Source organism: Sorex araneus, chromosome 4 (genome assembly GCF_027595985.1).
Source record: "Sorex araneus isolate mSorAra2 chromosome 4, mSorAra2.pri, whole genome shotgun sequence".
Lineage (NCBI taxonomy): Eukaryota > Metazoa > Chordata > Mammalia > Eulipotyphla > Soricidae > Sorex > Sorex araneus.
Genome location: NC_073305.1, coordinates 77989356 through 78059692, shown reverse-complemented (window position 1 = coordinate 78059692; position 70337 = coordinate 77989356). Strand labels below are relative to the sequence as shown.

At 57.1% G+C, this 70337-nt stretch overlaps 1 protein-coding gene across 1 annotated transcript; it reads right to left on the bottom strand.

Moving 5' to 3' along the window:
* Positions 1-21110: 21110 nt before the first annotated feature.
* On the bottom strand, positions 21111-42811 carry VEGFA (vascular endothelial growth factor A). The gene is made up of 8 exons (XM_055136688.1): positions 42796-42811; positions 34552-35345; positions 31750-31801; positions 28917-29113; positions 28109-28185; positions 27783-27812; positions 24506-24637; positions 21111-22977 (listed from the first exon to the last, which is right to left on the bottom strand). The coding sequence occupies exons 1-8, from the start codon at positions 42809-42811 to the stop codon at positions 22956-22958; spliced, it is 1320 nt and encodes a 439-aa protein (XP_054992663.1). The 3' UTR covers positions 21111-22955.
* Between the last annotated feature and the right edge of the window lie 27526 nt (positions 42812-70337).

Genomic DNA, 70337 nt, shown 5'->3' with positions numbered 1-70337 from the left:
CCCACAGGGTGGAATCAGACACGAGGACTATTCTCACGGGCCTCACTTGGGGTGGGAACATCTGAACACCCCCCTAGAAAGGCTGCTTCGGACCCCCTGGGAATTCCTCCTGCCTCGCCCAACTCCATCGTGCAGCTTCCCCCCATGCCTCCTCCTCCAGGAAGCCTTCAGGATTTGCTGGTTGCTGATCGATGAGGGCTACCTGGGCATGACTTCTTTCCACCTCTGCTCCTGTCGCACTGGGAAAATGTGGGTAGGGGTTGGAGGTGGGGTGCAGCCCACAGGGAGGGAGGAATGGAAGAACGCTGACTCGAGGGTAGCAAAGTAATCCTGAGAGATGTCCTGGAAGAGGTGATTCTTAAGCCCCAGACCCAGGACCTCTGACTCTCCCCTATGAAAACAGGCCCTGCCAGCAGCCTCCAGGCGCCAGGGGTACTCAGGCCACTCCGCGCGCGAACACTTGCCAGGAGCGGCAGGAGGGGGCTCTGGGAGGTTCCGGGCCCGGCTGCGGGTGGACTTGGGCAGTGGACGGCTGATGCCGCTGGGCTTCTCCAGCTGTTCCTGGCCTCACCTTTGACCAACAGTTTCCTGGCACTGCTGCCGGCTGCCAGGGAGCCAGAGGGGGAGGAAGAGGAGGGTAAACAGCAGGTGAGGCCAAAGGTGGCCCCGGGAAGGCCAGAGGCGCATTCCGAAAAGTCTCCCCAGTCTGAGCCGAGAGCAGGGCCCAAAGTCCGACACGGAGCTCCCACACCTGCATTCCAGCCCCTGGAAGTGGCCGTAAATATCTGAGAACCCACCAGAAAGGATGCTTTGGGCTGCCTGGGAATTCCTCCTGCCTCTGCCCCCCGACACACACACACACATACTCACACACAAGGCAGGTCCCCCCAGTGTCGCCTCCTCCAGGAAGCCTTCTGGATTTGCAGGGGAGCTGAGGGAGAGCACCAGGCATGACTCCTCCACCTCTGCTCCTGCGGCAGGACCAGGCTGAGAGTTGAGGAGGAGAAACCCCCAGACAGAAGCAGCCAGGGTTTGCCCCCCTCTCTGCCATTCCTGGGCTTGGGGGACCTCCTCCTCCTCCTCCTCCAACCCCGGTTTCTCCCCTGGAAAATTAGGGACAATGACAAGGAACGCCATGAAGGAGCTTCTAGCAAGAGAAAATGGCCACTTAATAGCATCAATTTTGTTTTGGTTTATTTTATTTTTGCTTTGAGGTCACACTCCACTGTGCTCAGGGCTGACTCCTGGCTCTACACTCAGAGATCTCTCCTGGAGATGCTGGGGGGACCCTATGGGGTCCCGGGGATCACACCCAGCTCAGCCACTTACCACTATGCTATATCACTGGCCCTTTAAGCAACATTATTTTAAAAGCTTTTTTCCCCCCTAAACACTGTCCTACTTCTAATGTGACCCAAACTTCTAATTTTATTGATAAGGGAACTGAGATCCAGAAAAAGCATGAAAAAACTGGGAGGCAGGACTATCATCTCCTCCTCCTCCTCCACCTCCTCCTTGTCCTGTTGTTCATCTTCTTAGCCTAGCCTGAACTTCAAAATTTGTGTTACTGGACTTAAAAGTGAGCTCCAGCGGGGCTGGAGCAATAGCACAGCAGGGAGGGCATTTGCCTTGCATGCGGCCAAGTGGGTTTGATTCCCAGCATCCCATATGGTCCCCTGAGCACCACCAGGGGTAATTCCTGAGTGCAGAGCCAGGAGTAACCCCTGTGCATCGCTGGGTGTGACCCCCCCCCAAAAAAAAAAGAGCGAGCATGATGGAAACAAAGGACTCTCCACGAATTAAATTCATCAGCACTCCCCAAGTCTGCAGAGGAAGTCCCAGGGGTTTTATCTGCCCCAGGTGGAGACCCCTGGCTCAGTGACTGAACTGGGAGAAGGCCAGGGAGGCTATCACACACTCCAGATCATGCCTTCTCTCACCACATCCCCAGGGGAGTAGAAAATCCCTTGCAGGAAGCCTGGAGAGAAAAAACAGCAGGTCAGGCCCTTGCAAACTATGTAGCCATGGGTTCAATCTCACATGGGTCCCCCAAGCCCACCAGGACTGAACCCTGAGCACAGAGCTAGGAGTCGGCCCCCAGAGCACAGCCGAAGGAAAAGCAAAGAGAATCCCATGTGGCAAAGCCCCAGCCCCCAGGAGCAAACCTTACCCAGAGGCAGAGTCAGCCCTCAGGACTCTGGCCGAGCCCGAGCCCACCCTCTCTCTGACCCGCACCCGCTTCCTCTCAAGCCACAGGGAACCCCTGAGCTAGTGAATTTTGTTCTGTCCTTGAAAGTGAAACAGAATCTTAGAGACCATCTGCACAAACATCTTCATCTCACCCCATGACAAGTATAAACAACAGAAGGGGGTGCTGGAGTGATAGCATAGCAGGTGCCTTGCACTCGGCGGACCCAGGTTCAATTCCCAGCATCCCATATGGCCCCCTGAGTACCGCCAGGGGTACTTCCTGAGTGCAGAGCCAGGAGTAACCCTTGAGCATCACCAGGTTTGACCCAAAAAAGGCAAAAAAAAAAAAAAAAAACCAGAAAGGGCTCTGGCTGACTCAAGGCACTCAGGTTCACTTAACCTACTGGGAACACGAGTGTGAGCTGAGGACCTACTGTGTGTTCGTTGGTGCACTCTGCCAGCTGCTGGCGGGGATAGACAGGTAAGAATCGATGCGTGGTCCAGCATTATTTACAATAGCCAGAATCTGGATAAAACCCGAGTGCCCTAGAACAGATGACTGGTTGAAGAAACTTTGGTACATCTATACAATGGAATACTATGCAGCTGTTAGAAAAAAATGAGGTCATGAACTTTGCATATAAGTGGATCGGCATGGAAAGTATTATGCTAAGTGAAATGAGTCAGAAAGAGAGAGACAGACATAGAAAGAATGCACTCATATGTGGAGTATAGAATAACAGAGTAGGAGACTAACACCCAAGAATAGTAGAAATAAGTACCAGGAGGTTGACTCCATGGCTTGGAAGCTGGCCTCACATTCTGGGAAAAAGGCAGCTCAGATAGAGAAGGGAACACCAAGCAAAATGTGGTTGGAGGCCACTCGGGAGAAGGGTGAAGCGTGCTGAATGTAGACTAGAGACTGAATACAATGGCCATCCAACACCTTTATTGCAAATCACAACACCTAATTAGAGAGAGAAAACAAAAGGGAATACCCTGCCACAGTGGGGGGGGGGGCAGGGGGAGATGGGATTGGGGAGGGTGGGAGGGATGTTGGGTTTATTGGTGGTGGAGAATGGTCACTGGTGAAGGGATGGGTTCTCGAACTTTGTATGAAGGAAACATGAGCACGAAAATGTATAAATCTGTAACTGTACCCCCACTGTGACTCACTAATAAATAAATTAAAAATTTTTTAAAAAGAAAATATATAAAATATAAAAAAAAAAAGAATCGATGCGTGGTCAATCGGATGACCAAAGTCCTTGGAAGTAGAGTGCAGACAGTTACTAGGCTCCTAATTCAGCCAAGAAAGCCAGACCATTCATTCATTCATTCATTTGTTCAAAAAATATGTACAAACTCTAAGCACAGAGGTACATTGGCCCAACAAACTCTCTGGGAATGCTAAGGAGGGAGAGAGACAGGGACACAACAAGGAAAATGAATTTAGTTAGGCATGAATACTATGAAGAGGGTCACATGTGAACAAGGTGGTCACATAAATCATGCTCTAGGGGGTCAGGGGGTACTCAAGAGAAGGCCTCTTAGAGGAAGCGACAATTAAAACAGAGCCCTGAAAGGGGAGGAGGAGGCATCCACGCAAAGGTGTGGAGCCAGAATGTTCCAGAAGGAGGAAACAGAAGAGCAAAGTCCCTAAGGCAGACGGGAAGCTGATATGCCCAAGGAAGGGAGAGATCAGTGTGTGAGGGGGTGCTCGGGGCCCTGGCAGAGGCTGATGAGGTGGTCAGGAGGCCGATGAGAAGGGCGGGCTCAGGAGGGCGTGAGGCCACGTGGGGAGTCAAAGCTCACCGGTGCTGTGGAAGGTGCTGGAGGAGAGGAGGATCCCCAGGACCCAGGCCAGAGCCAGGGGAAGGGGGGGCCAGGGACAGAAGAGTTTTGAAGTAGAACAAGTCCTGAGCCTGCTGATGGATTTCAATGTCAGGGACCAAACACCGCTCGGATGCTAGGGCTTCCGGGCTGAGCCACCTTGGGGATGCAGGTACCATTTTTTGTTTTAATTGGGGGGCGGGGGGGTACGCAGAGGGCACAGCCAGCAGTGCTCAGGGTTTACTCTTGGCTCTGAGTTCAGGAATCACTCCTGGCAGAGCTCGGAGAACCATATGGGATGCAGGGATGAAAGCCAGGTACAAGGCAAACCCAGGTTTAAATGAGAGACCCACTGGTCCCATTTAAAGGCACAGGACACACGTCGTTACAAGAGAAGTCAAGAGTTCCAAGGTGTACATGAGGAAAAAAAAATTCAATGTACTTTGCCCACAAAACCAGTTCCAGGGGCCAGAGATTGGCCCAAAGGGGAGATAGCGCATACGCCTCGCTTGTGCCAGGTCCTGAGTTTGATTCCCTGCTGGACTCTGTGTGCTGCCAGGGGTGGTCTCTATTTAAGAATATTTTTGAAGGAAGAAAAAAAAATACCTGTTCCTTTTGAATATGCTAACTATCCATTTGTCCATAGAAAGGAAAGATAGAGTCCTTGGGGGCCAGAGAGATGGCTCAGTGAGCAGCGCATGCTTTGCATCCAGGAGGTCTGAGTTTCAACTCCCCATAGACCCTGAGCACCAGGTAGGTAGCACCCAAAAACAAAGCCAAGCAAAGAGAGAGAGCCTTTTTAAGAAGTCAAAAGGCGTTTTTTTTTTTTCTTATACAATCCTACTAGTGTCTTGTATATCCTGGATATTAATCCCTATCAGATGGGTGTTGGGTAAATATTCTTTCCCATTCTGTGGGCTCTCTCTGTATTTTGGTCACTGTTTCTTTTGAAGTGCAGAAGCTTCTTAGTCTGATGTAGTCCCCTTTGTGTTTGGAATGTGCACTGGTGGAGGGGTGGGTGTTTGATCATCCTGGGATTGTAACTCAAACACGAAAGCTTGTAACTATATCTCAAGGTATACTGTAGCACTGTCTTCCCGTTGTTCATCAATTTGTTCCAGCGGGCACCAGACTCAATAAAAAATTAAAAAAAAAAAAGAACTTAGAAAAAAATTCAGAGGGCGTGTGGCCGGGGGCCTGGGGAGATCCCTGCAAGCCTGAGGCCGGAAGTTTAAAGCCTGGGTCTGCTCGAACGCCCGAGGGCAGTACCAGCAGCTCTGCTGTGAAGGCGCCCAAGTACCGAGCACCCCAGCCCGAGTGCGTGGTCTCCAGATTTCACAGCCACAGGAAAGGGGAGAGGAGGCAAATCACCGTGATTGAGAGCTAAGGTGAGGTGCCATAGCACTGCCCTGCCCCAGGCTTCCCACAGGAAAACACAACAGACCCGACAGAGGAAGGGCAGGTGTGCAGCACCCCCCACGTCCCCACCCTCCCCCCCCCCCCCGGCCTTGAGCGTGGCCCAGTATCCTGAGAGGATGAAGCTTCTCCTCACCAGCAGCGCCTCTGTGCCTCTCGCGAGTGGAAACTGGCCCCGGGCTGTGGCAGTGAGGCCCTTGTTTTGTTTTATTTTGTGTTTTTGTTGACGGGAGGGGCACAGGCAGCGGTGCTCAGGACTGACTCCTGGCTCTGGGCTTGGGGGTCACTCCCGTTGCAGCTCAGGGGACCGTATGGGGGTGCTGGGGATGGAGCCCAGGTCGGCTGCCTGCAGGGTGTCAGGCTAAGCCACGTTCTGGGAGAATCAGACACACACCTGCAGCCCGAGCCTGCCTCAGCCTCTCCAACCCTCTCCTGTCGCTGCAGACACCAGGAAGCCGGCAAATTCCTTCCTCCAGGGAGCCTGCTTGGGTTCCCAGTCTCTTGCTCCAGCTCTGTGTCTTCGGAGGCCCCATGAAACCGAAGCCCCCCTAGGGGATTGACTAGCCCAGTCCCAGCCCTGCCTTGGTCTGCACTGACATTGGTCACATCTCCCCCATCCCGTCTTCACTTCTCACTGGAGATGCCAGATGTTATTCCTCCTGTACTAGTCTAGTACTAGGCCACCTCCTCCAGGAAGTCCTTGGTGGTCAAGCCTGATTCCACATGCCTCTCTTCTCTGCTCTATATGCTGATGTATGATTGACTCAAAGAGGGAATATGTGTGTGTGTAGAGAGAGAGAGAGAGAGAGAGAGAGAGAGAGAGAGAGAGGTGCTTCTGTGTCTTCTGCTCAGACTAAAGGGCCTCAATGTCACCAGTGGATACTGCACTCCCCCCGTCCCCGCCACCACACACACACTCACACACACACACACACACACACACACACACACACACACACACACTCCACCCCTTAAACCTCAGGAATCCCTTCAAAAGTCAATTTTCAGGTGCCAGAATATAGCACAGCAGGTGGGGCGTTTGCCTTATATGAGGCTGACCCAGATTCAATCCCCAGCATCCCATATGGTCCCCCGAGCACCGCCAGGAGTAATACCTGAGTGCAGAGCCAGGGAGTAAGCCCTGAGTATCGCCGGGTGTAGCCCAAAAAGTAAAAAAAAAAAAAAAAAAAAAAAAAAAAAAAAAAAAGTCTGTTTCCAATTGCTGTCCTGCCTCTGCCTCACAGCACCTCCTTCCAAGTATCAGAGTATTTTCTGAACATCTCTCCAGGCTAGAAAGGTGCTGGGGGCCCACCAGGGGTCAAGGCAAGCAAGGTCCAGAGACATGGAGCCGTTATTCTGGGTGGGCTCAGATGCCAGATAGGGGGCTGGTGGGGAGCTGGGGGGTAGATAAGCAGAGACAGGCAGAGACAGACAGAGAGAAAGGAGAGACAGAGAGAGACAGAGATGCACAGAGAGAGAGAGACCAAGACACACAGAGAGAGACAGAGATGCACAGAGAGAGACAGAGAGAGACAGAGAGAGGAGAGAGAGATACTGAGACAGAGAGAGGAGAGAGAGAGACAGAGACAGAGAGAGGAGAGAGCTCACCACGAGCAGTGGGAGGAGCCCCCTTGTGCCAGGGACTGTTTTAGAAGCTGAGAGTATACTAGTGAACACAGAGGAAAGCCCCCTGCCATTGTAAGCTATAAACGCTGTAACACAATGCACCGAATGAACAAATACATTTGATAATGGAAAAATGTCCGGATGTGGTCAGTACTCAGACAAAAGAACGGTGTGAGGGATGGGCGGGGAGGAACTGCCCTCTTACACAGCATGCGTAGGGGCGGTCTCCTGGAAAAGGGGACAAGCAAGTCAAACCTTGTTCTTTTAAGGCTTCCTCCTGGCTCTGTGCTCCGGGATCACTCCTGGTGGGGCTCTAGGGACCATGTGGGATGTTGGAGATTGAACACTGGTTGGCCACATGCAAGGCAAGCACCTTACCCATTGTACTATTGCTCTGGCCCCAAGTGAGTCAAACCTTGAAGGTAAGGGAGTGCTACCACTAATTGGAGTACAAGGCAAGGCTGTGCAAAGGTCCTGAGGCACGAGTATGCCTGGTGTGCTTGAAGAACAGCAGGAGACTCTGGGATGATGCTGTGAGGAGGAGAGGAATGGAGGAGGAGGTTAGAGAGGCAACTGGATCTGGTGGAGAGGGTGTGAGGCCTTCAAGGCCCTTGTAGGGCCTTGGATCTTACTCTGAGGGAAAATGAGAGAGTGTTGCATAAAACCAAAGCATAACATAAGCTGACCCACCCTTCCTCGTTCAAGGATTGATAGAAGGGGTGGGCCACTGCTTTGGGGGATGAGGTCACAGAGGTCTCTGAGGACCAGGGTCTCTCCTCTCTCTCTGTCTCTCTGTCTGTCTCTGTCTCTCTCTCTCTCTCTCTCTCTCTCTCTCTCTCTCTCTCTCTCTCTCTCTCTCTCACACACACACACACACACACACACACACAGAGGCCCCAGGCAGGAGGAGGGGGCAGATTACAGTGTCTGGGCCTGGCCGCTCACCCTGTAATCAGCACAGGGCTTCGGGGGGCCGGGACCCTGGGCAGGCTCCGGCCAGGCCAGAACTGCCTCTCCTCAGCACCCTCTGCACATCCCCCCCAAAGGGTACAGACTGAGCGGGGCGTCCTCCAGGCTGAGGTTGAGGCAGGGAGGCCCGAGTTGCATGGTGGGATTCACACCTGGACACTGTCCACACGCTCTGATGGTCTCATCCTGCACCCCCGGGCCCAGGAATGAAGCCGCAGGTCTACACCACAGTGATCCCCACTCAGACACAGAGAGGGGGCAGCCGCGGCCAGACCCCAGGCCAGACCCCAGGCCAGACCCCAGGCCAAGGGCCGTGCGTGCGAGACCCTGGCCTTGAAGGGTGGCAGACTCTCTCGGGAGAGCGACCTCACTGGGCACTGCTGGGGGCTCAGCCGACTGCAGCTCAGAGTCCGGGAAAGCCCTGCCAGGCTCCGGGACTCCGAAGGGTCCCTCCTGCCCTCCTGTCATCTAGGAAAGGAGAGCACAGTGTCAGCCTCAGCGTCACCTGTCTGTCCAGGGACAGGCCAGGCTCCTTTCCAAGCCATCACGTGCCCCGAGTGGCCTCCAGCACCTGAGTCATCTGTGACTCACCGCCCTCTGCCCTTGGTCCTTCGAGGGCCAGGGCGGGTGGACTTGGCATGGGCAGGGGATAAGATCTGTCTGGCATCCCTGGCGCAGGACTGTCCCTCCCCCTGTGCCCCCACTGGCACTGAGGAGTGGCCAGACCCTCATGCACGACAGCCCTGTGAACGGAGTACACATCTGCTCAGAGGAACCAGGGAGGCCTCTCCAGGTCCCAGGTCTCTCTCTCTCTCTCTCTCTCTCTCTCTCTCTCTCTCTCTCTCTCTCTCTCTCTCACACACACACACACACACACACACACACCCCTCTTAGACATGTCCTTACACATTACCTCACATGCACACTCCCTCACACACAGTCTCACACATATTACCTCACACACACACACACAAACACACACTTCCTCACACATTCTTCCTCATATACACTCCCTCACTCATGATCTCACACATATTACCTCACACACACTTCCTCACACATTCCCTCATACACAAACTCCCTTATGGCAGCACCCACTCACTTGTTCAGGGTGACCTGACATTTCCAGACTGCCTCTTACCCAATGCAGGTCTGAAAGCTGAGTACTGATACTCAGAATGCGGCCTGTGGGAACATTCCCGCCTGCCCTCCTTCTCTCCTTTCCTCTTTCCTTTTTTTTCTTCCTTCCTTCCTTCCTTCCTTCCTTCCTTCCTTCCTTCCTTCCTTCCTTCCTTCCTTCCTTCCTTCCTTCCTTCCTTCCTTCCTTTCTTTCTCTCTTTCTCTCTTTCTCTATCTTTCTTTCTTTCCTTCTTCCTGCCTTCCTTCTTTCCTTTCTTCCTTTCTTTCTTTCTCTTAATTTAGTTACCATGACTTACAAAGTTACTCATGTTTTGGTTTCAGGTACGCAATGTTCTAGCACCAATCCCTTCACCAGTGTCCACTGCCCTCCACCAGTGTCCCCAATTCCCCTCCTGCCTCCCAGCCTGCCTCTGTGATAGGCATTTTAATTATAAATTTTTGGCACAGGGGTCTACATTACTGTCACACACACACACAAAGTGGAAAGCTTCCTACTAAAGACTAATTTTCTTCTTTCTAGACTCTGTGTTCTCACTAATCTGGGATTCAAGGCCTACAAAATCCTTCTATCCCTTAATCTAAAGAGGGGCTTTAATAAAAAGATTTCAGACCTGTGATCAGTCAGATGTCTCCTCAAACTGGGGCTCCCTGAGGACAGCGCTGTGTCCCCTCAGGCTGCGGTTCCATGGGGTTAGGGCTGTATGCCCCACCTCAGACAGAGGCTTTCTGAGGAGAAGACTGCGTCCGCTGAGACTAGGGCTCTCTGACGCAGGCTGTTTTCTCCCTCACACTGAGACCTCCCCAGCATGTGCTTCCACTTTTTTTTTTCCAAACCCTCCCCTCCAGTTGTGAGCGTGACCCAGCTCCAAGGCCAGTTCCCCTTTCTGCCTGTTTCCATCCAGGAGCCGGACTCTGGGGTGACGATGCTCGAGACGAGAGGGCAGTGATGTAATATCCAAGCCACCACCTTCCCCATCTTTCACATGTTTGATCCTCGGATCCTCCCAGAAATGTGGATCACACCTGCATCTTCTTGCCCAGAGGCCAGTCAGGGTAGTGAGTGACAGAAAGCCAGCATCTGTCTGAGTGACCATGCAGAGGGGTCCTCACCCCCTCACCCTCTGGGAGGGGCCGGTCCTCTCTCCAGACGGCACAGCTCCTGAGAGAGCCGCTCGCCTGCAGGAAGGGGTTAACCTCTCAGGGTGGAGACCAGTTGGGAAAGATGGGGAGGGAACAGTTGTTTCTCCACTTGGCTGGGGTTTTGGTTTCTCAATCTGGTGTCACTGTGAGGCAGCGACAGGCCATGGCCTGGCCAGCCACCCAGGCCTGCCACCACTGCCAGGCTGAAGGCCCTCCATGAGTACATCAGAGCATCGTAGTGGGGCCCTGGGCCCTAACCAGAAGACAAGGTCAAGACCTAAACGAGAAAAAAAAAAGATCTAAATGAGGGACTGGAGCGGTAGCACAGCAGGTAGGGAGTTTGCCTTGCATGCAGCCGACCCAGGTTCTATTCCCAGCATCCCATATGGTCCCCTGAGCACTGCCAGGGGTAATTCCTGAGTGCAGAGCCAGGAATAACCCCTGTGCATCACCGGGTGTGACCCAAAAAGCCAAAAAAAAAAAAAAGACCTAAATGAGCAAAGAAGAGTGCCAGAGAAGAGAGGGGTAGTCAGAAAGGAGGCCCACTGTCCTCGAGGTTGAGAAATAGCAGAGACCCACTTTAGGGGTCCCCGTCACAACTTTTGTGAGATTATCTTTTTTGTTCATAACCCACATGAAAAAATATTTCCTCCACTTTGATCCAGAACACAGAGGTGTGCACACATGCACACGCATGCACGTGCATACGCGCGCGCACACACACACACACACACACACACACACACACACACACACACACACACCTCCCAAGCACTTCCAGAAACAATATTCAGCTCAGCCTCACCATAGGCAATAGTAGACTGAATATTTCCCACCCCATTCTCTTTCTGATGTAAGAGAAAACATACTGCTGGTTGCAAACCACTCAGTTAGCTTCGGGGCTCACTGAGAAGACCCAGTTTGCTGTTTGGAAAGCAGCTCGCAGGGCAACAGGTCAACCCTGCATCTTGCACAGATGGAGACACTGAGGGCCACCCTCGTCCCAGGCCACCGCTCCCGCACAGACAGCTCCCACAAGAGAATTTCCTCTCCATCTCCAGAGAGCCTCTGGGAGCTCAGGGAGGGCTTGCCTGCAAAAAGTGGGCTGTCGGGAAGGACTGGTCTGGGAGATGCTCTGGGAGAGACTGCAGGCTGTGAGGAGGAGGGGAGTAAGAGGCAGACGCTGCCTCTCTTCTGTCAAAAAGTGTCTAACTCGCCTCATGCGTATCTAGCTGCAGGCAGCAACTGAGAACAGATCCCAGACTGCCAGGGGCAGCCTCCCAGGGGGAAGCGCCACTTGAAGGACACACCTGAGAGGACTGTCTTGGCCACTCCCTCCGGGTAGGGCTGCCCATTCAACTTCGAATTTCAGGTAGTAGCACTATAGTACTGTCGTCCCATTGTTCATCGATTTGCTTGAGTGGGCACCAGTAACGTCTCCATTGTGAGACTTGTTGTTACTGTTTTTGGCATATCGAATATGCCACGGGGACCTTGCCAGGCTCTGCCGTGCCATGCAGGATACTCTCAGTAGCTTGCTGGGCTCACTGAGAGGGACGAGGAATCGAACCTGGGTCAGCTGCATGCAAGGCAAACGCCCTACCCACTGTGTTATCGCGACAACCCTAAATTTCAGGTAAACAGTGAAAATTTCACTGGCCATCCTGTTTTGTATTTTGCTTTCACTAGGCAACCATATTTCCAGAACAATCTCTCCTCAGACTCAAGACTCAGACTCTCCTCTTCACAGACTGACAGGGAAGCCTGAGGACCCACAACCCTCAGGAGAACCTCAGGAGTCCAGATGTCAGGTAAAGAGCTAAGGGGTGGGAGGGCAGGAAGGACAGTCCTGGGGACACCCCCTCTCCCAGAGACAGTCAAGAGACCTCACTCCACCACCCCTCACCCAGATGGAGGCCTCTCTTGAGGAAAAAGAAGGGAGTAGGATGAGGGAGCTGAAGGGAAGGAGGGCGCCTATGAGCGTTTGGAGTGGAAACAGGGATGGCGGGGAAGGGAGTCTTCGGCCTGTGTGGCAGCCACACCAGTCAGCGGAGATAAGAGAGTCTTCGAGGAGAGTTTCCTGTTAGGCAAACCCCAACGGCTGGGCCTGGCAGACCACCAGCATCTGGGGCTAGGGCTGGGAACGTGCCGTTTCTCTCAAGTCAGGGAGCTTGGAAGGGCCTGGAACAGCATGGAGCTGAGCGCCACACCCCCAGCCCAGGTTTCTACCTGCCTGTTCCCCGCAGAACTCCCCCACTCACCCCTGCAGTTTGGGTTTTGAGTGTGTCCATCGGTGAGGCAGTACCGAGGAGTGTGGCCAGGTAGCCAGAGCCAGAGGAAGGAGGTGAACCTACTACTCTCAGGCTGGCCTTCCTGAGTCCTTGGAGTTTTTTTGTGGGCAAACGCCGCCCCCCCTTCCTCTGGCCCAGGAGAGGGAGAGCAGCAGAGCTTACCCGCACCTCATGACTGAAGGAAAGGAAAGTGGTTTCTCTGTTCCTTGGCGGGTTTCAACACTGGCTGTTTCCTCATCAAGCAAGGGGATAAACAAAGGCCGAGCCTGTGCCGAGTCCTACCTGGCCACCTGAGGGAGATGAAGCTGGAGCCGGACCCCTGTGAGCGATCGAGCATCCGGACGGAGGGCAGACGCTCTGGTCAACTTTGAGGAGGTGGCTAATGTTCCTTCGGTCGTTCATCCATCCATATAAATCTTCTGCTTGAGGAACCCTTTGTCTTGTTTTGATTTGTTTTGGGGCCACGCCCAGTGGAGCTTGGACCATCCTCTCGGCTTCGAGCTCAGGGTTCACTCCCTGTGGTGCCCGGGGGACCGTGCCGTGCCAGGAATCCAACCGGGGGCTTGTGCATGTGACGCACATGCCCCAGCCCTCTGAGCTGGCCCCCCACCTGATGGAGTCCTCAGGTGGCAATCGGTCTCAGTCTATTTACCATCCTCCCAAGGACGAGTGGGATCGTGACCCAGAGAGACCGCACAGGGGACAGGGCACTAGCCTTGCATGCAGCTGACCCCGGTTCAATCCCTGCCACCTCACATGGGCCCCAGCCCCAGTGGACGTGATACCTGGCCAGGAACAAGCCCTGAAAACCACCAGCTGTGACCCAAAACACAAAAAAACGAAGAGAGTCAAGAGAGCTATCCAGAGAGGTCGAACCACTTACCCTGGGTCACAAAGCCATAAGCTTCCACTGACGTCCAAAGCAGACCCGGGTGATTCCAAATCCTCTCTCCCTGCCACCTTCTGTTCATAAGAGTGACAATAACTTTGGGGCCCACTTACTACACACCAATCACCAGCCTGATCTTGAGCCTTACGTGCCTTTCACAGACCACACCTGAGGCAACGTTTTGTCCAAAGACACAGCTTAGAAGCTGCCAGAAGCAGAGCTGCATTTACAGTTCAGGTTTTGAACGTCAGAGACTCAGAGGCCACCACTGGGATTTAAACCCAGGACGTGAGGCCAGGCTGGACCAGCAGTGACCCAGAGTTATCAATTCTATGGCTGCCAGATAGAGGGTTATTAATAGACACGAGGTGTTTATTGCTGAACAGTCAGCAACTCCCAGAGGGCAGTGCAGGGTCATGGGCTACAGCCAGGTCAGCCGCCCCTGCCTCCAGCCCCATGGGGGCTCGTCCCGAGAAGCCAGATTCCTCAGCTGGGCTTCACAGCCCTGGCTCCCAGAACCCTTTACCCAGCCTGCACCCGCCCCGTGACTGGGCGTAGTGACCCCTGTCCCACTTGAGTGTGTCTGAGCCCGCAGGGTTACATGGGGCAGAAGGAGCCTGGGGGGTCCATGGGCTGGAGGGACCTGCACAGGCTGCGTGCAGGGCTCTCCCGGCAGGAGACCCAAGTTCAATTCCCTGTACCACCTGGCCCCTGGGCACCAGCCAGAGAGACCCCCCAAGCACAGAGCTGGGAGTCAGCCATGAGCATCTCTGCATGGTGCCCCTAAATCACACACACACACACACACACACAGAGCATGCACACACACACACACACACACACACACACACACACACACAAAACCCTGGTGTCCTGCTCAAGAGACTCCTCCAAGGTGTCTGCCCAGAGCCCAGCCCCAGGGGCCCAGTTGTCCTTACCTCAACCCTCCTCTCTCCTCCACCTGGACAGACCGAAGTCAGGCGAGAAACCCTGGAGAATGAAGCCGCGAGACCCAGGGTAAAGAGGGAGATTCCTTTGGAAGCTGAAAGGAAGCAGAGATACAAATGTCCTCTGTGAAGATCCCCCCAAACGCTCATCCCACTGTCTGCCTCTGTCGGCACTCCCCGCTCTCAAGGTCCCAGGGGAACCCCACCCCCCCACCCCACCCATGCCAGGCCCAAAGTTTCCTTCCCCATAATTGTATCCCAATTTCCTGCTCCTATCACCCCTTCCAAGGATCCAGGAACGACAGGACTTAAAGTTTGGGGATGGGGGCTCCTCCGTGGGACTCTCAGAATCAGGTGCAGTGAAGCCCCTCTCGGGGTCCTCTGCCCCGCAACCCAGACTTGGATACAGGCGTGGACGCGGTCCTCTCTCTCCAGCTGGAAACTCCAGTTTGGTTCTGCATCTTCGGAGCAGGCCAGGAGGGAGAGCAGCTGGGCCTGGTGTTACGGTTTTCTCTATTTGTTCATCAGCCCACAAGCCCTCGGCTCCAGCCCACCCGCATCAGCCCCGAGCCAGAGGGGCTGCCACACACACTCCCAGCCTCTTCCCCCCATTCCTGGGCTCCAGGGCCAACCTGTCCTGGCTTGCCTCATGTCTCAGCAGGTGGGTCAGAGGCAGGCTTGCGAAAATGAGCAGAAACCCCAGCCTTGGTATTTCAGTTTAAAAATTAAAAAGTGAGGAAGAGAAAAACAGCCCAGTTAGACTCCATGTGGCTCCAGGTGGCTCAGAGCAGGAAAAGGCATTGACGTGGGGCCTAGAAATAACCGCCTCGTTGTGACCACTTTGGAGCAACCCTACATACCAGACAGCGTTCTAGGGATCGTCCCCGTGTCAACAGCACTTTGTCCCCGCAAGCTCACAGTGCCAGGAGGACAGCCCCCATTCTAGAGACGAAGACGTTGAGGCTGGGAGAAGTCCTTTGGCCCACGCAGACCAGGACTCCGACTTCAGTCTGTCAGAAGTCTTGAGCCACCTCAGGCTGGGCCCTGTGTAGGCCGCAGGCAGGGCATCTGAGGAGAAGTCCCCACGGGCACGGCCTCACAGGCCGTTACCCCATCTCCCGGGGGACTTTCAGTGCCAGGGTGGCTGCGTCCACTGTAAATGGGGTGGGGGTGGGGAGCCAGCCTCCTTGCAAGCCACCCGAGAAGTTGATGATTGGGGTCCTCAGACCTGCCCAGATCTCCCTGGCTGAGGGGCCGGCCGGGCCCCAGGAAGGGGCACGTGTTGCATCTGCCCCACTTGGAGCCAGACTCAGGGGCCGTCAGGGGTGTGTGGGGAAACAGCAGGGCCCAGACTGAAGCACGCTGGGCTCATAACCAATGGAGAGAGCCTGTGGGGACTAAATGTGTCGGGAGAGGAGGGAAGGTTGGGGTGGAGGAGGGGAAGGGCTTAGGGTTTGGCTATTCCAAACATCTACAACAGCCAAAATAAAGGCTGGGGGGGGGGGGGGCGGGGGCGGGTAGCTTCCATGATCAACAAGGAAAAATCTGATGACAGGACTCCTTGGACTGGCAACTCTGTGAGGGCAGAGAACTCCCTGAAGTCAACACTTACTGCTTCCTTCATTCATTCACTAATGGCCCAGAAACAAACACTGTAGCCCTGTAGCACTGTAGCACTGTCATCCCCTTGTTCATCGATTTGCTCAAGCAGGCACCAGTAACATCTCCATTGTCAGACTTGTTGCTACTGTTTTTGGCATATCAAATACGCCATGGGGAGTTTTTCAGGGTCTGCCTTGCGGGCTGGATACTCTTGGTAGCTTGCAAGACTCTCCGAGAAGGACGGAGGAATCAAACCCGAGTCGGCCGCGTGCAAGGCAAATGCCCTACCCACTGTGCTATCGATCCAGTCCAAAGCAAACACAACCTTTTAAAATCCTATTCAGGGTCCAGAAGACAGTACAGGAGTTGAAGCATTTGCCTTGTACACAGCGACCCTGGTTCAGTCCTCAGCACCACAAAGGGCCCCCTGAGCACTGCCAAGAGTGATCACTGAAGGCAGAGTAGGGCACTTACCTTGCACACGGCTGACCTGGGGTTGATCCCCAGCATCCCATCTGGTCCCCAAGCACTGTCAGGAGTGATTCCTGAGTTCAGAGCCAGGAGTCAGCCCTGAGCACCTCTGGGTGTGTGACCCCAAATCCAAAGATAAATAAATAAGAGTGATCCCTGAGCACAAAACCAGGAGTAAGCCCCCACATACCACTAGGTGTAACCCTAAAAAATAAAACAAAATAAAATCTGATTCAGTTCACCACCCTCTTTCATCCTAGGGTAACCCAGGCTCGACCTTCCTCTAAGCCCTGGGGGGTGGGGGGCCCTTCTTCATGGCCTCTCTGCTTCTCTTGGTTTTAGCTCCCCCCCATACCCCCCTTGAATCACAGCCATCCTCTCCTCTGCAGAGGCTTAACCAGCCCCTGTCTTTGCCTTGCATTTTCCTTTTCCAGGCAAATTATAAATATTTATTGTTTCCCTCCCTGCCGTCCCTCTCCTCCACGTCCTGATGGATAATATCCTGTAGATGCAGCTGAACTATCTCTCAACAAGTCTGAGGCCAACCTGGTGGGGCTTCCCCAGGGTCAACCCACGTCTAGGCTGGTGTACGAGAAAGCCTCCCCTGGTACGTGCGAGGCGCCCCTCTTCCAGGCCACAGTCCCCGCGGTGGTAATCAATCCCTGCTGTGGAGAACGCGGGCGGAAGCAACCAGCTCTGCTCTCTCGCCGTCGCCTCGTCCTGTGGCTCAAACAGCCTTCTCTCTCCAGCCTGCTCTTCTCACCCTCTTGCCTCTCTTCTGGTGGGGGCATTGGGGGAACTGAGGTTGAGCTAGGAATCACACACCGCTTGGGCCTGCCAAGCTCTCACCCCCAAGGCTCCCCTCCACCCAACTTCTCACCAGCCAGACCTTGGTCTCTGGTGAGACGCTCCTTTCTCTCTCCTCTGAGACCAGCACACACCCGTCTAATACCTAATGGCGGGGAATGGACAAAGGGTCCAGGCCCGGGAAGTGAGTATTTCATTAGATGGCTCTGTGTATGAGCTGTGGGTCACAACCGCCACCACCCTGTAGCCCTAAAACAACCACAACCACACAATGGTCCCCAACTGCACGCTTGGACAAAGGATGGAGTCGCTCTACTTCTGGTGCTGTTGGCTAAATTGGTTCACTTGAGACTGAACTCTCTCTCTCTCTCTCTCTCTCTCTCTCTCTCACTCGTCTCTCTCCCCTACTCTCAAAGTAATTGAGCTTCTTCATAGCATGGCAAAAACAAACACCCCTTAAGACCACATCCGAAAGACCTGGAACATCTCTCTTTTTTTTTTTTTCCTTTTTGGGTCACACCCAGCAATGTACAGGGGTTACTTCTGGCTCTGCATTCAATAATGACTCCTGGCAGTGCTCAGGGGACTATATGGGATGCTGGGAATCGAACCCCGGGTCGACCGCATGCAAGGCCAACGCCCTACCTGCTGTGCTATTGCTCCAGCCCCCAGAACATCTCTTCATCCCATTCTCTTCACCAAGTCCCAGGGGCAGTCCAGATGCAAGGGAGGAAGACTAGACTCTTCCTGACTAGACTCTCCATGCCAGCGGGCATGGAGACAGGCAGGGCTGCAGGCAGCCATGTCTGTAACGCAGCCCCTGCCCGGTCCTCACTCACATCACTGGCCCGGTCAGCTGCCCCAGGAAAGGGAGGGCAGTGGGCTGGCAGTTCCCTGAGAGAAGCAAATCCGCCGACGGCCTTTGAGGGCTACTGACAAACTAGACCCCTTCTCAGGAGAAAGAGAAAGGCTGGCCAGAGCGGCATCTTCAGGGAGGGTGTCCTGGCTGTGCTGCCACGGGGGATGGCATCGTCACGGTCACACTCCCCTTCTCGCCTCTGTTCTATTCGCCGCCTTGCGCTCTGGTGGCTCTGGTGGCTCTCGTCGTGTCGCAATCGCTTTTGTGCTCGGGTTTCGGATCTTCCGCTGACAAGCCCCCGCCCCTGGAGACAGTCCCTGCCTCGCCTCGCCTTGCCACACTTGGGGAGGGTCTGGATCTCAGCCCTGGCCACCGCCACATCCTCCCCCCGTCCCACTTTCCCTCTGCCTGTTTGTATTCCGTCTAGACGATTCATTTTCATTTGTTGATGTTCTGCCCTGGCCTGGGGCAGCCGTGGGGCGGTGGAAAAGAGCACTAGAGTCGGAGTCAGGGAAAGCTGGTTTAAATTCTGGCTTGGCCCTTGACAGGCTTTCTACATGCGAGCGGGTCATTCACTCTCTCTGAACACCCCCACAAGTCCGTTCCCAAGAAGCGTGGCTGAAAGGAGACCACGGCCACTGTAACTGTGGACTCCAAGCCCCCTTCTTCTGTTCAAGTTCCCACCTGCCAGCACCCAGACCCACCCCTCAGGGACAGGCTGCAGTCTCAGCCATGGTTTTCACCTTACCAGTGTTCACTCAACACCTACTGTGTTCGGGCTCTGCTGAACACAGAGAGAGCACAAGCACCCACCCTCCATTCTCACATGCCTGGCCTCTTAGAGCCACGACATCCAAAATGGTCACTAACCACCACACATGGGCCTTGAGCACCCAGCCGAGATGTACAATGAGAACCAAACACACTTCAGAACCAATGATTCTCTAGGAAGCCAGAGGAAGGTGGCCCGAGGAATTGTTTGTCCCTTGAGTAAGTGTTGAAGTGCTGTTTTAGATAAATTGGGGGGTTAATGTAATAAAATTTGTAACTGACGGGCCAGATAGGTAGTACAGGGGGAGAAGCATTTGCCTTGCATGCAGCTGACCCCCTTAGGGTCCCCAGCTCCACATACGTGCACATATGTTCACATCCTGAGCCATAAAAAAAAAAAATTTTAATAGACTCAACCTAAAATGTTATTAAAATCTACTTCACTGGTTTCCTTTTACCCTTTGAAATCTGGCCAGGGAAGATGTTTAGTTACATATGTGATTCACTGACGTATATAACCAAACAACTGGAAGCAAACTCTTCTGGAGTGGCTGGTGCTCAGCGGGGAGGCGACGGAGGGAAGGAAGCTCCCCACGCAAGGGAAGGGGCCCAGGGGGCCTCGCTGATGAGGTAGAAGGACTTGAAGGTCACAGGCTCACCTGCCGGCCACATGGGGCCTGTGAAAGGAGCTCTGGGGTGACAGGGTCAGTCCGGAGTCCCGGCGGCGGCAGGGGCAGGCCGGACAGCACAGGGGCCTTTTAAGGCCACTGGACGGACTTTGGCTTTTTTTTTTTTTTTCTGACTGAAACAGTCTCTGCAGGGTTTGGAGCCAAAAGGTGACTCGAGCTGGCTCCCGTATCCACACCTGGGCCTGGTGCCGTGGGAGAAGAGGCTGGGTGGTCAGGGTCGCAGCTGCAGGCGCCGTGAGAGCGTCTCTCCTCACGGAGCCTTTCGGCGGAAAGCGCTAGAAAAGGTGGGAATTTCTGGACTATAAGCTCCACGAGGGCCGGGAGGCCGCCTCCCTGCTGCAGCCCCCAAACAGTGGGGCACGTCAGCGTCCTCCTGCCTCACCATCCCTGACGAACGGTCCCCACTGGCCCGACAGCGAGGTGCCCTCGCCAGCTCCCCGAAGCCTCCGCCCAGCCTCCCCCACACACCCGCCCCACCTGAGTGTCCCGTCCGTGTCCCTGCACTGGGATGGTCACTCAGACTTTTGCCCTCTCCTCCCCATTCCTCCCGGCTGGAGGCCATGTGAAGACTGTTCCCGCACGCAGGTCCCCCCACTCTGGACCAGACGCGGTGACTTTTACCAACTGGTGGCTCTTCACTGTTCTAACTCCATCTTCGAGGGGCCTGCTGGTGGTTTGGCGCCAACACCCTGAGGTGCTCAGGACCTCCTTCCAGCTCTCCACTCAGGGGTCACTTCTGCTGGTGTTCAGCGGTCCATCCGACAGGCCATAGACAAGGCAAGTGCCCAACCCATCTCTCAGCCCGCAACTGTGTCTTACGGAAAATGCCAACCCTTGCCCTAAAGATATTCCAGAGGAAGCCGAGGGGAAATGGATTAGGAAGCATTGCTCCCAGGGGCCAAAGACCCAGACAGCTTCTCCCTCCCCCGGGGGGCCAGGGGGTCTCTGCGGCAAGCCAGGAGGGAATATCTTCCTCCACAGCAAACAGGGCTGTGAGTCCCTCTCTTGCAGAGATTCAAAGCACCTTAGACTCACTAGGTAAAACAAATGACACCCTGGGGTCACGGGCCCCTGGGAGCACCCCCTCCCACCCACAGGCTGTGGCGGTCAACAAGGTCCCCTAGCCAAACCCAGCCCTCTCCACACAGTCCCCTGGGCAGCAGACACATGCCAGTTCTTTCCTGAACCTGGATCATGTGATCCTGAAGGCCATCCCGAACAAGTCCTTTCTCTGTGGCCATCAATTCCTCCCTCTCCTCCAGGTTCCCCGGGGCCAACCTTGCCAGAATGGAGGGGCACGACACTCCACATTCCTCACACCTCCACCTGAAAGCCCTTCCGAAATGCCACGTTCCTGGGGAGAGGTGGGAGACGGGATGGGGGATGGGGAGATGTGAGGGGCGTGATGTGAGGGACGGGGAGGGGCTGCAACAAGGAGGACTCCATGGAGAAGGCGAGACCAGGAGGAGCTTTGAGATCAGAATTAAAATCTTTAATACAAAATGCTTTTTTAAGATATATCTGTATTTCTTTGTTGTTGTTTAAAAATAAATATGTACTACAGAATATCTCGAAAACTGCACTAGAGACAAAGATGTGATGTTAATATCTTTTCCCCCCACAATTATTACGGATAAACAGTAGCACCAATAAATAAGTGATAACAAATATTAAAATTAAAAAAGGAGAGAGATTTAGTATGTAGAGTTCTCTATTTTTCTGGTTTGTTTTTACATATAAAAAACAGAATAGCAATGTCTATTTTATCAGAATCACATATATACATAAACATATATATATATATATATATATACAAACACAAGTTGCCAAATATATATATAGTATGTAGATGTATATTGAAACCTTATTTCAAAGGAATGTGTGGCGGGGAGCTGGGGCAAAGGTCAGGACAGAACTGAGTGTTAGCAAATTAAATATCTGTTCAGGACAAGCTAGTGACTGTCACCGGTCAGAGAGAGACTGAAACATAAATCTCATACACAAAGACCAGTAAGAAGAAGAGAGCGCAAGAAAGAGCAAGAGAGAGAGATACATCTCATAAATAGTTGAAATTAAATATTAACCAAGAATACTGAAAAAAACCCTACTCTTTAATTAAATTAACTGTTTTAATTTCTAATTAAAAAGGGATATTAAATAAGTACCGTATATAAAACACTTTCTTTCCTCTGCCTCCGTGATGGGCGCCAATCGGGTGCCTCGCCTAGGTGCCTCGGAAAGGGGTGGGGGAAGGGGATGGGGGGCGAACCACTCACACACGTCGCCAGGTCTCCTGGGGGTCAGGACTAGTGGTTTCAACGGTCTGAGGGCAGCGGCCCTTCAGGGCAGCCCCCAGGCAGGGAAGGTGGGAGAAGGCCCAACAGAGGCCCCCCCCACCCCAAACCCCAGTGTCTCTTCACTGGGACAGCAGTTTCCCGGGCCTCTGAGAAGCAGGGGGCAGATGAAGGCTTCCCACGTTCCCGAGTCTTCCAGGCACGGCCCCTGGCGGGGCAGGACGCTTGTGCGGCCTGCGGAGGGTCCCCAGGAGCAGCAAAGCCCTGAGGCCCCCCCAAACTCCCGGTCAGGGCCAGACTCCTCGTCCCGCACCACTCGTCTTCCTGTCCATTGACTCAGGGTTCAAGGCGCCGGGCTAGGTCTGGGTTTGTCAAGTGTTTCCGCAGCGGGACAGGTTTGCCCCCAGGCCGCGGCCATGCACGCTCCTGGGCGGGGTCGGGGACCCAGGCCTCCAGAGGGCCTCCTCCCGGCCTCTCCCCCGTCTCGGGGGTCTGCGTGGGGACAGTCTCCGCCCCACGCAAGTCCACAGCAGTCAAATACATCCAGTGAAGACACCAATAATGTTACAATGTTAATTTAAAAAAAAAGAATATATATATTTTATATATATATAAAATATATATATATTTATTTATATATATATAATATATATATATGTAGGTATGTGGGTGGGTGTGTCTACAGGAATCCCAGAAATAAAACTTTCTAATCTTCCGGGCTCGGTGATTTAGCAGCAAGAAAAATAAAATGGCAAAATCCACTTCCGAGAGAAACTGTGCTGGGTCACCCGCCCGGGAACGCTTCTGTGGGAGCCGCACCCTCAGGCCCCAGCGTGCTCGGAGCAGCCTCTCTGTCCTTCATTTCCGAGTCTGCATTTTGGGTTGTTCTGGCGATGGTGACGGTGGGGTGGTGGGTGGTGGTGGCGGTGTGGTCTACATCAGGCTTTTTCTGAGTCCGTCTTTCCTGGTGAGAGGTCTGGTTCCCGCAGGCCCGGGGGGAGGCTCCTTCATCCAGCCCGGCTCACCGCCTCGGCTTGTCACATCTGCGGGCAACGAGACACAGGCCGGGGTCAGGCGGCACCGGGAGGGGCAGGGGCGGGCACAGGTGAGGGGGACGGGCAGGAGAAGTCGGGCCCCGGCACGAGGGGAGAAGAGACCAGCCCGGCCCATGGGGGAGAGGGGGAACCCCCAGCCTGAGCCATAACCGTGGTGGCCGGCTTGTACAATCCAGATCGGACACGACAAACACGTGGGACAGTTGACAAAGCAACAGGCGAACACGGACGAGAGACCAGCCCTGCTAGACACAGAAGCACCGAGGGGTGATGGGTTGACCTGGGAATGGGGCGGGGGTTCGTCGCACAGATCTGCACTGTGGGGTGGACGCCAGGAGGCCCTGGCCCGCACCCGGGGCTTTAAGGGGCGGGGTGGGAGTTGCCAGACAGGCCCTCAGGGTGGTGGGGGCTGCCTAGGAAAGTGGGACCCTCAACCACACGGGTGGGGACACAGCTCATAGCAGCCGCCCTAGGGGCCACACTGCCACTCTGACAGGCCCGGCGCGAGGGCCCAAGGGCCTGACTGGCTCCTCCCCTCCTTCCCGCAGACCCGGCCACACTGGGCTCAAAGTCTGGGGTCCCGCAGGTGGAGTTCACTTTAGCCATTCCCCTCCGGGACCATCCGTGGGATCCTTAGCACAAAACTCCTAAAATGGCAAGACCCTCATCTTCCCGAGGTGCCCAGGAGAGGCAGGCCGCCTCTTCCAGGAGCCGGGTGAAGGCCCCAGGCTGATCAGGACAGACAGAACCCCCGGCCTGGTCCCAGGCAGGTCCTGAGCACCCACACACCTCTGAACACGGGCAGAGGGGCAGGGGGCGGGGAGCACCACTCCCAGGATCTGTGAGTGGACCAGTAGGGGTCCAGTCACCCTGCCCAGAATTTCTCTCTGAAAGCCCCCTCCTCGCCAGGGCCATACCCCGACCAGCCACCGAGAGCCTATTCACCCCAGGACTCAGTCCCGTGTCCATTTCCTTGGTGCCCACTGTGGATGAGGGTGAGGTGGGGCCCACACAGGCCTGGCTGCAGGAAGCCTTTGATCTAGGAAAGTTGGCCTGGCCTTTCCCCCACCCATTCAGGTGGGATATGGAAAGAGGGGGGCTGTCGGCCTGACCTATGGAGGATTCAAGAGAGTCAGTGTCCCCAGATACCCAATCCCCTCATGTAGGAAGAAAGGCTCCCCCGAGCCCCACGACCGACAGTCAGAGCCGGAGCCCAGTGTTGAGACTGACAGGGGCTCACTCCCTGCTGAGACACAGCGGCAGACTTGGGGAGGCGCCCAGAGCAGGAAGGACCCTCGCACGAGCAGCAACAAAAGAGCGACACATCAGGACCAACAGCCACGGCGCAGGACAGAACATTCCGCTTGTGTTTGCACCGCCGGCCGGCAGGCAGACAGACAAGCAGGGCCCCTGCACAGGGCACCAGGCAGGCAGCTCGCAGCCGGGCAAGCAGCTGGCCCTGGCAGAGGCTCTGCGGGAAGCCCCTCTCTGTCTCGCTCGCCCTCTGGGAACCAACCTGCAAGTACGTTCGTTTAACTCAAGCTGCCTCGCCTTGCAACGCGAGTCTGTGTTTTTGCAGGAACATTTACACGTCTGCGGATCTTGTACAAACAAATGCTTTCTCCGCTCTGAGCAAGGCCCACAGGGACTGCAAAAAGGCAAAAGGAAAGACATCTAAGCTAGAGCGTCAGCAGAGAGAGAAAGAGAGAACGAAAGAAAAAAAAAAACATGCAACAACCCCCCCCCTACGGTCTTTGCAGCTTCGCCCCGGACCTGGCCCACCGGCCCCCGCCTCCTTCCACGCCCTGGAAGGACACAAGTGCTACAGCGGAAGGGCAGAGAGAGCGGCGGGCGGAAAGAGGCAGCGCGGGCAGGCAGCCTGGCCGCTGGGCGAGCGGGCTCAGGCGGGCGGCGGAGAGTGCAGGTGGGGGCCGCTCCGGGCAGGCTGCCCCCAGACACAGTGTGGGGGGCTCCGACGGCTCCCACCCCCAAAAGAGCACGGGGGCTCACGCCCCATGGGCATAGCAACGGGGGCCCAGGGCCACCTCTGCACCAGGGCTCCCACCCTAGAGGGGAGCTAAGGGGGGCTGGGGCAGTAGGACCCCAGGCCAGGCCCTGGGTGGCAACAGTCCTGGCAGTGCCCACGGCGGCCTCAGCACCCCCAGCAGAGGTTTCCCTGGAGGGGCGCTGGGCCTGAGCTCCGTTGCAATGGCCCCACGTCCCCCTCCTGGTACCTGTCCCATCTCCCCTTCAATCAACCACGAGCTACTTCACGGCGTCCGCGCCCCTTCCTCGAGTGGCGCCTGCCCGCCCCCTCCCACAACCCCCAGTGTGGAAGCCAAGAGCAGCGGGAACCAGCTGGGTGAGGAGGCTCCCGGGCGACATGGGCCCCCACCGGTGAGTGCCCAGTGGGTGAGAGAAGGCGGTGCCCAGCCAAGCCAGAGGCCCCTCCCTGTACCATCCAGGCCCGCTCTGCGCCCTCCCGGGCCCGCCCAGCCCCGGGCTGGCACGTCGGGCCCCTCCCGTCTCCCCAGCGGTGCCATTAGTGGAGTGAGAGTGAGAGGGACCCTGAGGCCGAGGAGAGGCCAGGCAGGACCAAGGGGGTGACGGGGTTACAGGGTCCTGCAGACGGGAGTCTGCCTGGGGCCAGACAGCGGCGGGCACCACGTACACGCTCCAGGATTTATACCGGGATTTCTTGCGCTTTCTTTTTTGCCCCTTTCCCTTTCCTCGAACTGATTTTCTGGAAAAAAAAAAAAAAAAAGACAGACAGAGAGAGAGAGCGAGAGGACAGGTGGAGCGGCGAAGTGGGCACAGTACGGGCTGGGGGACAGCCGGGTGGTGAGGCACTGTGGGCATTTCAGCGGTGTGGGTCTCATTCTGTCAGTGCCCCCCACAAGGCTGCAGGTGGGGAGGGGGGCCAGGCGTGGGGCACAGGGCATCTCCACCTCACAGCGCCAGGACCCTGGCAGGTGGCAAAGTCCCTCAGGCAGCCTCTGTGCCCAGCCCTGAAGGCTGAGGACTGGGGGGCGGGTCAGAGCCTGACTCCCGGGGGCAGCTGGTTTCAGGGGGCTTCTGGTAGGGCCAAGCCTGAGACTGAGGGATTCTCCAGGAGCCCAGCCTGGGCGCACGCTGGAGGGGCTGAGGAACAGCAGCGGCATGGGGAGGGGGCCCAGAACCACGGCAGCACGGGAGAGCACCAGGAAGCTGGCCAGGGCCTGGGCTATGAGGGGTCCTGGGCTGTGAGGGGTCCTGGGCCAGGCTGTGAGGGGAGCTGGGTGTTTTCAGAGCCCCAGACAGGCAGAGGCTGCGCTGAAAGTGAATGAGGCTGGAGAGGCGCCTCCTCAGGCCAGGGTTCTCTCCCAGCCTTTCACAGCCGCTACACCATCTACCCCAGCATCTTCCGAGCCCAGGCAAGCCCCCCCAGCTTCCTCTGGGTAAAGAGATGTCTGGAGAATGGGGGGTGGGGGCAGGCTGAGGCCTGTCCCTCTCAAGGGAACCAGGGCTCTTCCATTTTCCAGGCCCCTCATGGAGTCTGCCACAAGGGAAGAAGCAAGCAGGAAGGGGTGAGGAGTGGGACAAGCCTGTCCTCAGGAGAAAGCAGTGGAGGGAGGAAGCCTACACACAGACACACACACTACATGTGTGTACTCACACACAAATACACACACGTGCATATTCACACATGAACATACACATGCACATGTGTTTACACATGCACACATGCACACACTCACATGTGATACTCACACTAACACACACTCACATACACATGCTCACATGCATGTGTAGTCAAACACCAATGTGTGCACTCACACACACAAACATGTTCACACACATATTCATACACTAACATGTGCATTCACACACGCACATATGTGTATTCACACTTACACATGGGCTCACACCCGCACATACATGCTCAGACACATATATTCATACACTAACACATGCACTCATACATGCACACACGAATGTGTAGTCACACGAATACATGTGCTCACACACATGTTTACACGTGTATTCATACACTAATACATACACTCACGCACGCGCACACACACTCTCGGCTCTCCGCTCATGCCCTGACAGCCGTGCACTCCTGTAAGTCGAGGACCCAGGAAAGAAGGAGCTGGGGCTCAAGGTTGAGGCTTCAGTGTCCCCAGAGGAGGGGGAGGGGAGACAGCCAGGGGGAGGGGAGGAGGGAAGGGCACAGGTGCTCTCTCTCAGTCTCTGCTTCCCTGCAAGCTGGCCCTCCATCCCTGTCCACTGCTCACCCTGCCTGATCGGCCCTGTGAGTCCAGCCTGGTCCCAACCCTGCATGCTGAGCCACCGGAAGCCTCCACAAATGCCCGGCGTTCAGAGAGATGAGTGTCTCCGACCAGCCTGGCTGTTCAAGGCAAAGGTGGCACCCCACCTGCACCCCATGACAGCCCCAAGGCGCCTCCTCTGGCCTGTGGCACTGGCCTGTGGTCACCCGCCCCCTCTCCTGCTATGGGTTATGGGGGCTGGCGCAAGCCAGGGAGCCCCTGCAGATACACTGGGCCGTAAGCCCTGGCCTAGAATGGCTGGAGTCCTGGAAGGCACCAAGAGAGAGCTCGGCTCCGGGATGCATTGCGCCTTCCTCTTTCTAGAGCCTTCTAGAATCCTGGAGAACATTGCCACCACAAGTCCCTAGGGCCCACTTCCCTAACCCAGTGAAGCCTCCAGACCCCCTGAGAGAGGAAGCCAAGAGCCCCAAACCAAGACAAGTGACCAAGGAGCAGGAGAAGAGCCAGGTGGTGGTCACTTACTTTTCTTGCCTTGCTCGATCTTTCTTTGGTCTGCAGAGGGAGGGGGGAGAGAACACAGCAGACAGAGGTTCAGACTGAGGTGACAAATAGGTCAACAATAATAACAATCAGTAGGACTTCTGCTTCCTGTCTCTGCAGAGAACCACACCCGTGATCCTTAACACAAGGCCGTGACGGCCACTCTCTGCATGATTTCAAAGAAGTGGAAACAGAGGTACACCGCAGTCAAATCTAAACGCCCAAGGGTTCAGCACTGGCGGGTGGCAAAATGTGCCAGGATGAGAGGCGCGTCCCCCCCGTCCCGAAGCAGGGAAATGCCAGCTCACCTGCATTCACATTTGCTGTGCTGGAGGAAGCTCATCTCTCCTATGTGCTGGCTTTGGTGAGGTTTGATCCTCATGATCTAGAAGGCAAAGAAGCAGACGACAGCCGTTAGTGACCCAGCCAGCCAAACCCAGAAGGGACACCCCTGCGTCTCAGCCCCAAAGCACTGGGGTCCTACAGAGCAGGGATGCACGAGGGAGGTAGGGGAGACCGGGGGCTCTCGGCAGACAGAGCCTCAGGCCCACCCCAGCTCCCCCAGTCCCACTGACCTCTGGGAGCCCCTGCTCCCCTGGAGGGCAGACAGGGCTATGAAGGGTTGGCCAGGCTGGGAATTCGGGTCCTGGATTATTGCCGCCCCTCGTCCCTCCCCCCTTCCTCCCCTCTAGGCCTCACCCTAACCCCAGTGGCGGGGAGGGGGCTCGGAGCTCCCTCCCACCTGCCCGGGTCGTGCCTGCCTCCACCGCGGGCAGCACCCACATGCTAGCTTGGAATCCCTCTGCCACCCAGGCTTCCCGGAGAGGGGACTCAGAGAAGGGACGGTCCCCCAGGAAACGAAAAAGGGGAGCTCCTGTCCAGGACGTCCACCCTCGGGGCCTGGGCAACACAGGAGGGAACGGGTAGGACACACAGGCCCTAGCTCCCCCCAGAGTGCAGGTCACTGGCGGGCGCAGGGGGCAGGAGGGGCCCGGCAAGGCCCAGCAGTTTCTCCTCCGAGAGAGCGCAGCCCAGGTGAGCGCCAGGGAGCCCCTAGGCCCCAGCCCCGCTCCCCTCCCCGCCCCCGGCCCTGGCCCTGGCCCGGCCGGGGCGCACCTGCATGGTGATGTTGGACTCCTCGGTGGGCACGCACTCCAAGCCCTCGTCATTGCAGCAGCCACCACAGCGCATGAGCGGCACGCACGACGGCTTGAAGATGTACTCGATCTCGTCGGGGTACTCCTGGAAGATGTCCACCAGCGTCTCCAGGGGCCGGCAGTAGCTGCGCTGGTACACCTCCATGAACTTCACCACTGTGGGGGGGGGGGCGACCGGTGAGCCCGCAGGGGGGTCTCGGACAGAGCGGAAAGGCCTTCCCCAGTGGAGCCCCCGGCCGCTCCCTCCCAGGAGGGCCAGTCTCGGCACCATAATGGCTGCTTCCCCCGCCTGACTCCAGGCCAGCGTGAGTGAGCCCCTGTCTGCGAGGGAAGCTCCAGCTCCCGTGTAAGAAGGCACCGCCAGCCTTATTTCAGCTGCCCGGTGACACCGGCCGTTGTCCCCACAGCCGCTGCCCTGACAGCAGCCCCACGTGTCCCCAGACCCCCCATTGCACAAGCAGGTATGACGACTCCCCTCCCGTGCTCCTCGGAGGTTCTGTTAGGATTCCCCGATTTGACCGATGGGGGGCCTGGAGACTCAGCGAGGCCGACTAACTTGCCCCCTGCCCCCAGCCATAGCGTCCACCCCACTGCCCAGCCACACCGAGTGAGCGGAAGAGCGGAGATCAGTTCTGCCAGCCATCAGGGTCAGAAGAGGCAAGGGGCTCGCCAGAGCACACCCGCCACAGCACCCCCTCCACACCCCCCGCCTGCCCGCAATCAGCAGGTAGCAGTGAGTGGGCACCGGGGCAGGGTTGGCCCTGCCAGCGCCCAGAGCCCTGCCCAGGCCAGGAAACCGCCTGCATCACGGAAAACAAGGCAGCTGGCCCATAGCATTTCCCCGAAGCCAAGCCGGAGGGAGTCCAGGGGAAGACAGGCTGGCCGCGGGGCCTGGGGCACTGGAGCATGAAGGGGTAATTCTGGGCCACAGGGGCGGGGCCCTTGGGAAGGAATAAACTCTGGACTCCAGAGTGACCCCGCAGCCACTCCCCCCGTCCCCTCCACCCCAGCAGGTCTGTCCCTGCATGGAGAAGAGGCTGGGCCTGGGGTTCTGGCCGGGCTTGGTATGACCTTGGGCCAGTCCCTCCCTCTCCGGGCTGTGGGTTAAGCGTATCTCTGATGACCATGAGCGCGAGGGCCGACACTGGGGGGGCTGCCCGCTGCGTCCTGAGCTCAGCTCGGTGCGCCCTGAGCAGCCTGCAAGTGAACCTCCCTTTGCTCCCGCAGAGGTAAAAAGGCAGACAAGACTCATGTGTGCGTGCATGTACATGTGCATGTGTGTGAGTGCATGTGTATGTGTGTGCGTGCACATGTGTATATGTGTGTGCATATGTTATGTGTGTGCGTGTGTGAGCGTGTTCTTGTGCGTGTATTTGTGCGTGTGTATGCATGTGCATGGGGGCATGTGTATGTGTGTATATGTGTGTGCATGTGTGCACTTGCATGTGTGTGTGTGCGCATGTGTGTGAGAAGAGGAGAGAACTGGGGGAGAGGAATCACCGGGAAGGCCACAGGTAAAAAAACAGAAAGGTGGGTGCTGGGGTCCCCCAGGCCACGCCTCTTTTCGCCTGTGGCCTCCACGCACCCTCTTCACACATGAAATCCCCCCACGCCTTGCCCCAGTCGGGCTCCACAAGAGAAGCTCTGTCAGCGTCCCAGAGCCCGGGAGCAGAAGCCTGTGCGAGCCAGCGCACTCGGGAGAGGAGTCACCGCCCGCGCCTGACCTGACACTGTCCTGCCTGGGGACAGAGGGGCTGGGAAAAGCTCCCGGGACGCCCCAAGGCCCTGGAGGCAGCACCCTCCTGTCCTGGAGGCCACAGCTGTGAGGGGCTGGACGGACCCCCCGACCCCAGGGCTCCCGGGGTTTTCCCTATTTCCACAAAACCACCTTTTCTCCAATAAACAAAGCCCACTTGTCTTGCCCCTCCCGGGCGGCAGGGACCACCAGGAGGCTGAGGGGCTGGGCAATTAGGTCGTGGGCCAAGGGCAAGGCTCAGGGCTGGAAAAGGATGCAGAACGGGCCGGACCTTCCACCCACGGCCACGACCCCGGCCACACGGGAAGATCTGGGTGGGTCAGGGGGAGCTTCCCACCCCCAAGGGGGCGGGGGACAGAGTGTGTGCGAGGTGCCACGTGCGGCTTCCCGAGGTGGGCAGATCTGGGGCATCCCTAGAGACCTCGAGGCTCCCACAGTCCCCGGCACAGCGGAACAAAAGGCTGCGGGCTGGCTGGGCAGGGCGGGGCGGAGCGCGGCCAGCCCTCTCCCTCTGCTGGCCTGGGAGGGAAGTTCCGGCACCCTGGCCCTTCCAGCAGGAGGGCTTTCTCTGGCCTCTCCCCCAGAAATGCACGCTGGGGGGCACAGGAGGCCCGGGCCTCTGCATGCTGGCTCTCTGGGCAACCAAGGCCACACCCCCCCACACACCCAAGGTGGGACAGGGCTGTGTTGAGAGTGACCTGGGAGCTCCCTTCTCCCCTGGGACCCCGGGTGCGGGGGCAGGAAGGGACAGGGTTGGGACCGCTGCCCATCCCCCTCCCTGTTCCCCTTAGACCTCTGGGATCCTGGTGGCTGCCTGGAGCCTGGCTCACTGGCAAGAGTGAAAGAAAAAGGGTTCCAAGTGCTATTTCTAGCAGGGGCACCTCCAGCACAGGGCGGCCTCACGGTGCTCCCCTCTTTCTCTCTGGAGCCCTGGATCCCCGCTCCAGCCCCTCCCCACAGAGAAGGAACTGGGCCTCCCCACCCCAACCCTGAGGGGCTCCAGGGAGCCCATCCCAGAACCCGAAGGAGCACTCACCTTCGTGGGGTTTCTGCTCTCCCTCCTCTGTCATGGGCGCAGCCTGGGACCACTAAGGACAAAACAAAGAGCGAGGCGTGGGCTGGGGCCGGCCACCCACCTGCTCTCCTCCTGCAGGCACCCACTCGCTCCCCAAACCACCCCCCGCCCCCCACAATGGCTCCGAATCCTGAAGCCAAGGAAGATAAAGACGGCAGGCATGGGGTGGTGGGGGGCGGGGGGGGACCGCTCTGCCCAGGCCCCAGCAGGGCCCCCGCCTCTCACTGCAAAAAGCTTCCCCCTGCCCAGCGTGCCAGCGCCGGGCCCGGTCCAGGCCGAGGGAAGTATTAAGGTCAAACAGGAGGACAGATTTGGACAGGGGCAGGAAGGAAGGACTGGGGGCGAGAAAAACAGCATGGTGACCTTCTGCTGACATGACAAATACCAGGTGGGCCAGTGCTGGCGTGCAGGGGTGCCGGGGACCCAAGGGCACCCACGACCCGCCCCCCCCTCCCAGCCGTACTCCCCCATTCGGCAAACCCACAGGTTGTCCAGAAGGTGAGACCCTGAGTGTCCACGCTGGGGAGGGGGGCGGAGGGGGAACCCCATTTCTCCCCCAGCCCAAACCTCCCCAGCACCTGAACATTCCTGCCAAAGTCAATCTCGCACTCCCAGACGGAGGGGAACCCTGTCCCTCTCACCTGGGCGCCTTCCTCAAAGGCAACTCCTGAGCCTTCACACTGCCCAGCCCCTAGGGGGCCCTCCACACCAGGGCCAAGGAGGGGGGGGCCTCCTGGGCCTCCCCACCCCCACCCCTTCATTCCTCCCCAGGAGCAGTGAAGGTCATCAAGCCCTGCCATGTGGACCTGATGGGAGGGGGGGCAGCCCTCCCGGTGCCTCTAGTTCCCCTCAGACCAGCCCCACTGCACCCCTCCTCACCCCCCCAAGACCCAGAGCAGCACGGCTGTACTGTAGTTCCCCCCCCCATGCAAGACAAACCTCAAGGTCTGTCTGTCTTTCCCCTTCTCACACTGGGCAGCCAGTGGACCCCAGACCCCAGCCCCCGACAGTGCACCCAGGGCCAAGGTCAGATAACAGTTTCCAAGCTCCCAGCAGGGCACCCTTCCACTGCAGCTCCCTGGGGACCCCCTCCAGAGCCCCCTGGATTCCCCAGGGCCCACTCCCTGTCTGTACCCTCCACTCCTCTGGACCTCCAGGTGGAAAAGGGGCAGAAACTTTATGCTCCTTCCGAGGCCAGGGGGTACCAGAAGGGGCAGCGCCAGAGAGGAGGGGCCAGGTGCCCTTCTCTGGGGGCCTCTGAAGGTCACACACTGGCCAGGCCCGCTGCTCCTCCTCCTGCCCCCCCCCCAACTTGGCGGCCTAACGCCAAGGCCTTTGTGCCAGGGTCTGAGGAACTGGGGTGGCAGCAGGGACCCTGGCCCGTGTCCTCCTGCCTCTCTCTAAGGGGGCTGCGAGCTGCAGGGAGGTGTTGCAGGGCAGACGGGAAAGGACCCCAAGACGGCTGAGGGGAGAGAGTTGGGTGGGCAAGTCTGGAGTTCCCAAAGGCCACCTGGTCCTGCTGCTGGGCTGGCCAGGGCGCCTGGAGCCGGGCAGTGCGAGCCCGCTGCGGGAGGGCTGTCCCAGCTGCCGGCTCACTGTCTAGTTCAACCCTCCCTAAAAAAGTGTCGGGGGGGGGGGGGAGGGGGGGGGGAATGACACTCCTTTCACCCTCCCTCGTCCACCCCCAGAAACGCTCCAGCGCAGCGCGGCCCTCGGAAGTAGGGGGGAGGGGAGGAACAGCGACTGTCACCCAGTCGGGACTTCAGGGAGAGTCTCCACCAAGCCCCCGGCTGGGCCCCAGCACCCAGACCTCTGACACTGCTGTCCTCGCCTCCTCCCCGGACTCCGGGGTGGCTAGAGGGGGCGGGTGGCAGCCAAGGGAGTGGAACCAAAGGGTTTCGGGGGAGGGGGGTTCTCTCCACGCCGCGGTGGGTAAAAGGGGGGGCCAGGGGAAGGGGCGTCAGGAAATTCCTCCTCGCAGCACAGGAGGGGCCGAGGGTGGGGGTGCTGTCCCGGGCCTTGGGCCGGGGCTACCTCGCGAGGTCACCTTCCCGCGGCTGGCAACGGGGCGGGGGGAGGGGCGCCGCTGGCCGCCCGGGGCTCCCCGCTCCGGCCGCCGCGGCTCCGGGAACACGCGGCCGGCCAGGCCCGGGCTGATGTAATCGGCTCCGCGCCGCGCGCGCCCGGCCGGGCGGGGGAGGGCGGGCACCGAGCGGGACGCGAGCGGGGCCGGGCGGGGGGTGGCGCGGCGCAGGTGGCCGTACGGGAGGGAGGGGGGTCCCCGGCGCCATCCCCCCCGAAACTTTTCCCCAACTCGCGGCCGGGGCCCGAGAGATCGAGCAGTGACAGCGAGCCCCCTTCTCTCGCCGCGCCCTGCCCCCTCCACGCGCTCTGCCCTCCCGCAGTCCAAGGTCCGAGCACCCCCCCCCGCGCACCCCCGCGCCAGGCCCGCTGGCCTCGGGCGTCCAGTGTGTCCGGGACCGGCGGCCGGGAGCAAACTTCAGCCGCCCCGCGGCAGCGCAAGCCCAGCCCCCTCGGCCTCCTCCTCCGGCTCCCGCCCTCCGCCGCTCGGCCCAGATCGTACGTGCGGCGACTCCGGTGGGTGGGCAGCGCCCGCGTGGGCGGCGAGCCTGGACCGCGGGGCCCTCCCGCCGAGCGCCCGCCCCGGCCCGGGGCGCCGGGGCACGGAGCCCCCCACGCGCGCGCTCGCACGCACGCACGTCCCCTGCCGGGAGAGGCGCTCCGGCGGCCGCGGCCGCTTACCTTGGCATGGTGGAGGTACAGCAGCAAGGCGAGGCTCCAGTGCACCCAGGAGAGCAGAAAGTTCATGGTTTCGGAGGCCCGGCCGGGGCCGGCGCGGCCGGCGCTCCCTCTCCGGCGGGGCTGGCGGGGCGGCCCGCTCTCGGGGGCGCCCGCGCGGGCTCCTCGAGCGGCAGCAGCCGAGGCCCGGGCCGGGGCCTGGGGCGCGCGCGCGGCTGGAGCACTGTCTGCGCACACAGCCGCCTCAGCCGTCCATGAGCCTGGCGTCCGGGCGCCGAGTGGCCACCGGGGCCCCCGCTCCGCTTCCTTCTCTTCTTCCTCCTCCCCCTCCTCCGGCTGCGGCTCCTCGCGGCCCGCGCGGGCACTTCTCCCGGTTCCGCTCGGCTCGGCTGCCCCGGCGCGGACCACGGCTCCTCCGGCGCGAGAACAGCCCAGAAGTTGGACGAAAAGTTTCAGGGCGACGCTGCGAGCCCCGACCCCCTCCACCCCGCCTCCGGGCGCGGGATCCGGCTCCTGCCCGCGGCTCGCCGCCGCGTCCACCGTCGGCCGCCCTCCCGGGAGGAGGTGGGCGCTGGGGCGGGGGGCGGTGTCTGTCTGTCTGTCCGTCAGCGCGGCTGGTCCGGTGCGGGATCCCGAGGGGGAGGGCTCGCGCGGCGCTCCGGCGGTCACCCCCAAAAGCAGGTCAGTCACTTTGCCCCTGTCCCTCTCGGTGCTCGCTCGCCCGCGCGCGCTCTCTGACCCGGTCTCTCTTTCTCTCGCTCTCGCTCTCTTCCTCGACTTCTCTCCTGGAGCGCTTGCTTATCTCTTTCTTCTCTTCGCTGCTTTGCAAAATCCGAAGTTATTGGGGAGAGTTAAAAGGAGTAATCTCCCAAAACGGCCGGCCCGATTGGAGCGGGGAATTGGAGGGGAAGCAAAAATCAATTAAAACGGGAAAGAAGACCAGTTGCCTTTTTTTTTTTTTTCGGTTTGGTTGGTCTTGGGTTTTGGGTTTGTTTGTTTTTTTTTTTTCTTTGTAAATGTCTAAGCCAAAAGAGAGAGAGCACAAGAGAGAGAGAAAGAGAGAGTGAGGGTAAAAAGCCTGGATAAATGAAGATCCAATTCCAGCGCGGAGTCCCCCGGTTGGTGACCCCGCCGCTCCGTCCGCCTTGCCTCTTAGCGACTCCCGCCCGAGCGCCGCCGCCGCCGCCGCCGGCTCCTCTGGCCCCCCGCGCCGCGGCCTCCTCGCAGCCCGGCTGCCCCAAGCCTCTGCGCGGCTCCCGGCGCACCAGCCGCCTAGAAAAAAGGCCGCCCCCGCCCCCCGCGCGGCACGCCCCCGACACGCCCCGGGGGCGGGCCGTGCCAGGCCAGGCTCAGGTTCTGTCTCAGCCTTTCCAGGCTTGGCTTCCCCCTGGGGACCCCAAGCGAAGCCTGCCTGCTCCCCACCCCCCCAAGGAAGGGAAAGCGCGTCCCCGACCGGGATTCACAGGCTGCAGATTACCCATCTTCCCCGCTCCGCTCGGAGACACGCACGCCCGCGCGCTGTTGGGGGAGGGAGGCGGAAAGTGAGGTTCGGAACTCCAAAGGCTGCAAGGCTGTCCCCTCTGTGCTAGGGATACTGCAGGGCGGCGGGAGCCGGGCCGTCGGACGGGGGCATGCGGATCCCTCGGAATCCTGGGGTGACCCCTGGCCGCCCGCTCCTCTCCCCCTCTCCAATCACCCCAGCAGCACCGCACGCGCGCGCGCGCGCGTACACACACACAGACACGCACGCACACACGCGCGCACACACTCAGCCCTCCACTCGCGCTCGCGCCGACGCGGCTCGCCCAAGTTCAGTCGCTTCCCTGCGGTGGCCGAGCGCCCTCTAGTGACAGCCGGGCTCCGGCTCCCGCGCGAGAGGATGGGCTGGGGCGGAGGGTGGAGGAGGCAGGGGACCCCCCTAACACCACCGCCCCCCCACCCCACCCCCGTGTCTGACCTCGAACGGTCCCAGAGGCACGCAGCCCCAGAGTGCTGGGCACAGGGGCGCGATGGGTCGCCGTGTCTGCGGCTGGAGCGCTCATCTGACCTGCCCAGGACAGAAGACCAGGCGGCACGACAGCTGGGGTCACCTGGGTCCTTGGGGGGGCGCGTCCAGGCCGCTCTGGGGAGGAGGGCTTGGCAGCGCTGTGAGGCTGTGTGGTTGAGCAGTTAGTCAGAGGCCCGAAGGGTAGAGGACCTGTGAGAACCCACGTATGCTCGGGAGCCTGGCAGAGGCTGCGGGTGAGGCAGCTGGGCAGACAGAGGCCGGCCCTTGTTCTGGCTCCCCACACCCCCCGCCAGATGTTGCCAGGGAGCCGAAGCCAGGGGGGCGCGAGGGGGTGGACGGAGGCCAGGGCCTGAGTGATGATTCAAACCGGCTCAGCCACGCTCAGGAGCCTCGGGCCAGCTGCCAGCCGCTCCCCACTCATCTTCCCCTTCATCCTCAGGACTGGGGGGCTGTTCCTCAGCAGCCCCCCGCCCCCCACCTGATGTCTCCTCTCCCCTCCCCACAGCCTCTCCTCTCTTGCCCCATAGTCCCTTCTCCCCCAATGCCCCAGCTCTTTCCACAGTGCTCTCCAGATCCCTCACCCCAGCTCGGGAAAACTGGACTTTCACCCTGCATTCTGGGAACAGGGTCCCCCAGGGAACCCAGTGGGTGCCATAACCTGGGGGAAAGGTGGAGCCAGCCACCCCGTTGCCATTGCAGACCCGGCCTGGAGCTTCTCCCAACTGGCCTGAGCTGATGCCCCTGCGACCCTCCCCCAGTCCCCTACCTTGGCAAATGGTGCTGCAGCCTGGTGGGGGCACTCGGTAACTAGCCCTCAGTCCCCCAAACCTGGACTAGGCCCCTCGGGTCTGAGCCCCTGCTCCCTCCCCCGCATCTGCTCTGTGCTATCCCCACACACACCCAACTGCCTGTCCCCGGTCTCTGTACAGTCTGGGGACAGCTCTGGGTCTGCTCAGCACCCAGCACCCCTCCTACTGGGCAGCTATGCTCCCTCCTGCCCAGACTGGCCCACCTCTAGAGCCCAAGATGTGGGGGTCTGGGCAAGACCCTCGTCACATTCCGGGTGAGGCAGACTCCCCGACACCACACACACACACACATACACACACTCAGGCCCCTTCATCTCAGCCGTCCTCAGTGCCCATGGGGAAATAGCCAGTGACTGTCCCCAACTGTGTCCTCAGGGCTCTCCTCTGGAATCCACCCCCAATGGGGTGACACCAGCTACCCTCCCCCGGACACTTCTGGGCACCGCCAGTGCCCACTGATGGTGCAGCCGACATGCCACACGCTGACTCTTGGGAAAAAGAGAACGAGAGATACACAGAAGAGGAGAGAGACACAGGAGACAGGGGCACGGTGGGGAGGACACTGGCCTCCACACAGCCCACTTGTGGTCCCTCCCCAGCACTCAGCAGGGTCCTCTGAGCCCTGCCAGGAGGGATCCCTGAGTGCAGAGCCAGGAGCAAGCCCTGAGCACCACCGGGTGACCCAAGAACCACAAAGAGAGTAGCAGAGACACACGTGCCAAATCGTCAGCCCCAAGGGCCCCCGTGGTGCCTACCTGTCCCCTCTCTTCCCACCACCTGGTCCCCATGGACAAACTCAGGGACCATCCTCTTTTAGGGTCACTGTAAAGTAGGGACTGTCCGGGTGCGCTGTCCCGTAGAGAGTCCCAAGGGACCAGCAGACGGGTGAGCCCAGCCCAAGGTCAGGCTGGGTCCGAGAGAGCACCCTTCGCCCCGCAGAAGGCCCCACCTCTGGGCCAGCAGCTGGTGACTCTGAAGCCATTCAGATGGCGCCAAGGAGGAAGGTGTCCCGGGAGGGGGCAGGGGGGCGTGGACAAGGACATGAACGGGGTGGAATAGAGCCAGTGGGTGGCGTAGAGGGGGGGGGGGTGCAGACAAAGGCAGTAGTGATGGCCCTGGGCAGGAGTTTGTACTTTGTCCTGACAACCTGTCCTGTGTAGCCCGCACAGAGACCCTCTGAGGGACAGGGAGGGGAGAGGGGAGGAGGGGAGGGGGGAAGGAGGGGCTGAGTGTAGCTGTTGCCTAAACATCTTCCCCAGTGGCTTGGCTGTGGTGGGAAAAAGGTCTTCACCCCAGATACCCCCACCCGGGCCAGGTCCCTGGCCCCATCTAACCAAACTGTGGGATTACCGGAGGTAGAAAGAATCTCTGTCCTGTCTGTCTCTCTCTCCCCCTCTCTCCCTCTCTCTCTCTCTCCCCTTCTCTCCTCTCTCTCCCTCTCTCTCTCTCTCTCTCCTCTTCTCTCTTCTCTCTCCCCCTCTCTCCTTCTCTCTCTCTCTCCCCTTCTCTCCTCTCTCTCCCTCTCCTCTTTCCCTCTCTCTCCCTCTCTCTCCTCCCCCCTTACTCTCTTTCTCTATTTCTCTCTCTCTCCCCCCTCCCCTCATCTCTCTGTCTCTGTCTCCTGGTCTGTGTGTCTCTCTGTCTCTCAATCTGTGTGTGTTTGTGTATGTTTCTATGAGAGTCTCTCAGCCTCTGTCTCTGTCTCTCTAGCTCTGTGTGTGTGTGTGTGTCTGTCTGTCTGTCTGTCTGACTGTCTGTCTGTCTCTCAGACTCTGTCTCTCTATATTTGTTTCGTGTTGTCTCTCTGTGTGTCTCAGTCTCTCTGTGTCCCCACACCCCTCCGTCACCCTGTCTCCTCTTTCTGCTGATGGGCCTTTAACAAAACAACGCAAAGCCAGGCTAGCACCACCTCTACCCCCACCCCCGGCCATCTGGGTGTGCAGCAGGCCCTGAGCACCAAGGATGGGGCAAAGTGGGGCAGGGGATACCCAGGAGACACACTTCCCTCCGGGAGCTAATCCAGAAATGGAGGTAAAGGCTGAGGGGCAACAGGAGAGGGCCAGGGTGGGGCCATCTGGGGATACACACTCCCCCCACCACCACAACCAAGTCCCTCCTGTCCCTGGCTGGATCCGGAAGTCCAGACTGTCTCCATGGCTTCTCCTAAGCAGCACCCAGAGGGGCCCTGTCCTGCGTCCTCTGCGCCTGCTGAGAGGAACTCTCCCTCCAACCTGCCCTGCCCGGGCTGATGCCAGGGCCTGGGTCATTTCTAAAGGCAAGCAGAGCCCAGCGCTGCACCGGTACGACAGGGGCACAGGGACCCCCCCCCCCCCAGACCCCAGACGCAGAGCTCTGGAACAAAAGGCACCCACTGCTATCTCAGCAGCTGTGTGGTGTCAGGGAAATTGTTCAACCTCTCTGGCCCTCTGCTCTGCAGCTATGAATGAGGGTCAACGCCAGTGTGGACACGCACAGCACCACTGTGCGAAGCTGACCCAGAAGGCAAGAAGGGAAAGAAATTCAGAGACACGAAATGCCCGAGCAGCCCAAGGGACCAGAAGGGGCATCAGCCTTTAGGGGTGCTCTACGGAGTTGGGAGGGAGGGGCATTTAGTCAACAAGCAAGCACCCACCCAGCCACAATCCTACCCGGGGCCAGGCCCTGGGGTCTCCACCACCTGGAAAGGGCTGTTTTGACTTGAAGGTCAAGTCAAAAGTAAACAGAGACATTCATTAGAAACTCTCCAGGATGCTGCATCAGAGAGGGCTTCCTGGAGGCGGTGACACTTCGGTTTTATTAGACGAGTAGGAGTTTGCCCACTGAGTGGAACGTAGAGGGAGGAGGGGAGGACGGGGGGCTGTTCTAGGGGAGTGCTGGGCTCTCCCAGGGCCTTTGTGGGTGACAGACACTTTGGTGGAGCTGGGGATCAGGTCTCCTTCGGAAAAGCCCTGAGTCCAAACCCATGGGAATAGTGCCCCTCTCTCAGGGCTGGTGTCCCTGCCCTCTGGGACAACACGTCTCTGGCAGAGAATTTAAACAAACAAGCCAGCACTGGGGAAGTCCAGCAGCTCCACTGCTATTTGCCTGGGGGGAGGGCCGAGGACACCCGCCGGTGGCCAGCCAAGGGCCACTCCACTGGGCGAGGACCCAAAGCAGGAAGGCCTTGCTCTCGGCCGTGAGCATCACCTCCAGCTTCCCGGAGGTCTCCCACCACCAGCAGCCCTGGGAAGGAAGGTCACATGGGCTGCAGGCCGTGTCCCCTCCTGCCCGCTCCTTGGAGGGGTGAAAGCAATAGCTGACACCCCCTTAGCCGTGTCCATCCCGAGATCCCTCATGCAAACTGTCACCTCTTCCACTGGCTTCAGTTTTGTTTTGTTTTTTCTTTTTGGGCTGCACCCGGCGATGCTCAGGGGTCACTCCTGGCTCTGCACTCAGGAATTACTCCTGGCGGTGCTCAGGGGACCATATGGGATGCTGGGAATCGAACTCAGGTCAGCCGCCGTAGGCAAGGCAAACACCCTCCCCGCTATGCTATCGCTCCAGGCCCCTGGCTTTAGTCTTTAAAGTAGAAGTGTCACGGAGGAAGGAGAAACATCCCCGAGAAAGCTAACGAGGGAGCAGAAGCCAAGGCGAGTTGGTCCCAGGAGGACACGTGAAGCCCGAAGTGGAGAACCGCCACGGGGAGAAAACCCAGCCAGTAGGGGTGCGGTGAGCCCAGAGCGGAAGGCCTCATGTGCGGGTAGCACGGGCCCACGGCACTGACCTGCACACCTGTGGCCACCCCATTTGACCCCAGCCACAGGGCATCCTGCCACTGCCACTGCCGAGAGTAGCCCTGAGCACAGAGCTGGGAGCCCAGGGTGTTGCCAGGCGTCTCCTCCAGTCTTGTTTTAGGAATAAAGTCCCTTGAAGAGAGAAATGTTCACCTCAGGACAGCCAGTGGGCGTGGTAAGATCCCACACAGGATCAGAGGTGGAGGTGACACGGTTCCAGTCCCTTCCTCCTGGGAGGGCACGGACAGGAGCCTCGCTCTGAAAGACCAGGCGCCCCACAGCGGCACCCATCCCTTTCCCCTGCTCCCAGCACAGGCCGGTGGGGCTCTCTCGGGTCATCTTTCCAAACTTGATCCATCCGAGCCTCAGTTTTCTCATCTGTAAAATGGGGTCAGCCCCAAGGGCAGCTGGCACAGAGGGGCTGGGCATACGGCAGGCCAGCGGCTGACCCCAGCAGCTGGTGGGAAGGGGCCACACTTGTCTCTCCTGGAGAGGGAGGGGGCGCTGGCACATCTCCCTGTGGGCCCCCACCCAGGCAGCCCCCTCTTCTTCAGAACAGAGCTGGGCACATAGATGACATCACAACAAACCAGGGCTTTGGGGAGAAGGACGGAGATGGAGAGGCCCCCAAGACCCACCCCCCACACACATGCACACATAGAGACAGAGTACACATGTGCATACACACTTGCACACACATGCAACACACAAATACACATGCACAGATGCACATACATACATACATAAAAACACACATGTACATACACACATGCATACACATACAAATACACATGCACACAAGTACACATGTATACAAACACGTTCATATGCATATACACACAAATACACATGCACACAAATTCATGCATGCAAGCACACCTGCATATGCATACACACATAAATACACATGCACATACTTACACATACACATGTGCACACACAAATACACACATACACACAAGTATACATGCATGTACACGCGCATGCAGTTGCTGAGTGTCACAGAAACATGTCTTCTTGTGGCCTTGTTCCGCCCAGGCGTGAGCAGACCCTCAGGAGCGCACTGGCTGAAGATGGGGGCAGGGGTGGCCGACCCCACCCTCAGAAAAGGTGATTCATGGGTGCCGGCCTCAGGTTTGGAGGGCCAGGGGCTGTCAGCCCTGCAGTGAGTGCTCACCCAGAGCGAGCCTGCGTGGAGAAACAGAGACACGGGCCCAAGGCCCCACACACACCTCTCGGCGAGAGGGTCCCTCCCCGCAACTCCTGGGCGTGGGCCGATGGCTGGCCCTGAGCCAGGATAAAGCAGCTAATGATCGGCCTCCCACGGCCCCTCGTTTCCCGGGGCAGCCTGGCTGTGTGGCCTCAGGGAACCCAGGTGGACTCAATCCTGTGGGGAGACACGGGGCAGCTCTGGGGAGCCGGGGGGTCCTCGAGGTGGAGCGGCTGGAGGGAGGAGAGGGAGGACTGGCCATCGCCCATGCCAGCAGCCACGGGGTGGGCAGGCGGACAGCGAGGATTGGGCTGAACCCAGACCCCTGACCCCCAGCCTGCAGTCTCCAGACTGAAGGCCAGAGGAGCTCACAGAGCACTTGTGCACACACGTACACATGCACAAACATGTGTGCACACATATGCACACACGCGCCTACATGCCTACTCGTGCACACAGGCATGGCCGTTGCTACCATGCCAGGCCCCATAGACAAGGGAGGATCTTTCCATGAGCCCAGCTGCTGCAGACACACCAAGCTGGGCTGTGGCGATGTGCCCACACGTGTGAGAGGCTGTCCCTGCGCGTGCCTCTCGAAGAGATCCGGGAGTCACACACAGTGTACCTGGAGCCAAGTCGGGGACTCGTTGCTGCAGACAAGTAGGGTTGGGGGCTGGAGGTGAGCGCCTGCGAGCTCTGCCCAGTGGGTGAGCAGGAGACAGCCCCGAATCAATCCTGCCTCCGTGCATGCTCAGCAGAGTGAGGTGCTGGCCTGATTTCTGAGGCCTGGTGGAGCACCCAGGCCTGGATGTCAGGGACGGGAGGAGAAGGGTGAGCCCGGGGCCTGGCTGTTGACTGTGGAGCAGATCTCCAAGCCCCTGTGAGTGACGCCCTGCAGAAGGGGTGACTGCAGAGAAGCGCTGACTCCTCAGCCCTGCGTCCGCCCGAGCGTGCTTCTCCCTGCCACGGGGACATCTGGGCCCCGTGTTTGCCTAGAGACTTCGGGCCATCCCCAGCCTGGACCAAATGTCAGGGCGTGAGAGAGAGGAAGGGGCAAGAGGGGAGAGGCCACCTGGGGCCCCTCCCGGGAAGGTGAGTGAGGTGTCCGGCCCTCTGGTGCGGAGCTGAAGTGAGGGAAGGAATTTGTGCAGGGGTGTGGCGGGAGTCCGGCGGCCAGGGAATGGAATGAGAAAGCTGTCGAGTGGCAGAGCGAGTGTTTGTGGGAAATGGAGAGACAGCCCCTGCCCGGGCAAGAGGGGACACGGGGGAGCCCCAGGGTGGGGGGCACCCAGCTCCATTCCAGGAGGGAGGGACGCTCTCGGGGGCAAGCCTGCGCCACCCGCCCTGTGACATCAGAGCCACTATTTGTTTTGAGAAGTGAGGTGACAGCCCCCTGGCCTGGGCCCAGGCGCCGGGGAGGGCCCGGCAGAGAGTGTGGGGACAGAGGCCTCCTCCCCCCGAGTCTGCTCAGACCAGTCCTGGCGGATGGCGCTCTGAGAAGGCAGTAGGGAAGGATCGGGGACAAGAGACGAGAGGGCTAGACCTTAGTTCCCCCCACGCCCCAAGGAGTCCCTGGGTCTGTAAGGAGACAGAGGCTGATGAGCCCAGGACCCAGGGGGAGGAAGAGCCCAGAGAGTGGGGCTGGGCTCACAGATACTCCCACCAAATGGAGGACCCCTCTAGGGGAGAGGGGTGCCCCAGGGCCGCTTCTGTCTGGAGGCTGAGCCCCACCCGTGCGTCCAGGAGAGCCCACGGCTGGGCTCTGACACCCCCGCCCACCCGCACACAGCAGGCTGTTCCCACGTGGTTGTCCTTCCCTCCTGGTCCCCTCGCCCCACCCAGCCACCACCCTGCGTGTCCTTCCAAGGCCTCCTTGGGGCTCACCACACATCCGTCCTCCCTCCCGGGCCTAGGGCTCTTAAGCCTCGGGGCCACAGCCGACCCACCCCTTCCCCAGAGCTGGCAGAGGGAACCCCGGCCCCTCGACATTGCCCAGGGGAAAATCGAGAAGGGGACCCCCTAACCTGCTGGGCACGGGCCAGGGAACACCTTCTTTTTTTTTTTCCTTTTCTCTCTCTCTCTCTCTCTCTTTTTTTTTTTTTTTTTTGCTTTTTGGGTCACACCCAGCGATGTACAGGGGTTACTCCTGGCTCTACACTCAGGAATTACCCCTGGCGGTGCTCAGGGGACCATATGGGATGCTGGGAATCAGACCCGGTTGGCCGTGTGCAAGGCAAACGCCCTACCTGCTGTGCTATCACTCCAGCCCCCAGGGAGCACCTTCTTGACCCCCAGGAGGGAGGACCCTCCCCAGCCAGACAGCCCTGGGGGCCTTCCAGCCTGTCCGCCTGAGTCCACAAGACCAACTCGCCAGGCAGGCTCCCAGGGAAGCTGTGGACACTGGACTGGGCCGCTCCCTTGGCCCCCTTGGAAGGCCAGGCAGGGCCCCCTCCTCCCAGGACCCCTCCTCCCCCCTCCCCCAGTGCCGCCCCAGGCCTCTAGAGGGTGCAGGAGAGCAGTGCTGCACTTCCCAGCCCCTGGGGCACAGGTGGCTGGTGCAGAGGGGGCAAGGCAGAGAGGGGATAGCGCTGGGCACTGAGAGGGAAGCTCCCTCTCCGCGGGCAGGGGTCCCGCCATGATCGCCTCCTGGAATCCTTCATCCTGCTGCCTCACTCCCCTCAGCTCAGTTCTGCCTCCTGCCCCTGCCTCCCCGGAGGTGACTAAAGTCCTGGGGACAGGGGTAGGGCTGGAGGGGGCCATGGTCTCTCCCTGAGCCCTCCGGGGAAAGAACCAGCATTCCACACCTCCAGTCAAGGGGAGGGGGCCAAGGGAGAGGGGGTCCCGGCTGTCTGTCCCTGAAGCCAGCTGCGGCTCTGTGTATATGAGTGTGTGTGAGTGTGTGAGCATGTGTGTATGTGCGTGTGTGAGTGTGAGTGTGTGTATGTGTGTAAGTGCATGTGTCCATGAGTGTGTGTGAGTGTGCATGTGAGTGTGAGGGGTGAGTGTGTGGGTGTGTAGGTATGAGTGTGTGGGTGTGTAGGTGTGAGTGTGTGGGTGTGCATGTGTGAGTGTGTGGGTGTGCGTGTGTGAGTGTGTGGGTGTGCGTGTGTGAGTGTGTGAGCCTGTGTATGAATGTGTGTGAGTGTGTGGGTGAGCGTGTGTGTGAATGTGTCTGAATGTGTGTGTAAGTGTGTGTGTATACATTTCAGGGTATAGTTGTGTATCCAAATTGTGCATCTACCTGTTTTTAGAGCTCCATGAGCAAGTTCCCTGGCCTTCTGAGGCCTCCATTTCCTTGAAATCTTGAAAGAGCCATGGAAGTGTCATGGGGTCGCAGGAGCTGTGCAGCAAGAGCACGTAGGGAAAGGGTGTCGCATTCAGGGACTGCACAGAGGCTAAGTCGGTGGCGATTGATGCTCTCTCTGTTACGGACACTATTGTTGCGTGTCGGGCTACATCCCTGACTCCACCGCCTCCCCCGAGCCGGCTCCCACAGGTCAGGTCTTCCAACAGCCACCGACACTCGCTGCCTACCTCCTTGTTGTTCTGGTCTGTGCGCTGCCAGCCAGGAAGTTTCACCTCTTAAAATGGAAGAAATTGGGCCAGAGAGATAGTACAGCACTTGCCTTGCATGTGGCCAACCCTGGCTCAATCCTTGGCACCACATACAGTCTCTGTAGCACCATCAGAAATGACCCCCAAGCACAGAGCCAGGAGTAAGTCCCGAGGTCAGAGGGATATAACGTAAAAGAAGAAAGAAAATAGGTAAATAAAAATATAGGAGAATTCCCTGGACCACTTCTGCTTTGTGTTCCCCAAATTGCCATACCCCTCTCATGTGATAGCCACTGTGACAGCACAGTGGGTAGGGCATTTGCCTTGCACGTGGCCGACCCCAGTTCGATTCCTCCACCCCCTTGAAGAGCCCAGCAAGCTACCGAGAGTATCACGCCCACACGTGATACTCTCACATATTCGATATGCCAAAAACAGTCACAACAAGTCTCACAATAGAGACGTTACTGGTGCCCTCTTGAGCAAATCGATGAGCAACGGGATGACAGTGACAGTGACCCCTCTCGTGCTAGCCTCAACGTGTTATGCAGTGATTTAGGGGAGAGACAGACAGACAGAGCACCCGTGTGTCTATACGTGATTTTGCTGCAATCACACTTGGACAGGAGGGACTGTATTTTTCAGTGATTTGTATCTCCCCCTAAGGATCAATACCGTTCTACAGGGGTAAACATATGCCTGTAACTTCTCTGTCCACGAAGAAGATAATAACGGGGAATTCTAACTCTAATTGCATTCCAGCACGTGCCCTGCACAGTCTCACTGATCCCTGCAATACCCCAGTGTCATGGATTATAACTTAAAATCATACTTTAGAGAGGGCCAGAGAGACAGCCTGGGGGGTGAAGCACTGGCCTTGAACACCTGGCATCACATATGGTCCTCTGAGCACAGAGCCAGACCCTAGGCACTGCCATGTGTGGCCCCAAAATACCCTCAATGTTTATAAAAAGTACACTTTGGGGGCCAGAGAGAGAGTATGGAGGTAAAGCATTTGCATTGCATGCGCCTGACCCGGGTTCAATCCCCAGTCCCCCCTACGTACCCCGAGCACCATCCCTGAGAGCAGTCAGATGTGAGCCCTGAGCACTGCCAGGCAGATTCGAAAACAAAATAGAACAAAAGTCCACCTTAGAGGGCCGGGGATTTGGCACAATAAGCCTGAGTGCTGAGTTCCATCCCTGTCGGCATGGAAAGAGAACCCACAGCACAGCTGGAGAGCTGCAGGAAGTGGCCGGGGCCATGGGGCCAATAAAGAACCGAGCGAGAACTTACACTCAAGTCTGTGCAGTTCCAAAGCTTGGGCTCGGCATCACTATGGTTCGAGCTACAGAGTGAACCCCAAACCAGGATTTCCTTCTTGCACTCAAGAAGCAAAGAAGCCCAGGGGCCGGAGCGATAGCACAGCGGGTAGGGCGTTTGCCTTGCATGCGGCCACCCGGGTTCGATCCCCGGCATCCCATATGGTCCCCCAAGCACCCCCAGGAGTAATTCCTGAGTGCGGGGCCAGGAGTAACCCCTGAGCATCGCTGGGTGTGACCCAAAAAGCTAAAAAAAAAAAAAAAAAAGAAGCAAAGAAGCCCAGAGTCATGTGACATCAGAATGTCACTCGCCGCTTTCAGGTCTTTCGGTCCTTTTTGGGGGAGTCCCAGCGGACACTATTCAGAGGGAAGTCAGAGCCTCCCAGTTGGAACTGAGGCCCCTGAGTCATCTTGCCTGCTTACTGGGGCCTGGGGACATTTGTCCACAAATGAGGCTGAAATGAGACTCATCCCGGGATGTGTCCAGAAAATTCCTTACCAGGCTAGAGAGAGCCCAACTGGTCACACATGCACTGCACATGGGGGGCCCAGGTTCGATCCCCAGCATTGCAGGGTCCCCTGACCCCCTCGGGAGAGTAACCCCTGAGCACAGAGCCAGGAGTAGCACTCCGCACTGCTAGATTGTGGGCCCCCAAAAAGAAAAAAAAATAATAAAAAGAAAGTCCTTTACCTTGATCATTCAATCACTAGAAGTTTCCAGTGGATCCCAGGTCTGTTTTACTGTTTTGGTGTTTTGGTTTGGTTTTGAGCCCCACCCAGCAGTGTTTGGGGGACCCTATGTGGTGTAGGGGATTGAACCCAGGTCAGCTGCCAGTACAGCAAGCGCCCTGCCCGCTGTACTATCACTCTGGCCCCAATCCTGGCTCAATTTTAACTGTTCATAGGAGAAACCTTTGTTTTCTCTCCCTTTGATAATAAAGAATTTAGCAACTTTTTGAAAATGAAATGGACAACATTAGTCACCCGGCAAATATTACTTATTGTAATCACCAAAAAGCCTTTCGCTGGGGGTGGAGAGATAGGACCGCAGATAAGGTGCCTGCCCTGCCCGTGGGTGCCTTGGGGCTGGTCCCTGGTATCCCCCAGTTCGTCCCCTGAGCATCACTAGGAGTGACCCCTGAACACAGAGCCAGGAGTACATCTGGTGTGCCCTCCCAAATAAATTAATAAATAAACAAAACCTCTCTGACTCTCACATGTACAGTGGCCCCATAAGCAAGGGAGCTGTTTCCAGCCCCCTAGGGAGATGCCTGGAGCAAGTGCCAGGGCGCACCTGTACTGCTTCTGAAGGGGCCACACATGACAGAGCTCCGCAACCACCACACCTTCTCGGGGACCCTGCAGTGCCCAGGACTGAACTCGTGACCTTGAACATGCTAGGCAAGTGCTCTGCCACTCATGCTATCTCCGCAGTCCTCGTATGTTCCTGCCTTAATCTTTAAATCAGGCCCCAGGAGAGGGACCGGGAGATAGGGCCCTTCGAGGGTGCTTCCTGGGCAGACACACTGCCCAGGTTCCATCCCGGCATCACGGGGCTCCCTGAGAAGCCCCAGGGAGACCCCACAGGGCTCGGAGCACTGTCGGGCTGGCCAGGTATTCCCCAGCATCTTTGCATCCTTGCACGGACCACTGGCCCAATGGGTCAGGCATCCCCAGGACCCTCTGAGCACTGACCCGAAAAGAAGCAAGACCGATATTAGTAATGACAATAATAATAGAACAGTCATAACAAGCTTTTATGACTTTCATGAAAGTTATGTGACTCTGCTCACTTGTGTGCCTCGCTCTCCTCCCCCCACCAAGGGTCTTATTGTCCAAATGTTTTCAGAATTCAATTGAGGGTAATGAAGATTACAAGGAGCCGGGAGCGTATCGTCCCCAAAAGGAGGACGCACCTTTATCCTCCTTTGTTATCTTCCTTTAGTCATTCTGAAGCTAAACTGATTTGGCCTGCTCCACTTTGTTCCTCGCCCCGGGACTCAGTTTCCTTCCCTGTAAAATGGGTATGATGGGATTACTGACACTGCAGGGCTAGAGCCAGGACCTGAAGTGGCACCAGGCAGAGACTGGTGAGGAGTGGAGACATTGCCAGTTTCCGAAACTGTTGGCATTGCTGTTTCAAGTAGGCAGAAGTGTCCAGACATTGATCCCTGCCTCTTGCTGCCGAGAATCCCCTCATTCCAGCACCCCCTGCTCCTGCATAACCGGAGTACCAGTGCCTAAAGATCAGCCCCCATTAGCATCTCCCGTCACACCTAGGGCCCCCAGACTTGGAGTCGTCACTGAAGGACACACTCCACGCCAGCCCCGAAGGTCGTGAGAGCTGACCCTACCCAGAAACAGCTTCTGTACCAGAGAAGGCAAACCCTTGGCTTGTCAAAAAGCCAAATGACAGTTGGCTTTTAAGTCACCTGCATAGGGAAGGTGGCTTAAAGGTCCATTACTTGCTTTGCATGTGTGAGGTCTTGGATTCCATTCAGTGCAGGAAACAAAACAAAACAAAACACAAAATTACGTGCAACGTTTAACACAGGCAAAAAAAAAAATTCTCCCCAACAATACCCAGGCCAGTGATCCCAAGTTGGCTTAAAGCACTTTTTGGGTATGACTGAAATCCAATCGTGAACTTCTTTGCAACTGTGTATGTCACTGTGATTCAATTTAAAAATTAATTAATTCGCAAAAAAAAATAAAAAGTAATATGTTGGGCTGGGAAACAAACAAACAAACAAAAAACACTTTTGGGATTTTACTTTTTTCAGTGACTTGACCTCAGACTTTGTTGTATCCCAAACAAGGAAATCAGTCTTGTCATTCTGTGCCACACCTTATTGTAGATCGGCAAAAAAAAAACAAAAGCTATTGTCATTACCTGCTTCGTTTACTCACTCTTTCTAACACACATCTTGGCACTCGGCAACATTTGGCTATTTCCACACAGGGTTTCGTTCCTGAGAATAAAGTCTTGACATCATTGAGGAAAATTTTTCATGCTCGAAAGGTCACTCATTTGTTCAGATGTTGATTCGTATATTTAACAAATATTTATTAATCTCCTTTCACACAGGCCCTGTGCTGGGGATGGAATACCCCCAAACAGGAACTGACCCCCCCACCTGTGCACCGGAAACGCTGAGGCTAGAGCCCGAGCAGGCGGATGCTCCCTGGGCTAAATCTTGCTGCATGATTGGGTGGAACTGGCAGCAACAAAGCTGTAGATGGCCACCTGAACTCATGTGTCCACTTCTGCTCCTTCCTGAAATGTCTCGAAAGCAAAGTTACCGGCTTTCTAGTTTTTCCTTTCATTTTGATTCAATGATCAGGCTTTGCTCTTGTTGTGTTTTATTTTTGGGGGTTCGCTTCGGGTATTCTTTTGTTTGGGGTTTTGGCAGCGCCAGGGTTTGAACCTGGGGGTCTCACGTGTGCAAAGTGCTCAGCTGCTGAGCGACAACCCTGGGCCTCGGTTATGCTTGTGACCCCCATGGCTGGGCATCCACCCATGGGACAGGAAGAACAGCAGAGATCCCAGCAAAGCCGAGTTTGGAAGCTCGGGAACAGAGAGAAGTGATAAGAACCTCGAAGCAAGGTGGCGAGTGGCTCGAGGGTTGAAGCACATGCCTGGCACGCCCTGGAACCCCCACGTGCTACCGGCTGTGGCCTGCGGGCCCCCAAGCACAGAATCGTCAGGCCTGCACTTGCCGGCAGGGCATCCTCTGGGAGAGGTCCGGCCCCCACCCAGTCTGGTGCAGACCATAGTGGAAAGAAAGCCGGAGAGTTCCTCCCGTATCCAACCCAGTGAGGCGAGGCGAGAGGATAAATCCTCTGGCGGGACACAGAAGGCTAGAGCAATTTTGGGAAACATGGATGTTGAACTCCCAGCCCCCTGATGCTCGGGGTCACTGGTCTGTGTGCCCTCCATCCTCTAGGAAAGAAGAGGCTGGGTGCCTCGGGTCTGGCAAATGAAAATAGAGTAGCACTGTAGCACTGTCGTCCCGTTGTTCATCGATTTGCTCGAGCGGGCACCAGTAACGTCTCCATTGTGAGACTTGTTACTTTTTTTGGCATATTGAATACGCCACGGTTAGCTGGTTAGCTTGCCAGGCTCTGCTGTGCAGACGGGATACTCTCAGTAGCTTGCTGGGCTCTCTGAGAGGGATGGAGGAATTGAAGCTGGGTCGGCCACGTGCAAGGCAAAAATGCACTGCCCACTTGCTATTACAAGTAATACACTTGCTATTACTCCAGTGGAAATAGAGTAAAGACCCAAAATTACTAACTTCCAAGAAACCCATGTGAAGTATGAAAGTCAGAATGACAGAGGGAGGCTTGCTGATGACAAAAAACATGCACATGCACACACACTCACATGCACACACACACATGCACACACATATATACACATGCACACACATACATACACTCATGCACACTCACAAACACACATGCACACACATACACACAATTTCATACACACATGTGTGCATGCATGTACACATGCACACAGAGTACCTTTCCCAGAGTCTCCAATGAGCTTTTCAGAACCCAACTCTTCGAGACTAAGTGTAGTGGGGTGAGGGAGGAAGGGAACCTTAGGGCACTAGTAGAGGGAAGTGGACAGGGGTGTGGGATTGGTGCTAGAACAGCTCATGCCCAAAACTCAGCTGTGACTAGCTTTGTAAGTCATGGTGCCCTAGCAAGAAGATAAAAAATAAATAAGTGAATGGGGTTGGAGAGGTAGGGCTGATGGACTTGCCTTGCGTGCAGCTAACCTGGTTTGCTCCCCAGTTCCATCAGGAGTGATCCCCAAGCGGAGAATTGGGAGTAGCCCCTGAGGATCACTAGGCTTGGCCTCAAGGGGAAAAAAAAAAATTGCAGCAGAGGCTGCAGAGGGAGCTGGAGGTGGCCGACACAGCTCCCATCGTCTGCCCCGAGTCCTGAGCTCAGCCCCTGTACCACAGACTGAGCCCCACCGGCTGTGTCCAGCCTCTCAACTCACAGCTGAAGGCTGACAGAAACAGTGCTCCCCATGGGCACTGAGCGGGATGGAGAGGCAGAGTGGCTCAGGCCCAGCAGGGCTGGGCACTGCTAGGGCCTCCCCCTGCGATGCTCAGGGCTTACTCCTAGCTCGGTGCTCGGGGACACTCCTGGCAGGGTTCCTGGAACCATATTAAGACTGGGGAGCAAGCTAGGGTCAGCCAAACGTTACCTGCCATACTATCTCCCAACCCCCTCCCCACTGTCATTTTTATCTGTTTGTTTATTTGGGGGTCCTGGCTCTGGACTCAGGAATCACTCCTGGCAGGGCTCAGGGGACCATATGGGATGCCAGGGATCGAACCTAGGCTGCCCACATGTCAGGCTGGACTCTCTCTGGCCCACCAAGTAGTTTTTAATATTGTAATCTGTGTCGTCTTTATTTAATTTTTTTCTCATTAACCTGGCTAGAGGTTTATCTTTTTCTTTTACTTTTAATCTTGAAAATACAAGTTTTAATTTCTTTGGCCTTTCTGCTGTTTTCTTTTTTTCCACTTCATTCCTCTTCTCTAATGTTCAACTCTTTCTTCTGCTTACTTTTGTGTTTAATGTACTCTAGACAGAGGTTTCAGAATTCCATCAAAAGGATTTAAACTAAAAGACAAAAATAATACAGGAACATTTTATATATTTTCTCTGCATGAGGTGTCTACTTCAAACATTTTTGAGGGGCTAGAGAGATAGTACAGTGAGTAGTGTATCAGCTTTGCACGCGGCTGACCCAAATTCAATCCCCAGCATCCCCTATGGTCCTTCAAGCACTCCTAGGAATGATTCCTTAGTGCAGAGGAAGAAGTAAGCTCTGAGCATTGCCAAGTATGGTCCCTACACAAACAAACAAGCATCAAAAGTTTTGTTGTGGTTTTGTTTGGGGCCACACCCTGAATATTCAGGGGCTTTGCCTGAATCAAACTGCGATTGTATTTCAAAAGTATTAAGTATAAAAAATGGCTAATGATTTAGTCTTCAGTCACTTACTGGGAACTCTCTACTATGTACTAGACACTAGTCTAGCAGAGCATTGAGGCCCTCAATGAGCGTATTTCTAGTTAGTGGACATAGGCAATAACCCAGAGGTATGTAGCACTGTGGCACTGTTATCCCGTTGTTCATCAGTTTGCTCGAGCGGGCATCAGTAACGTCTCCATTGTGAGACTTGTTACTGTTTTTGGCATACCGAATATGCCACAGGGAGCTTGCCGAGCTCTGCATGCGGGCAGAATACTCTCGGTAGCTTGCCAGACTCCCCGAGAGGGATGAAGAAATCGAACCCGGGTCGGCCGCGTGCAAGGCAAATACCCTACCTGCTGTACTATCTCAATAGCACCAGAGGTATGTAGATACCAATATCGGTATCAGTTTGAATTTATATATAGTTGCAGATGGAGAGAGAGATCTCTGTCGGGTGTTAATAAACGTGCAGGAAAATAAAGCCAGGTGAGGAAGAAAGGTTAAGTGCAATAAGGGTGGCTCTTACTGGTTTGCGGGGAGCACCTCCCACAATGCTCAGGGCCTGGCTGTGTTCAGGAGTTGCTCTAGCGGGTTCAGGAGACTATATGGGTTGCCGGGGTCCATCACATGCAAAGCGAGCACCCTTCCCGCTATTCTATCTCCCATATCCCCGGCTGCAGCTTCTTCTAGCCTATTTTGCCCTTCTCTCCCCTTAACTGTTGTGATGGCCATTCTCGTCATGAGGCCAACGGCAATGCCACCAGGACGGCTCTCAGGACAAGTGACCTTGAGTCAAATAAGATCACAGCCTGCATGGCAAGCACCAGACTGGACAATTGATGCTCCAGACGGAGCCAGTCAAGGGTTGTCTCTTACAGGAGACCTGGAGGGGCTGGGAGAAGGTCATAGAAACATCTGGTGAAGAACATTCCGAGCTTCACTCTGAACCTGGGTTATCTGCTTTTGCCTGGCAGCCACACCTGGCTATATTCCTGACTCTGTGCTCAGGAATCACTCCTGGCAGGAATCTGGGGTCCCTGTGCAGTCTCATAGGGGGAAATCTGGGTCGGCTACATGGCAAGGTCGGCGCCCTACCCCCTGTACTATCTCTGTGGTCCTGAGCTGGTCTTTGGACAAGAAAAGCACAAGTAAGTGTCTGGGGATAAAGGTTGTCAGGAGGTTAGAACCTGAAAAGCTTCTAGGGCATTGTAGGAACTTTACACTCAGTTCTGAATGTGGTGAAGAAAGTCCTGAGGACGCCCAAGTGCATACATGTGCGCATGCACACGTGCTTATGGCTTAATCCCAGGATTCTGAACACAATAACTCACCCCTGTGGGATTAGGTTGTGTTAGATGGTCAATTGATTGTGAAAATGGGAGATTATCCCAATGGGCCTGACCTAATGTCATGAGACCTTTAGAAGTTGAGTTTTCTAAAAAAAATAAAAAGAGATAAAAGAAAGAAAAAAATGGTCCAAATATATATACTGTATCATTGTCATCTCATTGCTCATTGATTTGCTCCAGCGAGCACCAGTAATGTCTCCATTGTGAGACCTGCTGTGACTGTTTTGGCATATCGAATATGCCATGGGGAGCTTGCCAGGCTCTGCCATGCAGGCGGGATCCTCTCAGTAGCTTGCCGGGCTCTCCGAGAGGGGCGGAGGAATCGAACCCGGGTTGGCCTATCCGCTGGGGATAGGGCAAGGTAAACACCCTATCCGCTGCGCTATCGCTCCAGCCCAAATATATATATACATATAATATATATACAACTACATATTATATATTATATATACAAAATGGCCTATAAGCACATAAAAAAATCACCAACTAGGAAATTCACAATCAAAGCCTCAATGAAATATTATTTTACAACCATTAGGATTCCTACTGTAGGAGGTAAAAGACAGAAAAAGCACAGAATTGGCAAAGATGTTGGGAAATGGAAACATTTCTGTCCTGTTGGTAGGAATGTAGAAGGGTGTCGTTCTGGTGGAAACTAATACGGCATTTCTCACTCAAACAAGTGAAGACTAGAATTACCATATGTTCCAGCAACTCTACTCAGCATATATGGCCAAAAGAACAGAAAATTGGGTCTCAAAGAGGTATTTGCCTACCTCTTAGCAGCATTATTCACTAAAATCGCTAAAATAAAAAAAGGAGCAAACCAAGCATCTTTTGAGGAAGTGCATCCACTACATAGGACCTAGGGGGTCACCAGAGGAAAAACGTGCTAGCCTGTGCTCCAGTGTGGATGAACCTTGAGGACAGGCTGCGGAGTGGAAGAAGCCAGTGTCAGAAGACAAACACGGTCGGGTTCTACTTACACGAAGGATTTAGACGGTCGGAATTCTTCTGCCAAAACGGAGGTTGCCATCAGCCGTGGGAGGGGAGAATGGGAGTTCTTGTTTAATGGGGATAGAGTTACGGCGCTACAAGATGAGAAAGGTTATATGAACAGATGGAACCGCGATTGCACAATGGTCCATATGTACTTATTACAGCAAAACTATACACTTTGAGGTGACAGAGATGACTAAGGTGGCAGGTCGGATGTGATAGGTATTTTTCCACCATGACACAGATTGCAGAAGCAAAACACTAAGCTCTTCCTCCAGCCAGTCAAAGAAGAGGCCATCCAAGACAGAAAGCATGAGAAAATGTTGGTGTACCACGGCGGACTTCTAGGTGGAGGGGGCCATGTGACAAGGAATCCAGGCGGCCCCAGTTGCCTCGAGCAGCCTGGCTGTCTGCCAGCCAGGAAATGGGATCTCAGTCTTCCATTCGCAAAGAAGTGAATCTGGCCAACAATAAGAAGAGGCTTGGAAGTGGAATCCCTTTAGAGCCTCCATAGAAAACCTGATTCCAGCCAACACCTTGATTCCAGCAAACCTCCTCACAGCGCATCTGATTTCTGTCCCACAGAACTTCGGGTTCATGAGAGTCGAGTTAAGGCACTTTGTTGGGGGGGGGGGTTACTTGTGTTACAGCAACAAGCAGTGAATGCACTCTGGAGCCGGTGGAAACACTCACAGATGCGTTTGCACCTCTATTATGAAGTTCCCATCCCGTCACCCTGATTAGGTACCAACTCACTGAGGACATAAACCCAACCATGGGTGGGTCCTAACCCAGACGGGGAGAGTTCTCCAACAGCATGCCCTGAAGCATTCCACAAAGGCACCAAGAATCCTGGTTCAAGGAAGTACTGTAGCACTGTTGTCCCATTGTTCATCGATTTGCTGGAGCGGGCACCAGTAACGTCTCCATTGTGAGACTTGTTGTTACTGTTTTTGGCATATCAAATACACCATGGGGAGCTTGCCAGGCTCTACTGTGCGGGAGGGATACTCTCAGTAGCTTGTCTGGCTCTCTGAGAGGGACGGAGGAATCAAACCTGGGTCAGCCACATGCATGGCAAACGCCCTACCCGCTGTGCTATCGCTCCAGTCCAGTGGTTCAAGGAAACTGAGTCGGCACTCAGTTCTCGTTTCGACCTCTTTGAGGGCCTACTGGCCTTTGGTAAGGGCTGAGGCATTTGTGAGCTTATTTTGGTGCCAGGGATCGAACTCGGAGCCTCCTCCCAGTGAAGTATGATGGCAGCTGCACCCCAGCCTGACTCACTAGGTTTGGCAAAAAAAAAAAGTTGTGTTTTGAGATGCTCTACAAAGTGGCTCCGATCCTGCCCTCTCGTGGGGGCAACGGCTTCTCAAAGCAGAACAGTGACAAGGCATCACCTTCCACTGAGTCAGCTCGCGGGCCTGCCCTCAGCTGCCAGGGGCCCACGCGCAGAAGCTGACACGCGCCTGACTCCCTCCCACTCCCTCTCCTCGCAGAGGCTGGACCTTCGCTTGTCAGAAATGCCCCTTAGGTCCCCATCTTCAGACCCCACAAATTTCAATGCAACGGGAGTTTCTTCGCCTCCTCTGCCAGATGGCACGCACAGAGCCTCACATCCCCTGCCTGGCCCAACTCCCCCCGCCACGTCCCCTTCCCAGCCCCGACTCCTCAGGCACCAGGTCCTGGCTGGAGTGAGCTCATTCTCTCGCATCTGCACAGGTGCCCATCCCCCACGAGGCCACGAGCATCTCCAGAGTCAGGGTCACAAGCAGTGTCTGGGGGTGGGGCTGGGTGACGAGGGTCTTGACTGTGTGATGAGACTTTCTCTCCTCTTGGATCAGAGGAGATCAGCCCCCGGTGTCAGTCACTCCCTCGTGCTCTGAGCGGAGCCCCTCTTCCCTCTAAACCTGCCACCCCATGTGCCCCCTCACCCCAGTCCCAGAGACTCAGGAACTAATATCAGCTGCCAGGTCTCTGGCTCGTTTGGAAGGGGTGTCCCTCCCAGAGGCACTGTCCATGGAACAAGGGCTAGCCTGAAACGAAGCAAATGTCAGGGTCATCTCGGGAGAGGACTGAGATGCTTGGACGTGGCTATGAGGTGGACTCCTGCATCCAAAAATGCCCCACCTCTTGGGGCTAGAGCTGGAGCGATAGCACAGTGGGGAGGCGCTTGCCTTGCACATAGCCGACCCGGGTTCGATTCCCAGCATTCCATAGGGTCCCCCGAGCACCGCCAGGAGTAATTCCTAAGTGCAAAGCCAAGAGTAACCCCTGTGCATCGCTGGGTGTGACCCAAAAAGAAAAGAAAAAAAAAACCAAAATGCCCACCACTCACACCCGCAGTTGACCAGACCTCTGTTAGTCAAGGCCAGGGTGCCCCAGCCCACACCTGACATCCTCCGGCATAAAACTCCGCACCAACCTCATCAAGCCACCAAAGCATCATCTCTACAGCGCCGGCGCACGGCCACAGGTGCCTCCAGATTTCATAGTCCCGACAGCCCGGGAGGAGCACAGCTAGTTTGATGGGAAAGGCTCCGAGAAGCCCAGCACACTCAGTGAGCCTGAACAAGGCCACAGAGGGGGCTGGAGCGATAGATAGCACAGAGGGGAGGGCATTTGCCTTGCACAGCGGCTGACCCAGGTTCGAGTCCCAGCATCCCATATGGTCCCCAAGCATTGCCAGGAGTGATTCCTGAGTGCATAAGCCAGGAGTAACCCCTGAGCATCGCCGGGTGTGACCCTGAAAGTAAAAAAAAATAAATAAATAACAGGCCACAGAAGGCTCAGCCAGCCCCTCATGTGACCTCAGCAGCACCGCTGTAGCAGGGATCACAAATCAACTTTTATTGAGCTGGTTTTTTTTAATACATAATTCCATTGACCATTTTGCTGTCACAAGCAGTATGAACTAAATCTGTTTGTGCCTGCAAGGGGGGCAGTTTTGGGGGGTGACGGGTGGGAAACTGGGCCCTTGGTGAGGGGGAGTCACGCTGGACTGGACTTGGAACATTGACTGCCTGGAACAACCAGATGACGAGCAACTTGGGATATCGTGGGCTTTTTTTAATAATTAATTTAAGCAACTTAATAGAGCCTGGGCTGGAACGTGTGCCCTTCCCCACCCTGGGGAGACAGAGCAAGAGTCTGGTGGAGAGGCCAGCAGCCTCCGGAGGAGACGGCAGGAGGGGGCTATGGCCAGAGGGGTGGGGACCAATGCTCTGGACCTGACCGGAGCAGAGCGCAGCCTCCCTGCCCTCCCCACGGCAGCCCGGAGGGTCAGGCTCTCCGGGAGCGCGTGGAAAGCTGCCTCCCCTTAGGCTGTCCCCCTCCTCCATTACACCTATGGAGAGGGAGGGCCCACTTTCCCTTCTTTGGGGGAATGGGGCTGGGGGGCACATCCGGTGGTGCTCAAGGCTTCCTCCTGACTCTGCACTCAGAAATCACTCCAGGCGGGCTTGGGGGCCCATGGGGCATGCCGGACACCAAACCCAGGTCGGCGGCATACAAGACAAGCCCCCTACCAGCTGGAGTATCACGCCAGCACCAGGGGACCCACTTTCTACCCTAGCCACCCGCCCCTAGGAGGGGACGGTGGAGGGCCCACCGCCAGGCCCTGAAGATGGGGTGTCTCTCCCTGCTCTGTCCCCGGCCGCTGACACTAAGAAAGAAATCCCTTTCGCAATTCTTCCTCCCCTAGACTGGAACCCGCCCCCCCCCACACACACACCCCTGCTTCCCGGGGCGCGGTGCCTGAGTGTGTGCGTGTGAACACGTGGCAGGGAGGGAGGAAGGGAGGAAGCTGTGAGCAGCTGGGGGGGCGGGGGGGCGGCCGTCTGGCATGTGGGGGGAGGCTTCCTCCTTAATTGCTCCAGTTCTCCAGCTGTCATTCCTAACGAGAAATTAAAAAGCGCCGACCCCTGACCCCGGCCCGGCCCCCACAGCTCACAAGTGCTCTCTCAGCAAGTTGCTCCCAGAAGATGCCATGGAGACGCCCAGAGGATGTCTGGGGTGGACCCCCGAGAGTGGGGTTTGGGGAGGGGGGTCCCCGCTTTTCTGCTCCTGCTCTGGGCTTCTGACTGGTCCTGATGAGGCTCCATCCTGCTTCATCATCATCCCCCATGGCTCTGGCCCAGATCTGGGGGTTTGGAGGTTGGGTGGGGCGTGGCGGGAGCAATTCTAGAAAATGGAGAGAAACCCTATGGGAAGTTGCAGATAGACAGACGTGAGCACAGGGGAGGAAGAGCGAGGCTGCCATCTCCCTCTCCTCCCCCCGATGGGCTCTGCTAGGAAGCAGGACTCAGCTCTGCAGCTTCTCTCCTCACCCCCCCTGTAGCCCAGACCCCAGGCCTGAGACCATCCGCCCAGCCCACCCCGCCCCCAAGGACCACTGGGTATTCCCAGCAAAGCGCCACCTGCTGGGGTCGGAGCCATAGTACAGTAGGTAAGGCGCTTGCCTTGCTTGCGGGCAGTCCAGGTTCAATCCCCAGCATCCCCACATGGTCCCCTGCCCGGAGTCAGGAGTGAAGCCCGAGCACCACTGTGTGTGACCCAAAACCCAACGGGACAAACAGCCACAGGCTGCCTCTCTCCTTCCCGTTCTCAGCCGCTCCAGCCCACGCCACTCCACCCAGCTCACCAGGGATTCCCAGCACCTGATGTGATGCCCTGAAGAATCAACAAATCAACACCCTGACTCCTCTGGTCGAGTGAATAAAGGCCCCGGATCCCGGGCTATTGCCCTCTCAAACTTGGAGAGACACAGGGGCCCGAGAGATAGCGCAGCGGGGAGGGCACCTGCTTTGCAAGCGGCCAGCCCAGATTCAATCCCTGGCATCCCACATGGTTCCCCGGGGCACTGTCAGGAGTGATCCCTGAGCACCTCCAGGTATGACCCCAAAACAAACAAACAAACAAACAAAAAACCCCACAAACTTGGAGAGCAGCTAGGGGGATGGCGGGAACTCCGTTGTTTTTTTTTTTTTAATTCTCCCTCCCTCCCGCAGTGCTTGTTGTCTGAGCAGCTCTTCCTGAGTGGCGAGGGGCCTGTCACTCCAGCCCTGCTGGAATGTTTTCATTTTTTTTTCTTGTAGCATTGAAGTGAGGTTTTCCACTTCCACACGAGTCGTATCTGCTCCTCGAGACAATTCACCACGGACTCACGCACGCCAATGCTGGAGCATGTGAGTGAGCTGGTTCTGGCAAGCTTACGTAAGTCATTTTTTTACATAAGCCAGAAGGCTTCCAGGTGAGCTGAGTGAAGCCGGGATCCACTCGGCAGCAACAAACATGGGCCCCGAATGCAAACCTGCTGGGCGAGGGGCCGCCGTGGAAACTGGGGTTACCTTAGTGCAGGCGCGGGCAGACTCCGCCCGCAGCCCGCGCGCTCGCCAAGGCCGCTGGACCCAGGCTGAGTTTACATAAGGCGGCCTGACGTAAGCATTGGCCTATAAAGGCTCTGAGAAGGACGTGGAGAAAAGTAAATAGCCAGGCTTGTGGGTGGCCATTACAGAGGGGGCACGCGCGAGACCCCCTTGAACAAGTGTTTTGGGAGCCAGGCAGCTGTCCCTGCCTGCCACCGTGAGTCCAGCCCTATGGAGATGGATGTCCAGGCTGAGATGGCCCCAGGACTCATGTGCCACTCACGGAGGGACGTTCCACCGCCTGCTCCCTCACTGCCAAGGCTGGGCCCAGGGTGCCCGCCACTGTGGGCTCACTCAGGTCACCCTCGCCAAGTCCACTCCTCCCACAGCCCCCAAAGGGACATTCCTTGGCCCCTCACGTAGACCCCCAGCCAGAATGATGTCAAAGGCTGTCCCCTGCCCCCGACCCTCCCCTCAGCTCTTGTCCTCGGGCCCCAGGAAGAGAGACTTGAGATCTGTTTGTTTGCTCTGTTTACTGGCCACACCCAGCAGTGCTCCGGGCTTACTCCTGGCTCCGTGCTCAGGGATCACTCCTGGTGTTGCTCAGGGCACCATCTGGGATACTGCAGATCTTCCCCACACCCACCCCGGTGGGCCTCGTGCAGGACAAACGTCCTACCTGCTGGACTGTCACTTCCGCCCAAAAAGGGCTGCAGAGTTTCTGACCTCATCTGTCCCCAGCCTCTCCCCCCCATAACCACCCCCACCCCGGGGCTGCCTGGGGCCGGCCCCACCATCTGCATGTTCTCAGCCATCAGCCCGGCGGGAGGAATATCCTGCTGAGTCAGGATATTCCTCAGTTCCCTCCCTGGCCCTGCGGCCCTGCGTGACCAGCGTCAGTTGAGTGGCTGCTCCCCCAGGCCTGAGCCCCAGCCCAGCCGCCTCCCTCACACCCGAGGAGAGCCTGCTGCCTGCCCGCCCCCGGGGAGAGAGGAGAGGACGGTCCCACACTGCCGCCTGCCGCCCCAGCTCCAGCTCCCCGGCAGCTTCGCCTGGCAAAGGTGCCGGGGAACCAGGAACCAACCCCTATCCTCCGGCCCCGGGGCCCCACACAGGGGCCGTCGCCCCTTAGGAGACCCTAGGGGGGGCGGGCAGAGAGGCAGACCTGGAAGAGGATTAGAAAAGACGTCCAACCCCCAGTGACCCTTAGAGTGAAGAACCCCAAGGCAGGAAGGAATGGGGCCTGGTCACTCCCATTAACTTATTAGAAAACCAAGACCCAGAAGTTCAAGGGCAGGGCTGGAGCTATAGGACCTTGGGCAGAGAGTCTGTCTGCCATGCACACGGCCAACCCAGGTTGAATTCCGGTAAGGTCCCCTGAACCTGCCAGGAGTGATCCCTGAGCACCGCTGGGGGGCGCCCTAAACCCTCCCCCTCAAAAATAAGAAGTTCAAGGGCCAAGCTAGGAGGATAAGCAAGGGCCAAGCTAGAGGGCGAACACAAGAATATAAGAATAATGGTGTGTGTGTGACGGGGGGCGGGGGGGGGGGGGGTGATTGACAAGAGAGGAGGAAGCCGGGGCTGGGCAGAGTCTGGCTAGGAGGGTTTGCCTTGACGCAGCTGACCTGGCTTTGATCCCTGCATCTTAGACCCCTTCACACCACCAGACTGATCCCTGAGCACGGCTAGAAATGACTCCCCTCCAAAAATAAAGAAAGAGAAGGGAAGGGTAGGCCGGGGAGCGGCTCTGAGAGAGAGAGAGTGGCTCGCACACAGGCCTGGGCGGGCTCCGGCACCACAAGCCCCAGCCCCAGAACCTCCAGATTTGTTTCCAGCAATGAATAACTTTAAAGAAGGAAGGCAAGGAGGGAGGGAGGGAGGGAGGGAGGGAGGGACGGAGGGAGGGAGGGAGGGAGGGAAGGAAGGAAGGAAGGAAGGAAGGAAGGAAGGAAGGAAGGAAGGAAGGAAGGAAGGAAGGAAGGAAGGAAGGAAGGAAGGAAGGAAGGAAAGAAGGAAGGTGGGAGGGAAGGAGGGAAAGAAGGAAGGAAGGAAGGAAGGAAGGAAGGAAGGAAGGAAGGAAGGAAGGAAGGAAGGAAGGAAGGAAGGAAGGAAGGAGGGAGGGAAGGAGGGAAGGAGGGAGGGAAGGAAGGAAGGAGGGAGGGAGGGAAGGGAGGGGGAAGGAGGGAGGGAGGGAGGGAGGAGGAAGAGAGGGAAGGGAGGGAGGGAAGGGAGGAAGGGAAGGATGGATGGAGGAAGGAAAGGAAGGAAGGGAAGGAAAGGAGGGAGAGAATGAGGGAGGGAAGAGGGAGGGAGGGAGAGAGGGAAAGTAGGAAGGAAGGGAGAGAGGGGGATGGAGGGAGGGAGGGAAGGGAAGAAGGAAGGGAGGGAGGAAGGGAGGGAAGGAGAAAAGGAGGGAGGAGGGAAGGAGGGAAGGAGAAAAGGAGGGAGGAGGGAAGGAGGGAAGGAGGGAATGCTTGGGCTTCCTCCCTGTGTTTTCTCCTCAGGAGAGGCGCGGGCTGAGATGGGGCCCCACGGCTGGGCTCGGCTGCTCGCAGAAGTGCCCGCAGGGAGGCCTGGGCCCTCCCCAAGACGCCCACTGGAGCCGGGCCCCAGGCCTGACCCTTGGCCGCCCGCGACAGCCCACTCGGTCCACAAACAGTTTGGTCCCTTGGAGGGCCGCGGGCCAGTTTCACAACTGAGCTCGCCGCCGCAAGGAGCCTGTTCTTGGAAAGCAGGGCAGCAGCTCGGGCCTGGCTGCAGGCGAGGCCGGGCCCCTGGGGTCTGCGCCTGGGCAAGAACCAAACCAGGGTCGCTGGGTCGGAGGGGAGCAGAGCGGGGTTAGCCAGGCCCCTCGGCTGAGGGATCAAGGGTCACCGCTGCCCCGAGCACTGCCCGCGGAGGGGAAACCCCTCGGAGTCAGGGGCCCGGGCTGGGTCCCTGCTGAGGGAGACACGAGGCCCAGACCATGGCAGGGAAGAAGCAGAAGGCTCAGGGTTCCCGAGGGCAGGGCCACCCCCAGGCCTGTCCCCGACACCTTGTCAGTGCAGGAGGTGACAGAGGCAGGAGAGAAGTCTGGGCCCCAGGAGGCTGCCTGGGAAAAGGGGCTGTGAAGCGGCCACTCGAGAAGGCTCCTGGGAGGGGCTTGGACGCCCCTGTTCTGAGGCAGGGAGGAGGGGTCTCTGCTGAGCCGAGTGCCTGAAACCAAGACTTCCCGCCGACACCTCCTGCGAGCTGACACTGGGAAGACCTGGCTTCGCTCGCTCAGCCGATACGAGGGAAGGGCCAGTGCTGAGCGGTCAGGGATTGTCCATCTTTGAAATGGACAGACAGGCAGGCTTGAATGGTGGTTGGAAAATTCGAGCAAAAAAAATAATGCCATGCCCAATTCAATCAGCTTAATCAATGGCTCAATACATAGCAGTACTCCTCCATTTAGAAACAAACAAACAAAAAGCAAAAACAAACAAACAAAAAACATAAATGTCCATCACTGGTGGAGGGATGGGCACTCGACCATTGTATGACTGAAACGCAAGCACGAAAGTTTGTAAGTCTGTAACTGTACCTCACACTGATTCACTAATAAAAAAATTTAAAGAAAACAAACATAATGCCCAAAAGTAGAGAGAGAGTATTGAACAAATTGCCTGCCAAGGAGGTCGGGTGAGGACTGGGATGGGGGGGATATACTGGGGACTGGTGGTGGAAAGTGTGCACGGGTGGAGGGATGGGTGTACGGCTGAATCTCGAACATGAAAGCTTTGTAACTGTATCTTATGGTGATTCAACTAAAAAAGAAAAGCAATGTGGAGTTCATGCCCAGTTCAATCAGCTTAATCAATGGCTGAATAAATAGCAGTACTCCTACATTTAAAAGAAAAGAAAAGAAGAAAAGAAAAGAAAAGAGAAAAGGAAAGGAAAGAGAAGAGAAAAGAAAAGAAGAGAAAAGAGAGAGGGCTGGAGCAATAGCACAGCGGGTAGGGTGTTTGCCTTGCACGCGGCCGACCCGGGTTCGATTCCCAGCATCCCATATGGTCCCCTGAGCACTGCCGGGGTAATTCCTGAGTGCAGAGCCAGGAGTGACCCCTGAGCAACGCCGAGTGTGACCCAAAAAGCAAAAAAAAAAAAGGAAAGAAAAGACATGGCCATCCAAATAGCTGAGGTCTGCGTGCTTCTCGTGGGCAGGGACCCGTGGGCGAGCACAGAGAAAGCCAAGGCACAGGCGCCTTCGTGTCCTGGGGCTGGAGAGGTAGCAGCCAGGTGTCTGCCTTCCGCGGCCGCCTGGTGAGACACACAGTGATGCGTATGGACCCCGAGCACCAGCAGCGTGACCCCTGAGCCAACTCGGGATCGTATCAGGTGTCTGCTGATCCACGGAGATAATGAGCCCAAGGGGGGCTTCTCTTCAGGGCCCGTGTTTCAGTTCCCCACAAGGACTCTTCCCCCACTTCCTCCCAGCCCCCGGCTTCCTCCTCCACTCTCCTGGCTCCGGGCCCTCTGGCCACTTGTATTCTCGGAGATGGTAGCTTCTGGAACAACACAAAATGAGGAAGGGAAGGGGGCATAGGGGGAAGGGATTTGGCTGAGGTGGTAGAGCACAGATGTGTGTGTGTTCGGGCCCTGGGGTTGATCCCCAGCCCTGGGTGCCCCACCCACAGCATGAAGTGCATCCCTGCTGGCCCCCAAATCCCTCACCTTAAAGCCCAAAGCACCTCCCAGGCCAAGCACTGCACGGGGGTGGCCCAAAGGCCCAGACACCGCTGGGACGGTGGATAAATAGCTAAACAAGCAAAGTAAGTTAAGCCACAAGGACTTTAATGTGTACGGTTAGTGTGGGCTGGAGAGAGAATTCGAAGGCCTGAGTGAAGAGTCAATACTTCATCTGCAGAGACCCCTGGGTTCAATTTCCAGCACCAGGGGCCAGAGCAATAGCACTGCAGGTAGGACATTTGTCTTGTGTGGGACCAACCCGGGTTCAATCCCCTGCACTCCATATGGTCCCCAACACTGCCAGGAGTGAACCCTGAGCACAGAGCCAGAAGTGACGCCTGAGCATTGCTGGGTGTGGCCCACAAACAGAAACAAAAACAATTTTCAGCACTCCTGGGAATGAGCCTCCACCCTAGAGCCAGAGCGGGCCCTAAGCACTGTTGGATGAGCCTCAAAAACAGTGTCGCTCCATGTAGGATGCCGGCACCAACAGTTCCTATTTCTCAGCTGTTTACTACGGACCCTGCATGAGTTGTTTTATGCGGCTAGAGGTCAGAATAACATTTTTATTCTCTGGGGCCACAGCGAGCAATGCTGTGGCCCCAGAGGTTAGTGCTGACTCTGAGCTCAGGAATGACTCCTCTCCTGGCAGTGCTCAGGGGCCCATCTGGGATGCCGGGGATCGAATCCGGATTGGCTGCGTGCAAGGCAAATGCCCTCCCCGCTGTCCGCAACCCTTCTAAGAGATACCTCAGGCTGCAGGAAAAGTATGTGCCCCAGAGAGAATGTTTTTGACTTTATTTTTGTTCTCTGACATACATTTTTCACATTTTAATCTCTCTGGAGTCAGGACGAGCCTTGCGATCAATAACAGGAAGGCACTGGCGTCACTGCCCAGCCACATGCTTTCTTCTCAGTGGCACAAAAGTTATTGGTGCAGGCCAGAGTGTTCGGACAGCGGGTTGGGTACCAGTCTCACACATATGGCTGAGCCTGGTTCCATCCCCAGCACCACATATGGTCTCCTAATCACCATCAGGAGAGAGCCCTGAGCACAGAGCCAGGAGTAAGCCCTGAGAACCCCAGGTGTGACCCAACCCCCCACTAAAAACGTTTCTGGTGAGAACAACACAGCGGGTAGGTCACTTGCGTTCCACGCGGTGGACTTGGATTCTATCCCCAGCACCCCGTCTGGTCCCCTGAGCCCTGGCAGGAGTGATACCTGAGTGCAGGAGTAAGCCCTGGGCATTGCAGGGTATGCCTCCCTACCCCAACACACACACACACACACACACACACACACACACACACACACTCATTTCTGGTGTACTTTGCTTTCCATGATGTTTAGTTGCTCGTGCCCAAGGCTCAGCTCTCTGGCCCCCCGGCCCCGTTCAGTCCGTGGAGGGTGCTACCCATGTTTCTTTCTCTATTTCCAAGTCTGATTTGAGGGTCCCAGCCCATCAAACGGGGAAGCAGCTGAGGATAGGCTATCTGGAGAGAGCCCCCCACCCCCTGGCCCCCCTACGCCCACACAGGGCAGGAGCGCACGAAACCTTGAGCCTTTCCTACCAAGCCCTGTGGAGGCAGCCGAGGGAGGAGGCCCTGCGGAATGGAGGTAAAAGGGAAGGATGCGATTGCTCCATCCTGCCAGGAACCGGGGCCAGTGCACGCAGCCTGGCCCCGGCACCCGGCCATGCGGACCCAGAGCCAATTGCAGACATGGAGCAAACAGCAGCGTCGTCTCCTTCCTACACATTTGCTCTGTTACCTGCCAGAGTGCAGCCCCCTTGCCCTCTGACCTCTGCCCTCATGCTGGTCCCAGGAGGGAAGGCAAGAGCCAGTGAGGGAGCGGTCAGCCCTGTGGCAGGAAACAAGGCAGCTCTGCGCTGGCAGGTCCAAGAGGTGCCGGGTCCTGCCCTCCACGCAGCCCCGGCGGGGATCTCCGGAGTGGCAAGGGGCGCGGGGAAGGAGAAGTCCTCCTGCCAGGGACTCTCCTGCCTCCTCCTCCTCCCCTCTGTTCCCAGGACTCCTCCCCCGAGGCCTGTCCTCTCCCTCCTCTTCCAGGAAGTTCCATCCAGGGCCTCGGGACCCCCACGCTCCCAGATGCCCACTGACCATCCACCCAGAAGGCCAGGCCCCGCCTGCTGGGGGCGGTTGCAGGCAAAGACGCTGTCACTGGGGTGGGGGGAGGGCTCGGGGTCTGCAGGGGGCAGAGGATTCCGGTGAGCAGAGGACCTCGGACTGGGCTTTCCGAGACCCCCTTTCAGCACCTTTCCCCCTTTCCTCTGTTCCCATTTTTTTTTCCACACCCCACGGTGCTCTGCACTCAGGAATCACTCCTGGAGGTGCTCAGGGGACCATGGGGAATACCAGGGACGGGACCCTGGAGGGTTATGTGCCAGGGGAATACTGCACCCACTGTGCTATCACTCCAGCCCTGCCCTGTCTTTATTATTATTATTATTATTATTATTATTATTATTATTATTGGGTTTTTTTGGTCACACCCGGCAATGCACAGGGGTCACTCCTGGCTCTGAACTCAGGAATTACTCCTGGCGGTGTTCAGGGGACCATATGGGATGCTGGGAATCAAACCCGGGTCAGCTGCGTGCAAGGCAAACGCCCTACCCGCTGTGCTATCGCTCCATCCCCACCTGCCCTGTCTTCAGAGGCCACCAAAGGGCCCTGCCGGGTGTGGCCCAGCCATCACAGCGGCCACTGCCTCCCACCACCGGGTTCCCCTCTCCCTGCACAGGACCCACCCGCAAAGCCTGTGCTGCCCGGCACCTGCCCCCTCTCCACACCCCCAGACCCACCTGCCACCTGAGTGACACTGAGTTTCACCCCTCGGGAAAATAGAGAAATGGGCCAGGGCTCAGGGCAAGGATGGGGGGGTCAGCCCAGAGCTGGGCAGTTGGGGCACAAAGCCCAAGGACCTGAGTTGTGGTGATACACCACACACACACATGCACATACACATGCACACACCACACACATACTATACCATACACATGCCACACATAGCACACACACTCACACCACACACATACCACACTCACACAGACACACACATGCACACACACATACACATACTACACACATACCATATACATGCTGCACATAGCACACACACTCACACCACACTCACACAGACACACACATACACACACCACACACTCACACAGACGACACACATGCACACATACATACACACACCACACACATACCATACACATGCCGCACAAAGCACACACACTCACACCACACACTCAGACACACACATGCACACACACACATACACACACCACACACATACCGTTCACATGCCACACATAGCACACACACGCACACCACGCAGGCATGGAAACCCGGTAGCCCTTGGCCAACCAGCTCCCTGAGTGCCCACAAGGCCCTGTCCCCACCCGCTCAATAGGGTGACTGTGTGAGCAGAGCTTCCAGTCAGTGGCCAGCTGAGCCTGCCCCCACCCCCACACTGCGGCCCTGCCCTTCACTCCATGTCGGCAGGAAGCGCCAGGTAGCAGGAAAGAGGTGGCACTGCACACTGACCCAGGCAGAGTGCCAGGTGCCATAAGGGACGTATCTTCTCGCCAGCCTATCGCCAGCCCCTGGCACGGTGCCTGGCTTTCGAAGACGCTCGGTCTCTGCTGCACGAATGACTGAGAAATGCAAAGAGCAATGAGGACTGGCCCTGCCCTCCGAGGGGTGACAATCTGGAGGGAGAGCCGGCAAACGGTCTGGCCAACAGTCTGGCTGACCACCTGGGATGACCTGCCTCCACGGCAGGCCAGCGGGGGTGCCCGCAGGGGACAGAACTCAGCCAGGTTCTTGGTGCTTTTTATGCATTCATACACCTCATCCTGGGGCTGTAGAGACAGGGCAGTGCTTTCCTTGCAAGAAATTGGCCTACATTCCATCCCTAGCACCACGCACAGGGTCCACTGAGCACTGAGACAGGAGATAACTCCTGAGCACCAAGACAGGAGTAAGTCCTGAGCACTGAGGCATGCATAAGTCGACTCTGGTGGAATTCAAAATTACAACGGGGGTGTGTGGCCGTAGTACAGAGGGTAGAGCACCTCCTTGCATGAGATCTATCCAGATTTGATTCCTGGCACCTAGTATGGGCCCTCCAAATCCCACCAGGAGTGACCCCTCAGTCCAGAGCCAGGAGTAAGCCCTGGGCATAGTTGGGTGTGGCCCAGCAACAAAAAACAACAAAAATGTTTATTCTTTATCTGTTCAAATACTACTGACATGTGACTGGAGCGATAGCACAGCAGGTAGGGCGTTTGCCTTGCACGTGGCCAACCCAGGTTCGATTCCTCCATCCCTCTCAGAGAGCCCAGCAAGCTACCGAAAGTATCCTACCCGCATGGCAGAGCCTAGCAAGCTCCCCATGGCGTATTCGATATGCCAAAAACAGTAACAACAAGTCTCACAATGGAGACATTACTGGTGCCCGCTCAAGCAAATCGATGAGCAACGGGATGACAGTGCTACAGTACTACTACTAACATGCTCATTTAAGGGGCCTCAGAGTTAGCCTAAAGGCCTGTGGTGTATGCCTGGCACGAACAAGACTCAGAGTTTGATCCATGCCACTACGTGCCCTGCCCCACTAGGCCGGCTGGGTGCAGGCTGGGTGCCCCAGCACCATC

Coding starts and splice junctions, on each gene's coding strand:
- VEGFA (XM_055136688.1), bottom strand. Junction 31,802..34,551: donor TGTACCTCCACCATGCCAAG/GTAAGCGGCCGC, acceptor TTTTGTCCTTAG/TGGTCCCAGGCTGCGCCCAT. Junction 22,978..24,505: donor TTAAACGAACGTACTTGCAG/GTTGGTTCCCAG, acceptor CGTTGCCCGCAG/ATGTGACAAGCCGAGGCGGT.